This window comes from Bufo bufo, chromosome 1 (assembly GCF_905171765.1).
Source record: "Bufo bufo chromosome 1, aBufBuf1.1, whole genome shotgun sequence".
Classification (NCBI taxonomy): Eukaryota; Metazoa; Chordata; class Amphibia; order Anura; family Bufonidae; genus Bufo; species Bufo bufo.
This window is the reverse complement of record NC_053389.1, coordinates 65,730,272-65,791,219: the sequence shown is the minus strand read 5'-3', so window position 1 is coordinate 65,791,219 and position 60,948 is coordinate 65,730,272. Positions and strand designations below refer to the sequence as shown.

Genomic DNA, 60,948 nt, shown 5'->3' with positions numbered 1-60,948 from the left:
AAGTACTACAGTATAACAAAAATAAAAATATGAACAATTTTTTTTTAAACAGTTAATCAACATTTTTCTTAAACAGAATTGTTTAAAACAAAGTACAACAGAAAAAGGATTCAAGTGTATCTGTACTTTTGAAAAAACTTAATGTGTCAGTGTCAAATGTTTTGATTGTAGTGGTCTCAGCAATTGGACCCCCACCAGAGTGCTCTATGCCACTGGAGACGCCCTCTTAAACTCTCTCCATTGTGTCTTCAGCAGACCTTTTTGTAAGCAAGTCTTTCACCTTGTTTTAGCAATCGGCTGGGACCTCAGCACTCTGACCCCCAACTAATCAAAACCTCGTGTCCCTGACATGTCAAAAAAATGTTTTTATAGTTTACATTACATTCTCATACTGTACACATTGATCTGCTAGAATCCATCCTCCGAAGTATATGCAGATACACTGATCCACCTTACCTTCCTCAGCGGCAGAAGACATGTTGTATTGTCTTGGCTGCAGCAGTGATGATATATCAAAGCAGCTAAGCACAGAACTCAGACGTAGACTTCAGAGATCAGCGATCGGCTGCAGCGGTACACGGGACATCACTGATTCAGCCAAAATAATAAATTACAGCTGCACACAGCGGAGAGGCAACAATGGATTTGGGGGGGGGGGGGGGGGGGGGGGGTGTTTAAGGAAGTAAAGGTAGTTTTCTTTTCTATCATTAGGGTCCCTGCAGTTTTGAAAAATAAATAAATAGGGACTATCCCTTTATGCCCTATATAAAATTATTCAGATACATTCTCCAGCATCACATCTGTAGGGATATTTTAAACAATTGCTACTGTTCATATGAAATAAGTGACCATTATTTAATGAACATTTCTGGGATGATGTGCTGCAAAAAATAGACTATATTTGATTGTTCATAGCTTGGAGAATTCCCAACTTTTATAATCATTAGGTCCAAAATTCTGTACCAATTAAGGTCTGAATATCTTTAGGGCAGGGCACAATTTCTAATACAGAGCTCCAAAACCTCTGCATGGACAGTTAAAAAGATACTATTCTGGCTGTAGCCACCACTAGAGGGAGCTCTGGGACCCGCTCCCATCTCCAAGTACAGAGCACATGCTGCTTTCTCCACTACTGCAGACCATTTGAAAACAACTAAGTGGCATTTTTTTTTTGGAGGTCCCACACTGGTGAACGGAGGGGTGGTTGTGCACGCACTATGTCCTCTCGATTCACCGCTATGGGACTTCCAACAATAGCCAAATGTACTCGAACGCAGTGTATGGAGAGAACACCGTGCATGTTCAGCATACCATAAATCTTCCTATGGGAATACCACTTTTAAAATGTGTCATACAGGTGAAACTCGAAAAATTAGAATATCGTGCAAAAGTCCATTTATTTCAGTAATGCAACTTAAAAGGAATTGCATTAATGCAGCTTAAAATTAGAATTTTGTGAAAAGGTTCAATATTTTCGGCTCAAAATGTCACACTCTAGTCAGCTAAATAATCCATAACCCCTAAGCAAAGGGGACCTGAGATTGTGACTTTGGGGTTTCTATAAACTGTAAGCCATAATCATCCAAATTATAACAAATAAAGGCTTGAAATATCTCTTTGCATGTAATGAGTCTCTCTCATATTTTAGTTTCATCTTTATCTTTTAAGTAGCATTACTGAAATAAATGAACTTTACACGATATTTTAATTTTTCGAGTTTCATCTTTACGTTTCCAAGATAAGAGGTTTTCTTTGAAACACTGCAACATATTAAAACATGCAACCAGTTCCCTTTAAAGGGGTGTCCATGGTTCAAAAAACATGGCTACTTTCTTCCAAAACCAATGCCACACCTGTCCACAGCTTAGCCTCATTTATTCTAACCGAGCCAAGCTGCAATATCAGTCAACCTATAGACAGATGTGGCACTGGTTTGGGAAGAAAACAGCCATTTTTTTTTAAATCCTGTAAAACCCCTTTAACTCAGTCTATGCAGATCATTTACAGTTAGGCCTCGTTCACACTTCAGTGATTTCCATCAGTGATTTGTGAGCCAAAACCAGGTGCAGATCTTTCCTTTATACCTCATCTCTGTGTAGGCTTCATTTTTGGTTTTGCTCAGAAATCACTGAAGTGTGAACGAGGCCTTAGAGTGCTGTGCTAATGAAACACACAGAGCTTCATATAAATAAAATTAATCAGCACAGAATTCTGGATTCATTTAGAATAAGACTAAATAGTATTCCATAAGCCACTTTCAGACAAGCGAGTGTCACGCTCCAAACTCGCAGCGCAGCACCTGTCATGACCTCCCAGCACTGCCGGGGGTCGCATAGCATTATATTGATTTATGATGCTATGTAACCCTTACAGTTCTGGAATGTATTGGATAATACTGGCAGCATTATAAGGGTTACATAGCATCATAAATCAATATAATGCTATGCGACCCGGCAGTGCTGGGAGGTCAGGACGGGTGCTGCACTTCAAGTCCGAAGCGTGACATTTGCTCGTCTGAAAGTGGTCATAGGTGACATTCAAGTCTAGCTTGCATATACAATTCTTTAGTATACGCCAAAAACTTGCTTGTGGACCCTGAGCCAAGAAAACTATGTGCAGCTTGGAAAGGTCACAGTAAAAACAGCTTTAAATCACTTCCTGCTGCTATCTCCAGACCAGAACTCTATCGCATCAGCTGAGAATGAAAAGGAAGTGTGCAAGTCGGCAGCCCACCTACCCTTGGGACCACCTACTCTGTGGATACGCCACTAATGTCCCATATGGCAATACCTCCAAGCTAAACACAGCATTTCTACAGCAGCAATTGGGAACCATGTGGTTGGTAGAAGCGTCCCATTACAATGTGACACTGCATGCTGACACCATGGTTATATGATACACATGTACAGCATTATGGTCCTGAGGCATAAACTTTCGGCAGTTATGTTAATCCAAAACTGGCTTTAATTTTTTATTGTCAAGTCTACAGGGCACTTTAGAAAAATTCACCAAAAAAAAAAAAAAAAAAAGTGCTTGGCATAGTGAGGTCCCAAACATAGGTGTGGTTATTTAACAGGACATATCATATTTTAATTTATAAATAACCAATGATAGAAAATCTCTGTAAATTGAGGTGTCATTCCAGCATATTAGAAACCCTATGGAAGGCAGGCTGATTTACTTGAATGCACAACTTCATATCTTAAGGAAGGGAAAAAAATAATATATATACACAGTACATGTTAATGCAGTCCTACCAGAATCCCTGACAAAACAATTTCACAATAGGACAGAAGTGTAAACTGATGTACATTCAAGAAGATTACTTCCTTTCGAGAGGCCTGTGGTTTGGCAGCTATGTGGGGGGTTGACAGCAGTTTTCACCCTTTGCAGTGCTTGTGCAAATCAGCAGCTTTGTGTATTTAAGACACGAGATCCCCCGGCTACCAGGAGGTAAAGAACGGCTTTCTGCAGTGGAAAGTCTGTGTGAACGCATTGCTCAGGTGAATGATCCTGCCCTGGCTTCCACTCTGGCTTCGCTCCACCACTACTTTAGGCATCTGGACCAGCTGAATGGGAGACTTCTCATCCTTTAACGCCTGAGTCAGATTCAGGATCTGATTGAAAGAAATGAAAGGTTTGGTATTTGAAAAAAAAAAAATCAATAAAAAAAAAAAAAATAATCACTCTTTAACAGTTTAGTGCAAAACACTGATATGGCCATGCCGCCATTTTCTTTTTCCCCTACTATAGAAATGTCCATTTTGCAGAATATAGGACATGTTCTGTCTTTTTCGCAGAACTACAGCACAGACATACGGATGTGGACAGCACACGTTATTTTTTGCTGCCCCTTTGAAACGAATGGGTCTGCATCCGATCAGCAAAAAATGTGGATCAGATTCAAACCACAAATATGTTCGTGTGCATGAGGCTTTGCGCAGTGACAGATTTACTGGATGAAGTGGGCAAGTGACTCAATCAGGTGGCTGCTGTACTTTGAAGGCCGTGTACAGGCAGAGCCATGGCTGCAATGTTGACTGGCAGCCATGACCAGGATGACCTGTAATAAAGTTATCTTTTTTTTTTTTTTATAATCAAAATGCATTTAGTTTGTTGCCAGTAAAATAGACACTTTTGATGCAAAAATAAATAAATAAATAAATATATATAGAGAACCAGGTCACTTTCCCTGATTGACCTGAGCTGCTCTGTATTCCAAAGTAGAGAAGCACTCCCCTTGAAAAGGGCAACCCCTCTGAGCCATCCCTAACACTTACACTACCTATGGTGCCCTGGTTTTAAGATTCCCGGAACTGTTAGGCTGGTTTCACACAGACGTTGCGGAAAAAGATGCGGGTGCGTTGCGGGAACATGCAAGATTTTTCCGCACGAGTGCAAAACATTGTAATGCGTTTTGCACACGCGTGAGAAAAATCGGCATGCTTGGTTAGGTGTTCTGTAGATTGTATTATTTTCCCTTATAACATGGTTATAAGGGAAAATAATAGCATTCTTAATACAGAATACATAGTACAATAGGGCTGGAGGGGGTTTAAAAAAAAATATATATATATATTTAACTCACCTTAATCGGCTTGTCTTCTTTGAGGAATAGGACCTTTGATTATGTCACTGCGCTCATCACATGGTCCATCACATGATCTTTTACCATGGTGATGGATCATGTAACAGACCATGTGATGAGCGTAGTGACGTCACCACAGGTCCTTTTCCTGTGCACAGCAAAGATGAAGACAGAAGAGATGCCGGCTGCGCAAACAAGTGGATTAAGGTGCGTTACATATTTTTTTTAACCCCTCCATCCCTATTGTACTATGCATTCTGTATTTGGAATTCTATCATTTTCCCTTATAACCATGTTATAAGGGAAAATAATAATGATCGGGTCTCCATCCCGATCGTCTCCTAGCAACAGTGCGTGAAAATCACACCGCATCTGCACTTGCTTGCGATTTTCACACAGCCCCATTCACTACTATGGGGCCTGCGTTGCGTGGAAAACGCAGAATATAGAGCATGCTGCGATTTTCACGCAACGCACAAGTGATGCGTAAGAATCACCGCTCACGTGCACAGCCCCATAGAAATGAATGGGTCCGGATTCAGTGCGGGTGCAATGCGTTAACCTCACGCATTGCACCCGCGCGGAAATCTAGCCTGTGTGAAAGAGGCCTTAGGGTGTCACCAGGGATATCCCAAGTTTCCGGCCGTATCCCGAAAGGTTTCATTGGGTGACTGGCCCAAATTATCAGAGGACAATTGATGGTACAGTAACAGCCCCGGTATCATGCCCCGTTAGGCTGTCCTAGAAAAGTGCCTTTCAGCACGTTTGTTTGTCAAGAGCTGTAGCGCAGGTTAAGCAGGGACACATCAGGGAAAGTGACCTGGCTCTGTGGGGGACCCCCTGACTATCTCTCCGCTCAGCTACCAAGCACTTCTCAGCAGCTGTAAGAACATTCCTTTTTATAGTGCACTGGTATCACACTTTGCAGTGTTTGCACCTTGTCTTAGTAATATTTTCATCACTTTTTGGCTATTATTTCAAGATTAATTATTAAAAGTCAAGTATCAACAAGGTAAACCAAACAGTATTTGAGGTAGAACTTAGGCCTACTGTTCTCTCCCACAATTCCAGTGTTTTTATCTCTGGATGGGACTAAGTGTTCAGAATCCCCCACCGAAAAACTAAATCTCGGCTCCTTACAACCCTCCCATGATGCCCTCTAGCAGGGCTATAGCCTTCAGTCCAGTGCAGGCAAATCAGAGAAGATGTACCAGCAAAGTCACTGAACTTACCAACAACGTGCTGCTAGAGGACATCAAGTGACTGCTGTATGGACGATGCCCCTGTAAACACCATTTTAGTATAAAAGTTATGTAAGAAATGTGCTTTTGAGATCTGCTGGTGCCTATTGGTCAGGGGGTATACATGGGCAAATGGATAATTTTCCTATGTTTAAGATATGCAGCAGGATTTAAGTGTCCAACCCCTTTAATCCTAGACAACAATGTAAAAGGGATTCCAGAAGTGAAATCGGTTTCCGCACTGTATAGGATTTTTTCACCATACTTAGGAAGTGTCAGACTACTTACCTGTCCTCTCATTACAGACATCTGCTTCTCAAATGTCGCCTTGTCAAATCCTTTATCAGTCTACAGATGTAAGCACACGAGGAAGAGCAGGTTATCAGCTGACCATATAGATTTCCCCATTATACTAGATAAATAATATCTACTCACCTTGAAGAGCTCATACAGATCTTCACAAAGGTCCTGAACGAAGTTCATGTCAGAGATGCGAGGAAGAATCAGGTCCTTTGTTTCCTGACTAAAGGGAACCTTCGCTTGAGAAAGCCAAGCCCAGAGGAAAGGATCTGAGGAGGAGAGAACATGGGGTAGATGTAGAAGTGCTCATGATACTGGCACACTTTACATCACAACACAGTGTTACATCTACTTTTATTACCCATTTCAGCCATCTACATGGCATAGAGAAAGTGACATAATGTCAGCGATTTATAGTGTGACAAGTTTATCAAAGGGCGCACGTTTGCCTCAATAGGTTGATAAATTATAATTATCCCATCTTTAAGGCTGCATTCACATGGCCGTGTGCAGCCCTTGTGGCGGCCACATTTCCTGGACATACCACTGTGAGCCACGATGCTGCGATATCCAGCCCCATACTCACAGCATCACGAGTATGCGAAAAAGACCTATGGTCGGGCTAGAACTCAGTGCATGACAGATTCTAACTTTATGGAAGAGTAAAAAAAATAAAAAATACATAAAATATGTACTTTATTGAATAACATGATTACATAAATAAAGGACGTTATATTTCCAAAGAGGTAGCAGCAAGAAAAAACACCATCCCAGTGGTACACTAAGCTCCAAATAAGGACAGAAAAAGCGACATTTGCAAAGGTCTATATAATATGGCAGAGTCTCATACATAACATACAATCAATATCTCTGTAAAACCGTAAAATCATTCCCAGAGATGGCAACAGCAGTCAGACCTGCGGATATCACAGGGACATGTAAAGCCCAAGGTGGGACCATAACATCTTGCAGACTGCTGACCATAAAGGGACTGCAGCTTGACAAAGACTCGTGTTGAGTCGAAACGTGTCATTTGTTCCTCCATGTGGGAATTAAAGAGATAAAACTGCATCCAATACGGCGAGTGCCGGTCGGCTTTGTTCTTGTTTTCTGGCCATGTCATTGAGTTGATTCGCCTTTCCTGTAGTAAAGCTTTTAACAGTAGACTAAGGGCTCATGCATATGGCCATAGGTGTTTTGCAGTCCGCAAATCCGCATAACATGACACAGATGCTGTGGAGTGCATGCCACCATTTTTTTTTTTTTTTAAATCAGTTTATTTTTTATTGAAATAATTATCACATGATGATCATCAAGGAGTTTGTAGTTTTTGTATAGTTGGAAATAAGCAAGTACCATTTATTTTTTAACTTCTGTAGAAACATCCTATCTTCATCCACAAAACGGACAGGAAAAGGACATCTAAACGTGCCGATGCAGACCGCACACGTGGGCTGTCTGCATCTTTTGAGGCCTCATTGAAAGGAATGGGGCCACATCTGCTCTGCAAAAAATGCAGACAGAAACTACGTCCGTGTGCATGAACTGTTTTGTCTTACGTCAAATGGATGCCATACAGTGGCATCCTGGAGTTCGTTGTAAAAAGTTTGTTTTTTTACTTTACACTGCAGGACAGATAAGCTTCTGTATTTTTTTTGTGCTGCTGAATTAGATATATAGACCTGGGCTATTAATCTAGTGTTAAAACGGCTACTTACACGCTCGCCATTCATCAGGGTGCTTAAATGGAAATGCCAGACCATTGTCAATCGCTGCGATTTTAATAATTGGCTCTTTATCAGTCCACTCCTGAAATCAAAACCACAATGAGAACCTGAACCAGCGGATGATTACAGGAAGCACACTTGCTATACAGAAGTCGTCTTGCCTTGGATACAGGACCATCGGGGTCTTTCTCAGATCCTTCAATGTTATCCTCCTGGCTTTCATATCGAATTAACCAGTTATCATTGCCTCGGTCTGCAAGATAAGAATTGTCGAGAAATGTCAGCCAGCGATTCTGAAAGATTACGGGATGCAGCTAGTGCAAAGATCCTTTTCTACTACTCCGCCACCCCAAGAACATAACCGTGAACACAGTGAAGAGTTAATTCTGAGTTGTGTCGCTCCATATCACTTACCCGTATTTCTAATGACATAGTCTAAAATGACTAGCCTCTCGAACTGAGACTGAAGCTGCTTTCTCGTGTTCTCAGGTAAAGGTTCGGTTTCAAACCTCCTCAGCCAGTGGTCCGCTTCCTTATGCCCATCTACAAAAAGCTGAAAGGAGCCGAACTGCGGAGAAGAAAAATACGGATTTACACTTTATAGCACTGATTGATAGATCCTGACAGAACATTGTAATATATACAAAGTCAAATCTTTCAAGTTATCAGCAGCTGCAAGGACAGCAAATTACACACAAATGATAGACGGAATCTCTATGCATAGGGCACATTCACACCGCCATATATTGAAGGCACTTCCTATGATGGAAACTGCTAAAAAAAATAAAAAAATAAAAAATAATACAATCCCAGCCCTGTAACCCTTTGATCGCTGTGATCAAAGGCAACTGCAGCATGATCGAAGAGGATGCTTCCCTCTAATGGTGCCACCAGTTTTCTCAATAATAAGATTGGGGAGTGGGGCACCCCTAAGCACTTGGCACTGAGGACCTAGAAAGGTCTACAGTGGCATTACAGGGGTTGTCTGGTTTATTAGATCGATGACCTATCCAGGTTATCAATATCGGATCGGTGGGGGTCCAACTCCTGCCGATCAGCTGTTTCTGTTCCTTACCACTGAAGTGAATAGTGGGGCTGTAATTACACTTCTCCGCTGCTGAAATATCAACGGCAAGCAGGTGAAGAGAACGCAGCGCTCGTATAAATGCTGTAGTCTCTTCAATCAGCTGCAAACGGGGAAGAGGAGCCAGGTTGAACCCCCCACCGATCCGATATGGATGATCTATCCTGACACCAGTTTAGTCAATATAGGAAACTGGCCAACCCCTTTAAGTCAAAACAGGGCAGGTCACCGGGGAGTAGGGTTGTCACGATACCAAAATTTTGATTAGATTTCGATACCATGAAAAAGGTGTTGCGATACTCGATACGAAGAAAAAATATAAACCACCAAAAAAAGCCGCTTGCATCCCACATTTTATGTAACGTCTTTTTTTCTGTTACGGCGTTCACCGCATATTTTTAAAAATATTTTAATCGTTTGGAATTTTTCGGACGTGGCTATGTAACAGATTTTTTTTTATTATTTATATATTTAGTTTTATATTAATTTTTTCTATTAGGGTGAATAGGACTTTACACTCTTACCTGTTGCCCAGGGCTTTGTGCACACAGCAGCATGGAGCTTACCATGGAAGGCTTCAGTAGCGTCCTGGCTGCCATAGTAACCAATCGGAGCTCCGATATTTCACTGCTGGGGCTCCGATCGGAAGCTGCCACTGCCACCAATGACTATAATACTGGGGTGGGGGGGGGGGCGCACTGCGCCACCAATGATTATAATTAACCTGAACACAAATGTAGGATGCGGGTGCCAGCAGTATCTCATACCCGGCCTCTATGACAAAGTGCTGCGATCTCTGTTAATTAACCCCTCAGGTGAGGCACCCGAGTTAATTTCTGCGGATCGCAGTGCCCAGTCATAGAGGGCGGGTGCCGGGTATGTGATATGGCCGGCACCTGCATTCTTACATTTGTATTAATAGGTTAATTAACTTCATTGGTGGTGCAGTGACCACAGCCCCTCTCCTCCTCCCCTCTCATTGGTGGCAGGAGGGAGGGAGGGACTGCCTCCTTCTCCACTGTGCCGCTCAGGAGAACATGGTGCGTGCGCCATGTTCTCTAACTGATACTAGGCTGTGCAGTAGCGCAGCCTAGTATCGGAAAATAGTAAAACCCGGTATCGAATCGATCCGGGTACAAAAGTAATCGATTGGGTATCGACCATTCGATACCCGATGCAACCCTATTTGGGAAGAAGGTGTATTGGTAGGACCACACAGGACATGTTGCACATCATGAGATCAATGTCACATTTCATATCTAATGATTGTGAGCCCATTGACAATGTGACATGCCACGACTGACAAAAATCCTAAATATGTTCCAGGTTGCATGTGACTTGCCATCGTAAGCTGCAATGCACGTGACTGCGACCTGGCAGCATCTTCTCTGGTTTTGTTTTCACAGCCAAATCAGAGGTAAAAGAAAAAATTCAAGCGACAGCAAGGGGCAGGCAAGTTACACACGTTTCTGGGCATGTGACTTTTCTGAGACTTGCTGTCGCTTTACACGTGTTGCTGTGTGGCCTCAGCCTAAAAGGAAACAAAATAGTCAGAACCTCTTTGAGGGTTGAGGGCACCCCCCTTACCTTGGGCGGTAAACCTATACGGTGAAATTTTCGACCAACTTTTGGCACTTTTTCCAAAGCATATTTCTTGCCTCTGGATTTTGCGCGATCTATTGCACTGTAGTTGAAGGTTTCACTGACAAGCCAGACTACCTTAAAAGAAGACAAAAGTTAAAAAAAAAAAAAAAAAAAAAACACAATAAGAGTAGTGTTGAGCGAACTTGTGTTTTAAGTTCAGCGTCTAAAGTTTGGGTTATCGAAGAATCGCGTTAGGGATTCTAAATTCCGTTATGGTCCGTGGTAGCGGAATCCATAACGCGATTCTTCAATAACCCGAACTTTAGACGCCGAACTTAAAACACAAGTTCGCTCAACACTAAAGAGGCAAAAGGTTCTAAATTAAAATAATGCCACATTCCAATTTCTATGTAGTGTACAGGGAGGTCAATTAAAGTGAACCTGCCGCCAGGACAAATAGATTAGGAAACCTATAATAAAACCAATTCATTTAAACGGGTCCACAAATCTGGAGATGCGAAACGGAGTGCTTTCTGGGGTTCCGTTCCGTGCCTCCGCACCGCAAAAAGATAGAGCATGCTGTATCTTTTTGTGGAACGGAGGGATCACGGACCCATTCAAGTGAATGGGTCTACAATCCCCATGCGCCTGTCCCACAGAAGGTGCCCGTGCGTTGCGGACCGCAATTTGCGGTTCACAGCAGGGGCACGGGACACCAACGGTCGTGTAAACGAGCCCTTAAGCTGACAACCATCTAAAGTGTACAGACTGCTTAACCCCTTCCCGACGGCCTCACGTAAATTTACATCAGCGGTCAGGTATTTAAAAATAGCACCACCACGTGAGCACAGTGGGTGCCACAGCAGGCACCCAGAACTAATTGTATTCAATCGATGAGAACGTCGACTGCACACATTTAAATGTGAGCACGGCATCTGGGAGGTCAAAATCCAGGAGCACATGCTCCCGGCAGTGCACCACCTGCCCTGATCCTCCTTAGGGTTTAAGCGGCAGCCTCGGTCCTCCTAAATCAGTGATGGCTAACCTCTGGCACTCCAGCTGTGGTGAAACTACGACTCCCAGCATGCACCATTCAGTGGAGTTCTGAGAACAGCCAATCAAGTGTACACCTTGGGAGTTGTAGTTTTACCACAGCTGGAGTGCCGGAGGTTAACCATCACAGTCCTTAATGATCCGAGGCTGCCGTATACAAGTTCCTATGGAGAGCCTGTCTGTGGCAGGGCTCCATAGGAACTTAAGTGTAATTCTTAGACTCCAATGCTACTGCATTGGGGTCTATGAGAAAAGATGTCTAATCATTGCTTGTTCTAGTTCTCTATGCAAAAAAATGCATGGTGTGCAAAACAGTGAAAGTGTTGAAAAAGAACCATTTTCATTCAAAAGAAAAGAAAAAATAAAAAATAAACCTGGGAGGTGAAACAGAAGGCTGGGAGTATAAAAAAAAAAAAAAAAAAAAAAAAAAAAAAAAAAGTGTTCAAGGGGTTAAAGGAGTTGGTCCACGATATCTGATCGGTGGGGGTCCAACGCTCAGCACCGCCGCTGATCTGCTGTTTTGGGGTAGCTCCAACACGACCTCCACAGCTCCATCCGTTGTGTAGTGGACAGAGCTGGTTACTGCAGCGCTGCTCCCATTAATTCCGCATTAAGCAACTTAATCCACTACAAAATGGACAGAGCTGTGTAGTTCCAATGCTATAGTAGAACATTTGTCCCCCACCAATCAGATATTGATAGCCTATCGGAGGATAAGCCATCAATGGTAAAAATATTGGACCAACTCCTTTAAGGCTCTGCTCGAGTCAAACTTAGCTACAAACAGTCATTTTTATTCTTACAAAATACTTCACAAGATTTAACTTTTTCAAGTAGTGAATATGGTGGCATTTACAATACTGATCCATTTGAAAATAAAACGTGACAGACACCTTTCATTACCTTGGTTTTGGGTACAACTCCTAATCCAAGTTTTTCATCGACTAAATAGGCTCCAGCTTCAGACAGGTACCCCTGGTTCGGAACAAGGCAACCACGGCCAAAGCAGCAGGGACAGCACACTTTGTGAAAATATTTGGTCCATTTTGGGTTAAGGTGACCATAAGGCTCTTCTGATTTTGGTTTAAATACTCCAACTATTTTCTGAGAAAAATAAAAAATAAAACATTTTGAATACAGACAGCTCACATTAAAGGGGTTGTCTGGGCTGCACTTACTGATGGCCCGTCCTCAGGCAGAAAGAAAAATTCTTGCTTAAAAACATTTAAAGGGGTTGCCCGGGTTTTACTAAGTGATGGTCTATCGTTGCAGATCAGCAGGGGTCCAACGCCAGCCGCCTATCAGCTGTCCGATTGTTGCAGCGCTGCTCCATTTGAAGTCAACGGGAGCAGCGCTGCAAAAATTGGACAGCTGATTGGCGGGTGCCATTGGACCCCTGCCGCTCTTTTATTTTAATCATTTTTTAAAGTGTAATGGTCGTTTCAAGTGTATTTTTTATATTGTGTGGGGACAGTGATTATTCTTTTAAAATATTTTACTAGGGAAATGTGTTAATTTTACAAGAAAACTGCATATAAAGTGTCCACATAGCAGCAGTCAGAACCCATCCTCAGTGCCTACTATACACTGGCTATGCGCAAATATGGAGGCACTCTCTCTCAGCCTGTCTCCTATCTCCCTACCTCAGCCTCTCTGCAGGTGTCCTACGATGTGTGCGATTTGTCCCTCCCTATCTGACATGCGGCCAGCTCTGCACATTTCTCTTTCCTGCACTTCTCATAGTGAGTGCAGGAAAGAGAATGCGGCTGCACCAATCAGAGCTGGCAGTAAGCACACAGCGCTGTTCTCCTAGCTCTTCTCTGCACTCACTAGCAGAAGTGCAGGGAAAAGAGAAACTTGCAGACATATTTTAGTAATAAATTATGCTATATTAAAAATAAAAATTTTAAATCATAGTCCCTACACAATAAATAAAAAAAAATAAAAAAAAAGTTACTCCAAGTAACTCATGTACCGCCCCTTCGCATTAAAGTCTATGGGAGACTGATGAAAAGCAGACTCCATATCCATCCTTTCCTACGCAGAGACTTTGCAGTAGGGTGAAATTCAACAAGCTCAATACTTCTGTTCTCTTCATGGACATCTGTGGGGAGAATCAAGGCACCCCTATACACACACAAGCTTGTCAACCATCTTCTGTATTCTTTTGTATGGGCTCCTTTGACCAGGGGAGACTCTCCACCTTGGTCTCCTTCAGCCTGCAAGGTATGGAAAACACCCTCCCATAGATCAGTAACTGCATAGGAGACTACATAGCAGAGCTGTGGTATTTTATAGATAAAAGGAGACCAGGTAGTAAAAGCAGTCATGGGTGACATGAAGTCTATACAGGTGCCCACTAAGTTCACTAGCGCACGCTCATATTATACACACCCCCTTTGGATCTTTAACAAAGTAGCTTCCACTTGAGCCCTGGGATATCCTTTCGGGAAAGACACCGTTGTCAATCGCCTGCTCGGCTCGGTGAATTATATCAGCAAATTCAATATCATCCAGTATGACGTTCAGCTCTTCATTGCCGTGGCCTATATAAAAAATAAAAAAAATGAAAAATTTTTAAAAGATTATATGCATGGTAATAGTGGCACTGTGTGCATATCACACGCTACCATGACCAATACAAACTTCAATATAAAAGATTCCTTGTCTAATCCTTTGCCCTTCTACCCCCCCAAACAAATGTTCCTACCAGCAGCAGACCTCCACCCGGGAAGCACATGATCCAGTATAAGCTGGAGGCCAACAGTGCCTGAGGACCCGGCTGATTCTAAAGGGGTCAACTGGATTTCACTTAGGTTTTAGTCACCCTGGTGGACATAATGCCGCTGAATTTAGTCCTGCTATTTCACTGGAATCTGCAACAAAGGCTCCTAACGGAGTCTCCACCGCAGATGTCAACCTAGCCCTAGTCATATGCGCTTCAAACTTTTAGCCTTCTCTTTAGGACACAGCTTCTGTCAGCCATATTAGTTCTTCTGGGGAAGATATCGGTCTCGTACTGAAAAGATCTGTAGGATGACTTCCCTTCCCCTGGTCAGATCAGAGCAGACAGATCTCATCTCTGCTTAGGCATGCCTGATAAACAGGGCCGGCGTCAGCACCCGGCACACCAGGGCAAGTGCCCGCTAACTCCTGCAGCTGTGTCCTGGTCTTCATTAAACTGCCTGTTCTGAATTCTAGGGCAGCTTACCCCAGCAATGCAGACAATTTTCGCCATGTGCACTGCTGGGGTGGGCGGCCCCAGGACTCAGAACAGGGTAGATGGAGATTCCTAGCTAAAGGACCTTCCTGAGGTCATCTGCCCATGTGACCAGTGTGGGAGGAGCCTGGCTGTGTGTGTGTGTGTGTGTGTGTGTGTGCCTGCGCTCGTCTGTCCGCCCCTGTGTGTGCCTGCGCTCGTCTGTCCGCCCCTGTGTGTGCACACAGCGCTTATGCCGAGAGTTTGGCTGCCTTCACAGCGAAGGGGTAGGGAAGGGGACGTGGTTACTGTGACTTAAAGCAAGGAGGCAGCTGCCTCCCTGACTTTGAGCATGTGTGGAGAAGCGCGCCGGGCAGGGGATAAAACGTTTTCAGTACTTTTGCTGCAGCTGCCTTCAGGAAGAAAGGCATCATCAGAAACACACTGCTGGCAGCTTGGGATGGTTTTGGGAGGTGACAGGTTCCCTTTAAGCTGCTTCTTCCTTATTTAAGCAGTGCCTTCCCCTCCCCCTTTTCTCCGAGGGGGGGGGGGGGGCATGCAGTTGTGTGCCGAGCTCATCCTGACTTCTCCCACAGATGTGTGCAGAATGATGTATAGGCTGTAGAAGAATGCTTGAGCCAATTACTTAGCTAGATGATTCACATATATATTCAGTGCCTATAAAAAATAAAGCACCTCCTTGAAGTGTCATATATGACATAATCAGTATTAATGTTAGTAAAACGCCATTATAATATGCACAGATGTTTACATTAAGTTCACATACCCAAAGTTTGTAAGATAGAACACTTGGCGTCTGCGCGTTGTGCACTCTTTTCTTCTTAGCCAATGAAATAATGGCAGGAGCTTCCGAGGGGGACGCCCCCTCTGGAGATGTAAAAACTGATTTACTCATTGTAATAAACAGAGACTGTCTTTGACCTGCCTTTGTGTCAGCGTATATGTCTCTGCCACGCGTGGATATTAACCCCTTGGGGTACCTTGATCTGGAGCACCAGAGTGTATCTTAAATGCTTCAAGTGGAAGCAGCTTCAACAGTGTTCCTATGCCTTGATGCAGCTGCATCAGGACATTCTGTGCGAGGCAATAAGAAGATGGAAGAGGACGCAGTGCCGCCAGCAAGTAGTCCGTGGGAGAGACACAGGGAGGCACACTAAGGACGTAGGCAACACTACCACGTGATCTACACTAGTGTTATCTGTGGTTTTACATAGGACTGCAGGTAACACTACTACACTTTCTGTACTCAGCCATGACCATTATCTGTGCTGTTACATAGGACTGCAGGTGATAACTACTATATTATCACTGTGCAAGGGGGCCTACTGAGACTTTATCGCCCAACCCTCATGAACCTGGAGTCAGCCCTGCTGATAAACCTGAAGCATAAAAACGTCCAACCTAATGTTTACAGAGGTGTGTGCCAATGCAAGACACCATAAATAAGAAAGTACAGGCCTGCAAGGTACGTAATGGTATAAAGACCTCTCAGAAGCACTGGACATCATCTATGTGTACACTGATCAGCCCCAACAGTGAAACCACCTGCCTAACATTATGTAGGTCCTGCTCATTCCACAACAGCTCTAACTAGTCCACAAGACCTCTGAAGGTGTCCTGAGATATCTGGCACCAAAATGTTACCAGTAGATCTTTTATGTCCTGTAAGTTGTGAGATGCGGCCTCCATGAATCAAGACTTGTTTTTCCAGCACATCCAACGGATGATCGATCAGATTGAGATCTGGGAAATTTGTAGGCCAAGACATTACCTTGAACTCTTTGTCATGTTCCTCAAGCCATTCCTGAATAAGTCTTAGTGTGGCCGGGGAATTATCCTGCTGATAGAGGTCACTGCTATTAGGGAACTCCGCTGCCATAAAGGTGTGTAGGTGGTACGTGTCACATCCACATGAAGGCCAGGACCCAAAGTTTCCCAGAGCATCAAAAGGCCTCCGCCGGCTTGTCTTCTTCTCATAGTGCACCTCTTCCCAGGTAAGTGCTGTACACACACCCGGCTGTTCACATGATGTTTAAGAAAATGAAATTCATCAGGCCCCGGACGCCTTCTTCCATGGGACTTACTAGTTATGACGATCACGTTCCCTTTCTAGGCATTTCTTTGTGGTGGACAGCGGTCAACATGATGTCCTGTGTCTACTGACACCGTTCTACCAAAGTCAACATTAACTGGTCTAGAAGGACTAGCCTCCACTCCAGCCTTACATCAGTGAGCACCCATCACCCGGTCACTGGTTGGCCTTCCTTGGACCACTATCGGTAGGTACTAACTACTACATATTAGGAATAAACCACAAGACCTGCCATTTTGGAGATAATCTGACCCAGTCGTCTAGACATCACAATTTGGCTCCCGTCAAAGTCGCTCCAATCCCTTCACTTGTTCATGTGCTGAAGGCATCAGAAATGGTCTTAAATATCTGACTGATCACTTGTTTGCCGATATATCCCACCCCTTGTCTCCAGATGATCCACTTTACCATGTTACGGCCGATTGCTGTATGTGAATTATCTAAGCATGCTGGGCTATGTAGTTCAGGGCTGACGTATTCACAGATTTAGACTCCAGTCATTGTGGAGTGTACAGGGTGTGCGGCTGTCTTAATGAGCCCTAACACACATGCAATATCACCGACATAGGCTGAAGGGTGGCTCATTCTTGAGGAATTAATAGGTTAATGGGGCTAAACAGCGACATGCGACTTTTTATTTTATTTTATTTTTTTATATAGAATGATAGTTAATGATGGCACACTGCGACAAAACAGTCGCAAATAATCCATGCAAGTCACATGTACCCTTTTTGTCGCATGACACATCGCCATGTGGCCCTAGCCTTAATTAACAGGATTCTCTTTCCCCGAGAGCTGAAGTTCTCAATTATGACTTCACAGATGGAGAAAAGGCGCCATATCCCTGGCGGTGCGAGACATCTTCATTACATCCATGTGCCGTGCAGGAGATGATTAAACGCTCCACACATATGGAGAAGGTGTTATAGCAGACAAGCGACGGCGAGAAAACAAGAGGTGCGAGAACAGATCAAGGACGAAGACGAGCGCTCATGTCCTATACACATCACTGCACATGATCAGACACTAGATCCTGTGCTAGATGCTGGGAGTTATAGTGCAGCGCCTAAACAGATTACAACTGCAGACGGTGAGCGGTGTATCACATGTACAAGGGTCGCCTCATCCGTCAGGATCAGGGGCGCTTGGTACCTAAATGTGTCTGGTAAACATAAGCACGACGGCTTCTTCAAAGAGCGAGCTAATCAGGCGGAGTGTCAGGAGTCAGACCGACACTAGTCAGATACTGACAACCTTTGCCGAGCATAGATTTTCAACACTAAATATTTAAAGAGGAGCTGACATGTCTGGTTTATTAACTACTTGCATTCCCCATGTAATAATTCTGAAGCCAGGGCTGTGGAGTCGGTAGATAAATGGTCCAACGCCTCAGTTTTTGGTACTTCCGACTCCTCTGTATTTAATATGTGAATGTATTTTATACATTCCTTGAAGGAAAGAAAGGCAACATACATGTCATTACCACAGAACTACTGGCGAGCAGGCCGCTGCCTTCTCCTTTGTGTGCTGGTCTTCTGCTGAAGATAGGGCAGTGGGGGGGATCCAGGACGGGGCATTTATTGTAAAACATGATTTCCCTAGTAGAATCCTATAGTCCTGTTTAAAGTTTAAGCTAACAATCTGAGGCTACTTTCACACTAGCGTTCGGGTGTCCGCTCGTGCGCTCCGTTTGAAGGCTCTCACAAGCGGCCCCGAACGCATTCGTCCAGCCCTAATGCATTCTGAGTGGACGCGGATCCGCTCAGAATGCATCTGTCTGGCGGCGTTCAGCCTCCGCTCCGCGAGCGGACACCTGAACGCTGCTTGCAGCGTTCGGGTGTCCGCCTGGCCGTGCGGAGGCGAGCGGATCCGTCTAGACTTACAATGCAAGTCAATGGGGACGGATCCGTTTGAAGATGACACCATATGGCTCAATCTTCAAACGGATCCGTTTTCCAAATGGTTTACAGCTTCAGTCTTGAGCTATTGACCATCCATTCCCGTCACTTATACAAGTGTCTCTAGTCCTGCAAAAAACATATTTACTTGATCAGTTATCAGTGAGAGGCAAGGTTAACCATGGGCGTTGCGTTCCCTGTAACAGCGGAACACAACACAATGGAAAGTATAGGTATTGCCGCTCCTTAAAGGGAACCTGTCACCAGGATTTTGTGCATAGAGCTGGGGACATGGGCTGCTAGATGGCCGCTAGCTCATCTGCAATACCCAGTCCCCATAGCTCTCTGCGCTTTTATTGTGTTAAAAAACAGTTTTGATCCATATGCAAATGACCTGATATGAGTCCGGAGATGAGTCAAGCGGAAAGGAGCCCAGCACCGCCCCGCGTCCTCCGAATCTCCTCCTTGCTGGCTGACGTCACAGAGCTGGAGCGCCGAAATCTTGCGATGCGTGAGCTAGCGCATGCGCAGTGTCGGCATCATGTTCATTCCTGTACTGGCATCAGCACAGGGAACGAACTACGCATGCGCTAGCTTGCGCATCGCGAGATTTCGGCGCTCCAGCTCTGTGACGTCAGCCAGCAAGGAGGAGATTCGGAGGACGCGGGGCGGTGCTGGGCTCCTTTCCGCTTGACTCATCTCCTGATACAGGACTCATATCAGGTCATTTGCATATGGATCAAAACTGTTTTTTAACACAATAAAAGCACACAGAGCTATGGGGACTGGGTATTGCGGATGTGCTAGCGGCCATCTAGCAGCCCATGTCCCCAGCTCTATGCACTAAATCCTGGTGACAGGTTCCCTTTAACTGTGCGTTGCGTGCCATATAGTGAAGCATATGAAAAGCTTCTTCATGGACACCTAACGTGTTCGTTTTGCGGTAACGTGACGCACTGCATGCATTGGCCTTTATTCTTACAGTAGAGAAGTACCGTATTTTTCGCAAAAGTGGTGGAAAAATAGCAGTGCGTCTTATGAGGGCGAATGCTGCGACCGTCTGGTGAATAGGCTGAGAGGGAGGAGGGGCTGGCATCTGTTTATGTAATGGCAGCGGGGCCCGGTGCAGTCACTGTATACTACTACACCGGGCCCCGCTCACTGTAGTATACGGTAATCATATCTAACTTGTGGGTATTGTTAAAGTATTCCAATCATCTTAAATCTAGCGCTGTACTACTTACTACTAACTTCTTGGCAGTCAGGAGGCCGGGTAGGCGCTCGGAGCGTAGCTCACTACGTCACGCGCCTGCTCCGCCCACTTTATGAATGAAGCAGGCACCGGGCCCCGCTGCCATTACAGAAACAGATGCCGGCCCCCATTGACTACACAGGGACACTGTTATGGGGGGGGGGGGGGGGGGGGGGGAGATCTGTGGATGACAGATAAGATGGCCCCCACAACAGTGCCATCCACAGACCACCATTAGTTCAAAACCCACCAAAAGCACACCTTTTGGTTCAAAATATTTTTTTTCTTATTTTCCTCCTCAAAAACCTAGGTGCGTCTTATAGAGCGAAAAATACGGTAATTAATTATAACTTTTTGTGAATTGGGACATTTAAACTTGCTTTTTTTTTTTTTTAGTCAAGAGTATTTTTTGCCGACTCCAGGTACCCAAAATTGCCTCCGACTCAGACTCCACAGCCCTGTCTGAAGCGTCTGTTTTTAGGACTCTAAAAATGTGCCACTATTATTCCTACTACAAATTAGGAATGAATTGCTTGAAGTTTGCAATAAAGGTCCAGATGGGTGTTACCAGTTGAGGTTCTGCCCCTGCACAGGCTGACACTATCTAATCAGTGCTGCCAGTGTCAGCCTGTGCAAGGACACAGCCCCGACTGGTAACACCCATCTGGACCTTTATTGCAAACTGCTAGCAATGCATTCATTCATAAACTTCTAGTAGGAATAATAGAGGAATGCCACATCATAGAGTCATAATAGATGCTCCAGAATTGTGATAACCTGGGGAATGCAAGTAGTTACTAAAACAGACATGTCTGGAGAGGGGACGGCTTGACTTTAAGTCCTTATGCACTTGACCGTATCTAGTACATTCTGCCTTTCCCCGTGTTACATGAAAGGGTGCACCAAGTATGTCAGCTGATCAAGGAGGGACAAAACGCGTCCCGGAAATCAGCACCAGGCGGCTTCATATACTGCAGGTTATTGGAGTGTATATGCTCCTCTCCATGTGCACCATACACAGCGCGTCATAAGGAACTACAACCGGAGCCTCTCCCCACAAAATCATGTAAAAAATGTAAGACGCTTGCTTTTCCAGTGGACGCTCTTCAGCCGCACTGGACATCGAGATGTTAAGGAGTTAAGCAAACAAGCGGATGCTGAAAAACCAGTTAAGTAAAGAGCAAGCAGTGATGTGGGACTATCGCCCTACGTGGCCGTTCACAGGTCATTATTGCAGACACTTCAGTGGACAGAAATCAATCTGTTCAGGACTGTGATCTCCCCGGCCGGACACGTGGCTAAAATCAATGCTTGGAGCTGGAATTTGCCCTCAAGGCTTGTGACTAGGGATGAGCGAAATCCGTCTGGTTTCCGTTATGCTGGAGTCCTCTCCTGCATAACGGAAACCAGACGGATCCGTTATGCAGCCCATAGACTTAGATTATGACGGAATGAATAACGGAACGCCTCTAAAGGCATTCCGTCATGGAATTGCGGTCCGCGGTAACGGAATCCATAACGCAATTCAGCTTATACTCCAACCCGAACTTCAAAATCTGAAATTCACTCATCTCTACTTGTGAGGTTCTCCTGACTAGAGGAGGCGGCTGCGGGGCACACACAGATCCCTCAGGGCTAGCTACAGCTAGTGGGAATAGTAGAGGTCTCTGATCACACAGTGTCCATGTATGAGAGGTTTTCCAGGACTTAGGCCCCTTTCACACCAGCGAGTATTCTGTGCGGGTGCAACGCGTGAAGCGAATGCATTGCGCCCGCACTGAACCCGGACCCATTCATTTAAATGGGGCTGTGTACATGAGCGTTGGTTTTCACGCATGACTTGTGCGTTGCGTGAAAATCGCAGAATGTTCTATATTCTGTGATTTTCACACAACGCTGGCCCCATAGAAGTGATGGGGGTTTGTGAAAAGCACATCGCCTCCGCAAGCAATCGATGTGTTTTTCACGGATGGTGGCTAAGAGATGTAGTTTGTAAACCGTTTTTTTACGCGCGTGCAAAACGCATTGCACCTGCGCGATAAAAACTGAACGCAATCGCAGGCAAAACTGAATAAACTGGCTTGGGAAATCACGCATTTTCCACTGAACACATCCAGACCTATTCTGCTCACGCTCGTCTGCAAGAGCCTTAGGGCTCACGTACACAAAAGTTATTTACCTCCGTGTCCATTTGGGGTTTTTTTGCGGACCATATGCGGAACCACATGCTAACGGGTCCGCAAAAAAATTTAATAAAAGAACTTACTCCGTGTGCATTCCGTTTCTGTATGTGCGCATGTCCGTTTCGCAAAAAGAAAAAATTTAACATGCCCTATTATTGTCCGAATTACGGACAAGGATGGGACCGTTCTATTAGGAGCCCAGGTGTTCCATTCCGCAAAATACGGAACGCAAACGGACGTCATCCGCTAAATACATAGTCGTGTGCATGAGCCCTGACTGACAATCATCTTAAGGAGGTCATAGGTGGTCCAACCAGCTAGACCCCCGACAATTACAGCTGCAGTTCTGGTGTCACTAGTAAAACACTGACAAAAGTGTTTGAAAGCTGGACAACCCCTTTAAGGCCACTTTCACAACTGGGTCATGGATTCTCTAGGGTCAATGCCCAAAGGACGACACGGACACTCAACGATCAGTTAGATTCTGTGCTATTCTTGCCATTAAACTGGAAAGCACCGCTGACTGGCGGCTCCAGTGCAAATGTGAGCAGAACCCCATGATGAAAACCGATCTTGTTCCGTGCCACTCTCAAAGGGCGGCGCTGGTGTCAGTCATGTGACATCTGTCTTTGGCCTCCCTTCCCCTGACTGAGCACCGCACGGCTCCAGTCCTCGGTATTGCAGGTGAACCCACCCATGACTGACCGCTCTCTCTCCATTAGGGCTCGTTCACACAACTGGATGTCTCTTTCAGTGTTTTGCGGGGCGTTTTTAACAGATCCGTTTTTTGTTTCAGGTTCTGTTTTTCCATATGGCATATACAGTAATGTAATTACATAGAAAAAATTGGGCTGGGCATAACATTTCCAATAGATGGTTCCGCAAAAACGGAACGGATACGGAAGACATACAGAGTACATTCCGTAAGTGTTGAATGGAGCCACGGAACGCGATTTGCAGGCAATAATAGGACATGTTCTATCTTTGAATGGAAACAGAACGCATACGGAGTACATTCCGTTTTATTTTGCGGAACGAGCCCTCATCATGTCTATGGAGAAATCCATCAGTCAGGGGCTAGAGAGCGGAGGTAGCGCTGCAAGTAATAAAGGGTAGATTTCACCAAAACGATCAGTCATCGGCTCAGGTAAGATGGGCAGTACAGATGGTAGTCAGCCATTAGAAATACAGACTTATGTGAACAGGAGCCTAGAAGTCGGTGCAGTGTGTGACAACCGTCCACGTGACCAGTAGTCGGGCCCCGCCCACGTCTCCCTAGAGCACAGTTCACACTGGCGCTTACCGGCACTGGACAGCAGGCTGTCCCGGTCTGAGGAGGAGCTGAGCCGCGGTCTCCCCTTCCTCCCGGACTTCGGGGAGGTGGCACCGGACCTCTTCAGCAGCGGCTCTTCCTCTCCTGCTTCCTCTTCCCGAGCTCCTCCAGCGAAAAACCGCACAGCACTTCCCGGTGCCGCTCTGCCCGCCTGTGCAGTGACCGGAGCCGCTGTCGCTTCACCACCCTCCGCAGACGGCTCCAGGAACACCAACAAAGGCGGGGAAGCCCCCCGTTCTTCTGGCTTCTTCTCCGCCATCACATCCTCCCGGGACAAACCACCGCCACCGGAGCCATCCCGCACACTGATAATATACAGGGAAGTGTCCACACACGTCACCACAGCGAGCAGAGGCTTCCTATTGGCTGGGCCGCGCCACAGAACTGCTCCTATTGGTCGAGCTTACTACCCGCCTGCAGCTAAGGTAGCCGGTGTTCTGTCAACACATGCGCGTCTCAGACCTGAAGGCGGTCATGTGACATGTGTTTGACGAATGAGGGCTTTCGAAAAGGTGTAGACTTCAGCCCTGCTTGCCAGGCAGATTGCATGCAGCCGCCGCTCTAGCCACGCCCCTCACATGGACTGCCCCAGGATTTGTTGCGAATGTATCAGTAGGAGTGTAAATGTCCCTCGCCGCGCCCCGTCTTGTCTTCCTAGTTCTTTCGTCTAAGGGTGTGTTCACATTTGTAGGTTTTGACCAGGTGTTTTTATGCAGTTTTGGAAACAGATGTAAATCATGAAGGAGATATAGTATGAAGGCGAGGGGCTGCTTATGCTGTGGTCTTTTATCCACCCCTGTTTTTTTGCTTCAAAAACTATTTTAAAAAAGCGATCAAAACCTGTAGGTGTAAATATAGCCTAATTCTGTTCAGTGGAGACTGATTCCCCCCCCCCCCCAACCACACACACACACACACACACACACACACAATCACACAATTAAAGGGGTTGTCCCATCTCAATAATTATAGCATATTACTATGATATGCCATAAATGTCAGATAGGTGTGGGTCCCACCTCTGTGACTTTCTCCTATCTACAGAATGGGTCCCCAAAATGAAGGAGAACACATGCGCTCTCCCTTAAAGGGGTTTTCCGAGACTTTAATACTTATGACCTATCCTCAGTATCTGATAAGCTGTTTGAGAAGGCACCTGCGCTCGCAGTAACGCCGTCACCTTCTAGCAGCTTACCCTAGGCCATGTGACGTTATGTTCATCAATCACGTGAGCTAGGCGCAGCTCAGCCCCATAGAAGTGAATGGGGCTGAGCGCAATGCCAAGCACGGCCACTATACAATGTATGGCGCTGTGCTTGGTGATTTCAGAGAAGGCCTCGGGGCTCACAGGAGCATCGGTGCCTTCTCAAACAGTTGATCAGGGCGGGTCCTGGGGGTCCGACCCCTACCAATCAGATACTGATGAACAGCAGGAGACGTCGTTGTCAAGCTGTAATTAATGCTCAAGGCCACAGGACAAGTTATGGAGACACTGACATTTTGTGGGGGTGTACCCAGCACTGGTGTCGGCTTTTGTTTCAATAAACTGTTTGAGATGAGGAAAGCACCACTGCTGTAAATGTCCGACTTTCATGATATAATATCACTGTAGTGTGAACTTTTTACGTTTTCCATAAATTTCACCTAAAAGCCAAATATCCCTAACATTTTGTGAGTAGTGTATATAAGACAGATACAACTTTTTCTCGTTTAATTCACTCCTGGTTCTAGTTTCCAAAACTGCATCAGGAAAACTGAACATGTGGTTGTACCCTAAGGCCACCTCCACGTGTGGATTATGCACTGTTTTTTACACGTGGATTCTTGTGCGGAAAAACAATAGTGTAATACAGAACCAGCGAAGTGTATCAGATTTGGCAAATCTCATGTACATTTTTTGTTTTCGTCCTGTGAGTAAACTGACCTACAGTGCAGATTTTGAAATCTACAGCATGTCATTTCTTTATGAGATTCTTTTGTGCAGATTTCACCCTTTTCGATACAAGGGTGAGATCTGAGGATAATCCACATCAAATCCACACCAAAAAACCGCAAGTAACATATGTGGTTTGAGGTATGGATTTGCTACAGAAACGCACAGAAATTAATGTAGAATTTCTGTTACACAACCCACACCTGTGTGCAGGTAGCCTTAGAAATATTTTCCGTCTGTCAGAAATATACTCCTTAATATTGAAATTGCAACACCAAGAAGGACAAGGTTATGCATATTAAAGAAATAGCAGGTGTTGCTAAGATCTGCAGATGATCAGATTTCAATAGCCTAGACCGAGATGTCAGCACTGTTCAACGTTGTGTGTCCTGGTGGAAAGGAGAACAATGAGGAACTGGAATGACAGCAAGAGGTGCACAGAGGAGAATCTCTGCACAGATGGATCATCTGATTAGAAGAATGTCGTGTAATGATCCATTCTGTACTGCAAGTGAAATCGGATGTCACATCCCAAACCTGGGGCGGCAAACAGTGTCTACACTAACTATCAGAAGATGGTTGCATGACAAAGGGCTACGAGCCAGACAGGTGTTCCATTAACCTCAAGTCAACTCTCTCAAAGGCCATTATGGTGCACAGCAAGATGGCAGTGGAGGCCGGATTGAGGTCTATCCTTTTAGCGCCCACATTTGATTTGGACGCAGTAATAGCCAAAGATTGATCTGAAGACCACGAGGGCGAACATCACAGCAGTTCTACTCCCAGGATTATGGTGTGGAGTAGGTATAATGTATAGTCTTCATTTCAGGTACACGAACATCTCTGCGTTACATTGATTTGGTTGTGAAACCAGCTGTGCAGCCATTTCTCCAAAGTGTCCCGCGAGCCGTTTTTTAACAGGACAACGTCAGGTTCCATGTTGTCCTTGATATTGTGAGCAGCAATAGAAAGGGAGCTGCCATTAGCGGATCTTGATGATTTGCATGCCCAACTGCATTCAGTATGACAGAACCATTAATAACCTCATTAACAACATGCCAAGGTATGTACGTGCATATATTTCTGTGTGTGGTGCTCATACTTGATACTGAATAAATCAAAATGCTTTGAATATTTTGTTTCCATTTTTTACCATTTGCATATTATTAACATGTCCATTGATCCCATGATTTCCATAATTCCACGATTTTTCCTTCTTGGTGTTGCCATGTCAACGTTGAGGAGGCTATATAAGATACTCCTCTTCCATTATGGAAGCACTCACTAGTATGCATTAGGTGCCGAGAGCGGGGAAGAATACTCACCCTCCCTGGTCTTCTTGCTAGAGCCAGTGCTCCACTGTCCTGATTCCATACAGCGTCAGGACATAGTGCGCACACTATGACCTGATGCTGCACACAGTCAGGTTACAGTGCATCGCGGGCCAAAGAAGACAGGGGAGCGCGACGCCGGAGCGGAGCCTCGGCGCAGGAGAGGTCAGGGAGGTTTTTTACTTTAGTCTGATGGGGGTCTGAAAGAAAAGGGCTGATCTGAGGTTTGATGGGGGTCCAAAAGAAAAGGTCTGATCTGAGGTCTGATGGGGGTCTAAAAGAAAAGGTCTGATGAGGGTCTAAAAGAATAGGTCTGATCTGAGGTCTCATGGGGGTCTAAAAGAAAAGGTCTGATCTGAGGTCTGATGGGGGTCTGAAAGAAAAGGGCTGATCTGAGGTCTGAAAGAAAAGGGCTGATTGGGGGTCTGAAAGAAAAGGGCTGATAGGGGTTTGAAAGAAAAGAGCTAATCTGAGGTCTGATGTGGGTCTAAAAGAAAAAGGCTGATGGGGGTCTAAAAGAAAAGGGCTGATCTGAAGTCTGCTGGGGGTCTGAAAGAAAAGGGCTGTTCTAAGGTCTGTTGGAGGGCTGATATGGGGGTCCGATGTGATGCCCTGATATTTATGGGGGTCTGATGAAAAATATTTTTTTCTTATTTTCCTCTTCTAAAATCTGGGGTGCATCTAATCATCGGGTGCGTCTTATAAAGCAAAAAATACGGTAAGCATGTTCTCTCCTTTTCTAGGGAAAAAAAAAAAGCTAGTATACTCTGTGATTGATGTGGCGGAAGGGGATTGATAACATGCACATAAATCCATGTTAGTGTCACAGAGCGCTCTGTGCGGGGTTCCAGGAGGCGGGGACGGCCGGGGCGCGCTCGCATCATCAGCGCGCCAGGCGTTGCCCGTCTCCATGGTAACCGCAATAGGGCTGAGCGGCTGGATTGGAACTCAGGAGTCATGTGGCGCTGGCCACATCACATGACTTCACTGGTGCCCTATTTAAACAGGCAATCTGCTGGCCACAGGTTGCCTGTTATTGAGGTCCTTCCTGCGATTACTTACCTGGTTTGTTGTTCTACTGCTCGTGTTCTACTTCCCGTCCGTCTCATCCCTTGGTCTTGGCGTTCCCTCCTGGTTCTGACTTCGGCTTCCTCCTGACGATCCTCTGCTTGCTCCTCTGGTACTTTGCTGCTCTCTTGGTTATAGACTCGGTTCGTTTGACTACTCTGTTGTGTGTTTTGTCCATCTTCCCTGCACTTATCCTAGTTGAGGGTTTATCGACCAGTTGTCCCTTGTCACTAGGACTTGCGAGGCAAGTAGGCAGGGAGAGGGGTGCGGGTTGAGCTCAGTGGTCACTTCCCCCACTCCCTGTGTGTGTGACAGAATAACAGGCCCAAATTACCACTGTTACCATGAATTCTTTGGTTACCCTGACGGAGCATGTTTCTAATTTGACTCAGATGGTTCAGAAATTGGGGGAGAAACTCCATTTACATGAGTCAGGACAGAGTGCCTCTACTCCGTATTCACCTAGTCATCATATGGAGCCCCAGATAAAGCTTCCTGAACCATTTACTGGTGACTGTAAAAAGTTTATTTCCTTCAAAGAGAACTGTAAGCTTTACTTTAGGTTACGCCCCTTGTCATCCGGCTCTGAGAGCCAACGAGTGGGCATAGTTATCTCCCGACTACAGGGGGACCCCCAGGATTGGGCTTTTTCCTTCCCTTCCGATGCTAGTTGTCTCAGTTCCGTCGAGGGGTTCTTTCAGGCCCTGGGAACCTTGTATGATGAACCTGACAGGGCCATGGTAGCTGAAACCGCTTTTAAAGCTCTGGTTTAGGGAGATCAACCTGCTGAAGCATATTGCACCCAGTTCAGACGATGGTGTGTTCCCTCTGGCTGGAATGAACCAGCCCTTAAAAGCCAGTTCAGGTCAGGGTTGTCTGAGAATCTTAAAGACCAATTAGTAAACTATCAACTTCCTAAAACATTGGAGGACACTCGCTGTTCGACTTGATAGACGTGTTAGGGAGAGACGGCAGGAACGTTTGCTTTTTCCCCAGGAGACAGTCTAGCCAGAGGTCTGTCCTATGAGCAGAACCGATATCTCTTCTGAGGAACCCATGCAGGTCGGGATGACTCGTAGAGATCAGTGTCGCCGACATGGGGCTTGTTTCTATTGTGGAGACTCAGACCATTGGATTAACCAGTGCTCCAAGAAGCCTTCTTCCGGTAAATCGACCAAGATGGGGGAGCCTAAGAACCAGGTATATCCTAACCTGGTCAAGAGTAAGGTATTAGTGCCTATTACTATATCCATGGGTAATAACAAATGTTCTGGTAATGCTTTTATCGACTCTGGTTCTGCTGCCAACTTTATTGATCATAAATTTGCACTAGGGTTGGGCATTCCGATTTTGACACTACCCACTCCCATCCACATCATGGCGATCGATTCCACCCCCTGGTGGGTGGTACCGTGAAGTTTTTCACCTCTGACATATCCTTGACTGTGGGGTGTGTCATTTTCGAAATATGCTATCTGTTAGTTCTTGAAAACTTACCAGTAGAGGTGGTACTGGGGTTGCCTTGGCTCCAGTTACATAATCCCATTATTGACTAGACCAAGGGAGAACTGATGAAATGGGGGTCTAAATGCGACTCGTGCTTGTCTGTGGTGCAAGCTGGGGTCTCAGCAGAATCCGATACATTGCCTCTAGTCATAAAGGAGAATATGGATGTGTTCTCCTCATCTGACCCCGAGTCTCTACCACCCCATAGGTCCTACGATTGCGCCATTGAATTGGTAGAGGGTGCCAAGTTTCCCAAGGGACGTATCTATAATCTTTTTAGGCCTGAACGCAAGGTCATGGAGGATTATGTCAAGGAGAGTCTCAGTAAGGGGCACATTAGACCTTTGGTATCTCCTATGGGGGCGGGATTTTTCTTTATCAAAAAGAAGGATGGAGGCCTCAGACCTTCTATCGATTATCAGGAATTAAATAAGATTACAATTAAGAATCAATACTCCCTCCCGTTGATTCTCCATTTGTTTAATCAAGTACAGAAGGCTTCCTGGTTCTCTAAAATTGATTCGAAGGGGACATATAACTTAGTTCGAATCAAGGAGGGAGACGAGTGGAAGACAGCTTTCAATACTTCAGCTGGACTCGGCAATGCGCCAGCAGTGTTCCAAAATTTTATGAATGATATTTTCAGAGAATTCTTGGGTCAATTTGTGATTGTTTACCTTGATGATGTTTAGATTTTTTCCCCTGATCTTGAGAGTCGTGTGTTTCGTGTTAAACAAGTGTTGGAGATTTTGAGGATAAATTATTTGGCTGCCAAACAGGAGAAATTTATTTTTGGGGTACAAAAGATATTATATCTGTATAATATCTAATATCACGCCTTTAAAATGGATCCTAGCAAGGTATTAGCAATTATGGATTGGGTAAGGCCATTGTCCTTAACCCCTTACCGACTGCCATACGGCTATATACATGCTAGCTGCACATACTCCGTGCAGCTAGCACGTGTATAGACGTCATGGCAGCTCTTTAATCCAAGCGCTGCAAAGCTCTTGGATTAAAGCTTCTGCCCCTGCACTGCTGCTGTCACAGACAGCATACAGTTCAGAAATGCCGGCAAGGGACCAATCAGAGTGGTCCCTTGCCAGCAATCGATCCGATTGGTTAGTCTGTGCAGACTAACCAATCGGATCGCGGCAGTGTTAAAGTGCCTGTTCCAGGCTTTGATCTGCGCTCTGCAGATCAGAGCCTGAAATCAGGTAATGTGTCCTGGTGCCCCCTGATCTGTTCCCCCCCTGTGTGCCTCCAACCCCCCCCCTGTGAGCCCTGCCTCCGCCATCTGTCCCCGCCTGCCCCTGATGCGGTTCTTCCTCCATCCATGTATCCTGCCCCTGATGTGGTCCCCCCATTCATGCATCCTGCCCACATCTGTGCCCCCTCAATGCTGGCCGTACCCCCCTCTTTCCAGCGCTGCCCCATTTGTGCCCCCTGCTGTATTTGATGGCGGCGGCTCCATTCCTGAGCTGCCGCCATCAGCAGCGAGTGTCAGCTGTATGCTGACACTCTGCTCTGCTGTAACCCCTTAGATGCCGCAAATGGGACATGGCATCTAAAAAACAGTCCAGCAAAATCTGCCTTCTAAAAACCATGCGGCGCTCCGTTCTTTCTGCTCCCTGCCGTGCGCCCTTACATCAGTTTACGACCACATGTGGGGTGTTTCTGTAAACCGCAGAATCAGGGTAATAAATATTGAGTTTTGTTTGGCTTTTAACCCTCACTGTGTTAAAGAAAAAAATGTAGTAAAATGGAAAATCTGGCAAAAATGTGAAATTTGAAAATTTCATCTCCATTTTCTTTTAATCCTTGTGGAACACCTAAAGGGTTAACAAAGTTTATAAAATCAGTTTTGAGTAACTTGAGGGGTGTAGTTTCTACAATGGGGTCATTTATGGGGGTATCCACTATGTAAGCCCCACAAAGTGACTTCAGACCTGAACTGGTACTTACAAAGTGGGTTTTGGAAATTTTCTTAAAAATTTTAAGAATTGCTTCTAAACTTCAAAGCCTTCTAATGTCCTAAAAAAATAAAATGACATTTCCAAAATTATGCCAACATAAAGTAGACATATGGGGAATGTTAAGTAATACATATGTTATGAGGTATCACTTTTTGATTTAAAAGCAGAGAAATTGAAATTTTGAAAATTGCGCATTTTACCAAATTTTGGGTAAATTTGGGATTTTTTCATAAATAAAGGTGAAATTTATTGACTCAAATTTATAACTATCATGAAGTACGATGTGTCACGAGAAAACAATCTCAGAATGGCTTGGATAAATAAAAGTGTTCCAAAGTTATTACCACATAAAGTGACGCCTTGTCAGATTTGTAAATTTTGACCTGGGTCATGAAAGGGTTAAAGGCTTTACAAAGTTTTTTGGGGTTTCGCTAATTATTACCGTAGATTTATAAGGAATTTTTCGGTAGTTGCTAAACCCTTGACCGACCTAACCAAAAAAAGGGGCGGACCTGGATAACTGGTCTGTTGAAGCTACTGAAGCATTTGAAACTCTTAAAAAGGCCTTCAGTAGCGGTCCTGTTTTGATTCAGCCGGATCAAGAGAGACCCTTCATTGTGGAGGTGGATGCCTCCGAGAACGGAGTAGGGGCGGTCCTCTCACAAGGCCCCCCTACTCTTACCAATTTAAGGCCTTGCGCCTTCTTTTCCAGAACATTTTCTCCCACTGAGAGAAATTATGACGTGGGGAATCGGGAATTGCTAGCCAATAAATAGGCGTTTGAGGAGTAGAGGCATTTTCTTTAAGGGGCTAAACATTGTGTCACAGTTGTCACCGATCACAAAAATCGAATGTTTCTTGAGTCTGCTAGGAGGTTAAATCCCCGTCAAGCCAGATGGGCCTTGTTTTTTACACGTTTTAATTTCTCCATCACTTTCAGGCCAGGAAGTAAGAATGTGAAGGCCAATGCCTTATCTCACAGTTTTTGTGCGTTTCAGCCTACGGATGCACCGCCTGAAACTATACTGCCAGCTAATGTCTTTTTAGCATCCTTGTCCCAAGATCTTACGGCTCTTATTAAGGCAAAGCAACATCTGGCCCCGGCACCCACACCAACAGATAAGTTGTTTGTCCCCGAACAATTCCGTCTCCAGCTGTTGTGTGAGGATAATGATTCTGTTTTGTGTAGATCCTGGTCCCATATTTCTATGGATTTCATCACGGACCTGCCACCTGCGGAGGGTAAGACTGTGGTTTGGGTAGTGGTCGATAGGTTTAGCAAGATGGTACATTTTGTTCCTCTTCCTAAGCTTCCCAATGCTAAGACTCTGGACTCTGTATTTGTAGAACAAATTGTACGCTTGCACTGTATTCCCGAGAACATTGTATTTTATAGGGGGGTCCAGTTTGTGTCTAGATTTTGGAGAGCCTTCGGTCAGAGGTGCCAAATTTCATTGTCTTTCTCTCTGCCTATCATCCTGAAAGTAACGGGCAGACTGAACGACTTAAATCAGTCTATGGAACAGTTTTCTCAGGTCATACGTCTCCGATGATCAACAATTATGGGTTAAGTACCTTCCTTTGGCAGAATTTGCTATAAACAACCATGTTAATTCCTCCGCTGGTGTCTCCCCATTCTTTTGTAATTACGGTTTCCATCCTCATTTTCATTCTGGGTCATCCGTCTCCTCGTCTAACCCCGAGGCGGATAAGGTCTCGTCAGAACTGTGCACAGTTTGGGCTCGGGTTCAGTCGAACCTAGAAAAAGCTCAAAACAGTATTAGCTAATGAGAAACGTTCTAAGGTGATGGATTTTCAGGTTGGGGAGAAGGTGTGGCTATCTTCTAAAAATTTGCCTCTTAAGGTGGCCTCCAAAAAGTTTGCACCACCTTTATAGGTCCGTACGAGATTATGGAGGTAATTAACCCAGTATCTTTTAGGTTGAAACTGCCCGAGTCTTTCCACATTCCGAGTCTTTCCACATTCTTCCACAAATCTCTGCTTAAAAGACATGTTGCACCAGTTGTTCATTCACAGTCCGCTCCGCCGCCGGTCCTGGTTAATGATTCCGTAGAGTATGTGGTTTCCAAGATATTGGATGTTAGGAGAGTCCGTGTACCTGGTGCACTGGAAAGGCTATGGACCGGAGGAAAGGTCCTGGGTACCAGCTAAGGATGTTCATGCCTCTAGACTTGTTAAAAAATTTAATGTGGAACATCCTGAGAAGCTGTCGCCTGGGGCCTTGGGTCCGGTGGCCCCGCGTAAAAGGGGGGGTACTGTTACAGTGCGCTCTGTGCGGGGTTCTAGGAGGCGGGGATGGCCGGGGCGCACTCGCTTCATCAGCGCGCCCGGCGTCGCCCTTCCCCGTTGTAACCGCAATAGGGCTGAGCTCCGAGCTGCTAACTTGGCGCTCAGCTGGATTGGAACTCAGGAGTCATGTGGCGCTGGCCACGTCACATGACTCCACTGGTGCCCTATTTAAACAGGCAATCTGCTGGCCACAGATTGCCTGTTATTGAGGTCCTTCCTCCAATTATTTACCTGGTTTGTTGTTCTCTTGCTCGTGTTCTACTTCCCGTCCGTCTTATCCCTTGGTCTTGGCGTTCCCTCCTGGTTCTAACTTCGGCTTCCTCCTGACGATCCTCTGCTTGCTCCTCTGGTACTTTGCTGCTCTCTTGGTTATAGACTCGGTTCGTTTGACTGCTCTGTTATGTGTTTTGTCCGTCTTCCCTGCACTTATCCTAGTTGAGGGTTTGTCGACCAGTTGTCCCTTGTCTCTAGGACTTGGTTCATTCATATCTGCCTCTAGAGGCTCAGTCAAAAATAAGAGATAAAACAGCACATCATTTAGCATTTTTTATTTGTCCAATAAAATACAGAGGTTTTATAATGAAAATCCAACAAAGCCTCTTACAGTCAATAGAGTCCATCGGGTGGTGTTTGCTTCTGTCTTTTTAAGGGAAGCGCCACTTCAGTTATTTTTCTTTGCTCCTATTACGAAGCAGAACAATGGAAATAACAATGCAGATGCAAACCCAGCCTTATCCCTTCTTTTGTGGCCATGTACAGTTATACAAGTAGAGCAGGATCTGTACCTGTCCTCCTCTCCCTGCAGCCTGTCAGCACCTGTCCAGCACTGCTGCTTTAACCTGATCTATCTCAGGCTGTAAAGCAGCTGGATCAGGAGTGAAATCTGACCCAGTTTCTAAAGGTTGTATCTTGGGCTGTATTGCAGCTAGCATCTCAATCCAGTCTTTTTTTAAAAGGGGTTTCCGGTACTTTAATACTCCATCAATATCTTATCAACAGGGATCTAACAAGCCACACCCCTGCCATTTCGATAGTGGACAAAGCTGGTTACTGCAGTGCCAATTAAATGTCCCTGATGGGAATAACCCTATCAACCTTGCTAGAGACCAGAATTACCTTGCTCAGTGTGAATTTGCTCACTTCCATCCAGGCAAAGGTGCCCATACACATTAATGTGGGCCAAACCCACTGATTTGGAGGGCGCCCACAAACTGATTTGGGTGGGGGTGTAGCTCAGCTCATCTGTTGGGGTAAAGAGGGGCATGCTGAATTTCACATGCTCAATGTGTATTTGCCTGTTTCATCCAGAACACATAAATGCTTGGCCAAGCTGAGTGCATATGTATAGGGGATGTGGGGGGGATGTGGGGGGAATGTTCTTTCACTTACAGTTATTGTAGGTGATTATTCTGATTAGGGATGAGCAAATGGACTTCGGATGAAACATCGAAAGTCGATTCGCATAAAACTTTGTTCTAATGCTGTACGGAGTATTAGAATGTATTGGCTCCGATGAGCCAAAGTTATTACTTTGTGAAGTCTCGCGAGACTTCGCGCAATAACTTCATAAATTAATTTGTACTGTAAAAAACTATTTCCTGAACTCGGGTTCGGTTCCAAGTGGTACCTTGGAACCAAACCCGGTTTCACGGGTAGAGTCACAGGAATCAAGATAGAGCGGAGGTGCACCCCCTGAGCTGCCACCCGGTCCCCTGTCCCTGCCTACTTGCACCACCCGCCCTAGGTGACGGAGCGCAACTGGGCGACAGTCCCTAACCTACTAAGTGCAAGCAGAGAGAAAGAGACAGCAGGGAAGAGGACAGCCACTGAGAAGTTACAATAAGCGGACAAGAGGTAGAACAAAACGGAAGGCGAGGCGGGTCAACTAGCCGAAATCAGTCCAGGAGGTCACGTCAGAACAAGGGAAGAGGCAAAGACAAATCCGTAAACAAGCCGAGGTCAAAATCCGAGAGGTAGCGTCAAGGTACAGGGAGCAGGCAGAAGAGGTGTCAAGAGGCGGATCGAGGTTCAATTCCAGAGGTAGCTTAATAACAATAAAGTACACAGCCTATAGGACGAAAATCACAGGCAACCTGTAGCCAGCAGGCCGCCTGTATTTATAGTGGGGAGTGAGGGTCATGTGACGTGGCCAGCGTCACATGACTGACAGACAAACAAGTCGAGCACCGAGTGATCAGCTCGGCGCTCAAGGCAGACCTAGGAGCAAGGAGCCTCCCTAATTCTGATTAAGATCTCTTTGTGTCCTCTAGTGGACACATTGATTATTACGAAAAGAAACTCTTTTGACAGTGTATCACGAGGAATCAAACACTGTATCGCACCCCTGGGCAGTTTCAATGCATTTGAATGGAGTGCGAGACTGTACAGTGTTGCACAGAACTTGAGACGATCTGCAGAGAAGAATGGCATAAAATCCCCAAATCCAGGTGTACAAACCTTGTGGCATCATACCCAAGAAGACCGGAGGATGTAATCACTGCCAAAGGGGCTTCAACGAAGTTCTGACTAAAGGGTCTGAATACTTATGTCAATGTAAGATTTTAGTTTTTCCTTTTAAATAAATTAGGCTACTTTCACATCAGCGTTTTTGCTAGATCCAGCAGGGATCAGCAAAAACGCTTCCGTTACAACCACCTGCATCCGTTCTGAATGGATCCGGTGGTATTATCTCTAAAATTACCAAGATGGTTCCGGCACTAAACCATTGTAAGTCAACCATTGTATGTCGGATGCGTCTTGATCAGTATCCCATGTGCAATGAGCAGGACACTGGTACAGTGGGTCAGCTATGCAGTGGGTCAGGATATATGTGTAGTAGTTCGCGACGCCAATTGCAGCTTGCGCAGGTACTGTAGCAGGGCCCTTTAAGATGTTATAACTCACGTACCAGGTGAGGATTGCCAGAGGGGGATAATGTCTCTGTATAGTAGGTATGGTAGTGTCAACGGTGTCTCCTACCTTGGTACGGCTGGACTCCTGGATCCTGGCTCACTTGCAATAAATTTGAGTGTGGTCAGTAGGAGTAATTGAGGAAAGAATGAGATCCAGACAGGACATATAACCCAACTTGTCTTTACTTATTGGTTTACAGCTTGAATCCATACGAGTACAGTATAAGTCTTGGGTCCCAGCAGGTATTGGCAATATGTGGCAGGAATTAATATATATTCTGCTTCTTGTCATATGCCTAGAGAATCTGGCAGGTATCTATCTTCTGCTTGGTTTGTCTTCTGCTTGGTGTGGGCCTGACTAGCTGAAGGGACACAGAAGTTTAGTGACATACTTCAGGATGTTACACATGACACACACAAGAACGCTGCTTGCAGCGTTTTCCTGTCTGGCTTGGGAACGCAACCAAACGGAACAGAATGCATTCTGGTGCGCGCTATTCGGTTCCGCTCAGTTTTGGCCCCATTGACAATGATAGCCAGTTTTTTATGCTAAGGCTCAGTTCTGTGATCCAATGAATAAAAGAGAGGGAGTGAGAGGGCAATACCACCACTGTTAGCGATGTGTGGATGGGGTGGTGGGACATAAGTGTGTATCACATGAAAAATGTACCCTATAGGAACTCTAGGCCTCAAAGTGCCTGTATTTAGCCCAAGGAGACCAAGTATTCTGAAAGAGAATATGTGATCTGGGCTTCCATCTTGCGAGTTCTTCTAAATTATATAAAGAGTCCATCTTTCCCGACCACTGCGAAAGTGTATGTGGCGAGTCCGCCTTCCACAGTGTAGGAATCATAATTCTAGCAGCTGCTAGGAGGTGTCTAGTTAATCTTAGTTTCCCCTTAGGGTACTTTCACACTAGCGTTTTTCTTTTCCGGCATAGAGTTCCGTCCTAGGGTCTCTATTCCGGAAAAGAACTGATCAGGTATATCCCCATGCATTCTGAATGGAGAGTAATCCGTTCAGGATGCATCAGGATGTCTTCAGTTCAGTCTTTTTGCCTTTTCAGGACGGAGATAAAACCGTAGCATGCTGCGGTATTATCTCCGGCCCAAAAAAACTGAACACTTGCCTGAATGCTGGATCCAGCATTTTTTTTTCATAGGAATGTATTAGTGCCAGATCCGGCATTCAAATTGCTGTATTGACGGATCCGGTATGCGCATGCGCAGACCTTTAAGAATGTGAAAAAAGAAAATACCGGATCCGTTTTGCCTGATGACACCGGAAAAACGAATCCGGTATTGCAATGTATTTTTCTGACTGATGAGGCATTTTTCAGACTGATCAGTCTGAAAAATGCCTGATCAGTCTGAAAAATGCCTGATCAGTCAGAAAAAATGACATGCGTTTGCATTCAGGCAACAGAACTGCCTGCCTTTCACACTAGCGGCAGGACGGATCCGACAGGCTGTTCACCCTGTCGGATCCGTCCTGCCGCTATTTTGCCGTGCCGCCGGACTACCGCTCTGTCCCCATGGACTATAATGGGGACGGGGGCGGAGCTCCGGCGCAGCACGGCAGTGCACGGCGAAAGACCTCCAGACTTAAAGTACTGAATGTCCGACTTTTTAGTCCGGCGGCCTCTCGTTGTGCACTGCCGTGCTGCGCCGGAGCTCCGCCCCGTCCACATTATAGTCAATGGGGACGTAGCGGCAGTCCGGTGGCACGGCGAAATAGCGCTAGGACGGATCCGACAGGGTGAACAGCCTGTCGGAGCTGTCCTGACGCTAGTGTGAAAGTACCCTTAAGGTCGCACTCCCAGGCTCGGATGAAAGAGTGCTGGGTATCTATAGGTGGAGACAGGAGCAGCTTGCAGAGAGTCGAGACTACCTTTGTAGGTGTTTTTAATTGGGCAAGAAGGGATTCAAACTGTGTTGCAGGACTACATAGGTCTTTAGATAATAGAAGCTGTTTGAAGGAGAGAATGAACTTGTTATATAGTAGCGGTGATAGAGATGGGCAGTTAAGTAATTTGGTGAGTGTAGTGAGAGAAGGGATTGTGCCATTTAAAATTGCATGATTTTCCTATTTTATGACGTAAAGTCATGATTTTATTAAAGACACGGAGGCGAGTATTGCATATCTCTTTCTTTACTAAATTCCTCAGCAGCAAAGAAGTAACATAAAAAATGAAGGACAAACCCCCAAATAACCCCTCCCATAAACCAGTCCATAAATAGGTCTTCCCTCTACATATCTTCCTCTTTCTTTGATGTGACTAGCCGATCCATACACGAAACCGAACCGATACTCCTCCAACCGAACACTAACTGGGATCCGTGGAACTAGAACCTGAACACCAGAACTCAACCGGAACAGCGGTCAACCGTAACTAAGAATTTCTTGGAACCATCACGTGGTGAAAACCAGAAGTCAGCCTAAGGAGACAACCGAAATAGAAGAAGGTAATACATAGAAACTGGAATCGTATCCAATCATGTGGCGATAAAAGATCAATATAAAATATATAATATAAATATAATATACATCAAATATAAAACATAAATAAAATACGGTAATATGAACATCAGAACCTAAAATATAAGGGGGGGAAAAAGTAGGGTGGGCAATACTCGCCTCCGTGTCTTTAATAAAATCATGACTTTACGTCATAAAATAGGAAAATCATGCAATTTTATAACAAGACACGGAGGCTTCGTATTGCAAGTTTAAAGTGACGACATTACAGTAGAAAAAGCATGAGGAGGTGGTCTGAAGTAAAACTCCCTAAACGTAGAAGCCCTAGACCAATCCGCCAACCGTAGGACATCCTCTAAACGGGCTCTGGCAACAGTCATGGAAGTAGCAGAGGCTCCTCTAATCGAATGAGCCGTGAAAATAGACGTATCAACTCCGGCCTGAGACAAAATCCACTTAACCCAACGGGAAAGGGTGACACTAGTGACCGGAAGAAAAGTTCTGCGGAAAGAAATGAATAGTTGTGGAGAAAGCGGATTACGTAAGGAAGACGTGCGTCCTAAATATTCCTGCAAACATTGCACCGGACAAAGGGAAACATTATCCGGAAAGGCCGGATAGCAAACCGACCGGATATTAGTATTGGTGCGGTGAGATACGTTAAAGGAAACCCTGCTAGGAGTAAAAGATAAGGCATCAAAATCCAAGGCTCGCACGTCCGAGACCCTTTTGCAGGAAATTAAGCACAGAAGGGTGACCAGCTTTGCCGAAATTTGGCGAAGAGATAAATCCGAATTGAGGGGCCAGGACGTGAAAAAACGAAGGACCAGCATAACATCCCAGGAGTTAGTGAAACGTGGTCTGGGTGGACGAGATAAGCGAGATCCTTTAAGAAGTCGACACACCAAGGGGTGCTGACCCGCAGGGCAGCCTGCAAAACCCTGGTGGCGAGAAGAGATGGCAGAGCGGAAGAGGTTAATGGACCTATAGGCTTTACCTTCATCAAAAAGAGACGACAGGAAATCGAGCATGTCTGTCACAGGTGCTGAAATGGGATCCAAACTCCGCCCCACGCACCAACCAGACCAGCGATTCCAGGCTGATTGATAAGCCCGTTGGGTGCCGGGAGCCCATGCGCTCTCCAAAAGGATACGAGTTGTTCTCGATAAGCCCGAGACATTCCACTGTTCCCCGAAACTCTGCACATGAGGAGAGTGAGAGAGCCGTCTGTCACAAGCGGATGATGTTGATCCAGGGGTCCGCGAAGGAGATCCGGAAATGATGGGAGAAGTCGGGGGTCTTCCACTAGAAGTTCCAGGAGTTGAGGAAACCACGATTGGGCTTGCCAAAAGGGCACCACCAGCACCAAGTCCGCCTGTTGACGACGAACTTGTGACAGCACCCGTGGAATGAGAGCAAACGGAGGAAAAGCGTAAGCTCGATGATCCGACCAATCCTGAAGAAGGGCATCCACAGCTTCCGACAGCGGGTCTGGTCTCCAACTGTAGAAGCGAGGTAGCTGAGCGTTCCACCGAGAAGCAAAAAGATCTATAGATAGGGGTCCCCAAGTCGACATGATGGAGGAGAATACCGCTGGATCTAATCTCCAGTCGCTGAAATCCGATGAGTGGCGAGAGCTCCAGTCCGCGAAGGTATTGCTGAGTCCTGGAATATATTCCGCGATTACCGTGAAGCCCTTGTCGAGGCAAAAAGTCCAAAACTCCTTCGCTAAATGGGTCAGGATTGAAGAATGGGTGCCCCCCATGGCATTGACATAACGTACTGCAGACACATTGTCTATCCTGAGCCTGATGCACGCCGAAATCCTGTCGCTGGTGAAGCTGCGTATGGCAAAGGAACCTGCCAATAGCTCCAGAGCGTTTATATGAAGGTGAGTTTCGTTGCCTGACCAGGGACCTCCGGTGGAAACCCCATTGCAGTATGCACCCCAGCCGAGAAGGCTGGCATCTGATTCCACAACAAGGTCGGGTTGGGGTCCCACGATGGCCTTGCCATTCCACGCGTCGAGGTTGGATATCCACCACGCAAGTTCGTCCCTCGTCTCACAATCCAGAGTCACCAGATCCGCATAGGAAGCCCCCGCTTGTAAGTGGGCGATCTTGAGCCGTTGTAACGCTCGGTAGTGAAGAGGAGCCGGGAAAATCGCCTGGATGGAGGAGGAGAGGAGACCAATAATGCGAGCTAAGTGACGAAGCGACAACTGAGGAAGTCTCAGAGCGTGACGAAGTTCCTTCCGTATGGACTTGACCTTGGTTCTCGGGAGGAAAAGGGAAAGCTCGCTGGAGTTCACGACAAAACCCAGAAACTCTATCGACTTGGAAGGCTGCAGACAGGATTTCTCGGTGTTGATGACAAACCCAAGATCTGTAATGAGGGACATCGCAGAGTGCAGATGAGAAAGGAGCTCTGATGGGGATTGAGCCATGAAGAGGATGTCGTCCAGATATATCACAAGACGAATACCCTGACTGCGAAGCCAAGCCACTACCGGTCTCATTAACTTGGTAAAGCACCAAGGGGCTGACGAGAGGCCAAACGGTAGGCACGTGAATTGCCAGAGAAGGTTGTGCCAGCGAAATTGAAGGAGTAGTCTGGACTGAGGGGAAACAGGCACCGTCAGGTAGGCATCCTTCAGATCTAACTTCGCCATCCAGTCCCCTGGAAGAAGAAGATCCCTGAGTAGATGAATCCCTTCCATTTTGAAATGGCGGTAACATACAAACCTGTTCAGACTCCGTAAATTTATTACTGGACGGAATTGGCCTCCCTTCTTTTCTACTAAAAAGATAGAGCTGACTATTCCGACCGTATGGGGGGGGAGCTCTCTCTATTGCTCCTTTGACCATAAGGGAATGGAGTTCTAGGTCCATGAGAGACCGAGCCGATTCCGCTAAGACCAGCGGATGAGGTTCCGGAAGTGACAACTGAGCAACTACCAGATCTATCTGGAACCCTTGAACCGTGGCTAGCACCCACGGATCGGAGATGACACGGCTCCAGGCGGGTAAAAAATGTCGGAGTCTGCCCCGATACAATGGCTGGAAGAAAACCATAGATTTTGAGGACTTACCGAGTGGACGTCTTGAACCAACAGAGCCTCTGAATCCTCTGGGACGGTACGACTGACCCCTGGAAGGGAAGAAGGAGGACTGCTGTCTCTGGTCCTGGAACGAAGCACGTTGATGATAGGGGCCTCGAGCGTTTCCACGCGTCTGGAAGTGGACACGGCCGGACAGTCGGCCCCTGAAGCTGCCGGCCTTGCTAGAGACACGCCCATGAAAAACCCTGCGCATGGAGCTTTGCGCTTTATCAAGGGCAGTAAACGCTCCCACAAACTTCCCTAAATCTTTGATGAAGCTATCCCCAAAGAGGAGCCCCTGAGCCTCCTTGCCCGTCTCAGTCAGTGCCATATTGGACAATTTGGGCTCAATCTTCATAAGAAGAGCTTTTCTCCGTTCAATGGAGAGAGAGGAATTAACATTCCCAATCAAACAAATGGCGCGTTGCGCCCAGCCACTTGGTTCTTCTGGGTCTATGGCCGTACCCTCAGATCTGGCAGTTTCAGCCATTTCAAATATTTTTGTCAGGGGCCCTAGACTGTCTAGGAGCTTGTCCTGACAAGCTCTGAGAGCGGAATCAAGGCCTTTGCGGGGATTAAAGCCAGATTTTGAAAGGAATTGGATCATTTTGGGATCCACATTTGGTGTTTCGCACACCTTATTTGGTATTAGGGGACGGGGGCATTCTGCCTTTAACTTATTCCGGGTCTCCTTGGAGAGCGGCTTTCTCACCCTATTCTCCAAATAGTGGGCCACGTGAGGGATGGGTAACCATTCAGCCGACCTGGGATGGTGAAGGCTGTCGGGATCAAACAGGGGAACACCCTGCGGATCAACAAGGGAGTCAGGACCCGAGGTACCAGCTTCTGGACCAGCGCCTGAAGGGGGTGGGGGAGGGGGGAGAAGCCAGAAAATTCGTCAGCCACCCGTACCCCCTCAAGGTCCAAATCAGAGGAATAATGGTCCTCACTCAAAACCTCCTTATTAGACTCAATATCAGAGTCAGAACTAGACTCAGGACGAGCCCGAGCGGACTTCCAGGGGCGCGCTTTTTCCGCCTGGCGCAGGCAAGCTCTCTTACGTGACCTTTGCACGTTGTCTTTTGATGGAACTAAGCCATCTACATCATCAATTCTGGAGGTGACAGGAGCCGGGTAAACAGTGGGGGTGGCGACTGGGTTTTGTGCCCTAAGCGCTTGAGAAACTGATTGGGCGATAATAGTGGACATATTACCCATGGCGTTGGCAATAGCTGAAGAAATGGATTGCTGTAAATCCAGTACATGGGATTCAGCTTGCCTGGGGTTAGAACCAGCAGGGGGCGCAATGGAGCTGGTGGTAGGATTCACCTGAGACAAGGGGGTGTCACTGGGCAGAGACATGATAGGAGTTAGTCACTCCTGGAGAAGAACAGACAAACAAGACAATAACAACCGACTCAGAGAGCAGGACAGTCGCAGGTGCCGATGCAGACGTGCAGGGGCGGCGAACCGGAAACAGAACAGAGGGTGGAGGGGGAGGAAGGAAACGCCCCCTACACCCCTGGTGTAATAAGATGGTGGCCAAAAATAACAGCCTGCACTGGGAAGAAGCCAGATCGGGGGTAGCAAGATGGCGCCCGAGAATCTCGGGCCCGGCGCGCCCCTTAAAAGTGAATGCCGCCGAAATCCCGGAAATCGTGAGATTTCGGACGGCAAGAAGCGCGAACGCTGAAGGGAAGAAGCACGAACGCCGAGCAGATAGAGGGAGCAATGGTGACGGAAATAAGGCAAGTCAGATGAGGTACGGTGAGAACACATTATATATATATATATATATATATATATATATATAAACTAATAGAGACAAGCGGAATAGAGCAGAAGATATGCGCTCAACCAGGAAGGACAATTTGACCTAGATAAAAGAAAATGACAAAAAACGAAAAACAGGATACAAATATATATATATACTGTATAATTAATACGAAGGTAAAAGACCAAGGGAATTATATCAAAAGCCCTAAGATCTGAAACCCTCTAATCCTAATACAATAAATAATAACATCACAATTCAAATAAGAGGCACTTATCTGCTGGGGAGCAGCAAAGAAAGAGGAAGATATGTAGAGGGAAGACCTATTTTTTGGACTGGTTTATGGGAGGGGTTATTTTGGGGTTTGTCCTTCATTTTTTATGTTAATTCTTTGCTGCTGAGGAATTTAGTAAAGAAAGAGATATGCAATACGAAGCCTCCGTGTCTTGTTATAAAATTAGGAGGTTGATAGTGGTATTGTTATTTTTAATCCTGTTCGGTATAGTGTTATTATGCGCACGGTCGGAGCTATATAGTAAGCCTCTAACTTGTAATCATGGGGAAGGGTAAGGGGAGCATATTAAGCAAACTTTGCACAAATTCCATATTCGTCTGGTCTCATTTGTAAGTAAGTCTTATGTATTGGTATGTGATCAGAGAATACACAGTGTCTGAGTGGGAGTCCTGTTATCTCTTCTTCTATACGGACCCGGAGCTTATGAGGGGGACATCTGATCCAGTCAACAATTCTATTCAGATGGACTGCTTGGACAAATATTTGTGGGGCGTTTTTTTTTTGCGGACCGTATGCAGAATTATTCATTTCAATGGGTCCGCAAAAAAAAAAAAAGAATTTACTCCGTGTGCATTCCGTTTCTGTATGTCCGTATTTCCGTTCCGCCAAAAAATAGAACATGTCCTTGTCACGAGTTGGAGGTCCCAGGAGAGACCACCGCGTCGTCAAGCAATAAACAAACGGAAATCAGGTACAGACACATAAGAGTTTATTGCACAAACAAAAACCAGGGAAGGCAGCACAGACAAAACATGAGCTCTATGTACCGTCAGCACAGTGGGAGAAAACCCCCACTGCGCCACTGTCTAGTAATACTCCAGAGGGGCGTGACTAAGCAACACCTGGTATTCACTAGGGCCCCAGAAGGTAGGGTTAGGCTTTGCCGCAGGAGGTTGCCAGGGTCCACTCTGGAGCGTGAACTAGACAGTGACAGCAGGAACGAATGGACAACAGGTACCAGAAGGTACCGACGGCACATAGGCAAACATAACAGACAGGCAAATACAAAACAGGGCAACTAATAATACAAGCAGGAGTTCACGCAAGGGAGCAGGAGTGGCAATGAGCAGAGAAGGACTTGCTCCACCAGTAGTAAACTGCATGGCTGTCACGACCGCTACCCCAGCAGCAGTCGTGTCGCACCAGACGGAGGGAAAGGGGGACCCTAATCTACGGATAGGAATAGTATGACTAACCCTAAGCTGGCACCTGTCTGCCCTGATACCCTAGACGGGGTGTGAACCCGTGCGGCGAGCAGGATGCCTAAAACCCTCAGTCACCCTAAAGCCTAGAGTGGGGAAAGGCCGATGGGAGCACTAGTCACCATCACTCATGTCTAGGAGAACAGCAGGGGAAGACAGCAACAAACAAACTATATCAGAGATAGACTTATCCAGTCACGAGCAGAGAAGGCGATCCCAATCACAACAGTCCACGCCGGATAAGAGCTCCACAGCAACACCATCAAAGGATCTCCTTCAAAGGTCAGAATAGAACTGGAAGTAAGGACTATATCTGGCAATGACTGCAAGTGAAAGTGAAACTAATATAGTAGCTGGGAGTGGCAGACAGGACTCACCTGAGAAGGATGCCTACAAACTCCCAGTCAGGACAAAAAGGTTCACAAGGCAAAACCCAGATGACATACCCTGAACCACGGAGCAAACTCACAAGCTATCGCGAGTAGCAAGTCGCTGCGACCTTCTCCTCCCAGACCTGTCTGGATCAGTCACAGTCGTGACAATGGCCTTGCGCATGCCACTCTGCTGCAAAGGCTTGCTGAACACAGACATAATAATACACACAAAGTAACTAAAACATAACAGGCAGAACAGATAACAGAAAGACGTCAAAGAGGACGGGAAAGGACGTAAATGAACAAGTAGGGAAACCCACAGAGCACAGACGGACAGACACGGATCCCATGGGTCAGCAGCATGGGAGAGAGAGTACAAACCAGGAGCAGGACAAGACAACACACACCAGGAGAGCTGACACAGAACTGAGGAAACCTCAGCCTTATATACAGGTTCCATGGGTGCAGCAGAGAAGCCACACCCAAGGAGCAGACAGAGAGGATTAACTCCTAATAGAAACACAGGGGAGTTAACCCATACAGAACCACAAATAGCACACAGAAGCAAAACTTCAGCGAGGAGCGCCGAACGAGCAAGGACGGAAGGTCACAGCCAGAGGTAACGACTGTGACACTCCCACCCCTCAAAGCCCCCCCCCTCTCCTCCCAAACAGAAAGGGGAAGAAGTGGGGCAACAACCCAAACAGAATCAGGCAAGGGGACAGAAATCAAAGGGGTGACGAGGTACAAGGGCAGGAACACACACGACGACCGCAACCAGCCCAACCCCTGAAAACCAGCCTACACGGAGGGTCCGCAGCCAGTACGCCAGGGGAAGATAGCCAGCCAACACGGCATACACGTCAAGTGAACCGCACCAAGAAGTTACCTCCCCCTCCGGAGAATGACATGTCTGCCAAGAAGTGATTGGCCAGACATGCAGACACCCCCTTCCGGAGGATTGGGACCAGGAACAGGAACCAGACAGGAATACAAAGAAAATCTAAATCAAAGGGGTACAGAGGTACACAAGCAGAACACATAAGACGACCGCAGCCAGCACGCAGCCCCTAGCAACCAGCCTACACGGTAAACGCAGCCAGTACGCCAAGAGGAATGCAGCCAGCCTACACGGCCACAAAAGTCATGGTGAACTGCAGTGTGCTAACACCTCCCCCTCCACTCTCCCTCCGGAGAATGGCATGTCTGCCAAGAACTGATTGGTCAGACATGCTGACACCCCCTTCCGGAGGCCAGGACCAGAAGCAGATACCTGCGCCGATAAAGGAAAACACGGCCGTAGGCAGAACTGCAAGCTAAAAGGCTACACCGGACGTCGCCCCTGGCAACCAGCATACATGGAGAACACCGCAGCCAGTACACCAAGGCAACCAAATCCGATACCTAGAGGCACCATAAAGAGGGAAACAAAAACAGACTGCACACACACCACAGATAAGCAGAAAACAGAACAAAAAAAACTCTGTGAAAGTTCACTTGTTCATTCTGTCACGAGTTGGAGGTCCCAGGAGAGACCACCGCGTCGTCAAGCAATAAACAAACGGAAATCAGGTACAGACACATAAGAGTTTATTGCACAAACAAAAACCAGGGAAGGCAGCACAGACAAAACATGAGCTCTATGTACCGTCAGCACAGTGGGAGAAAACCCCCACTGCGCCACTGTCTAGTAATACTCCAGAGGGGCGTGACTAAGCAACACCTGGTATTCACTAGGGCCCCAGAAAAACGGAACGGAAAAACGAAACCGAAACGGAAACACAACGGAAACAAAAAAACGGAACAACGGATCCGTTAAAAACGGAACGCAAAACACTGAAATTGACATACTGTAGTGTGAAAGAGGCCTTATATACAGGTTCCATGGGTGCAGCAGAGAAGCCACACCCAAGGAGCAGACAGAGAGGATTAACTCCTAATAGAAACACAGGGGAGTTAACCCATACAGAACCACAAATAGCACACAGAAACAAAACTTCAGCGAGGAGCGCCGAACGAGCAAGGACGGAAGGTCACAGCCAGAGGTAACGACTGTGACAGTCCTATTATTGTCCGCATTACGGACAAGGATAGGACTGTTCTATTAGGGGCCAGCTGTTCCGTTCTGCAAAATACGAAATGCACACTGACGTCATCCGTATCTTTTGCGGACTGCAAAAGACATACGGTCGTGTGCATAAGGCCTTAGGCTACTTTCACATTAGCGTTAGCAGGGTCTGGCAGGGGAACAGCCTGTCGGATCCGTACTAACGCTAGCCCATGTGTGCTGCCGGAAGTCCGTTCCGGCTTCATTCACTATAATGGGGACGAGATGGGGGTCTGGCTGCAGCATGGCAAACATGCCAAGAGGCGGCCAGACAAAAACTACAGCACACTGCAGGAACAGCCTGCCGGACCCTGCTAACGCTAATGTTGAAAGTAGCCTAAGGCCTTATGCATATGACCGTTCGTATTCTGCGGTCTGCAAAAAATACAGGTGACGTCAGTGTGCCATCCGTATTTTGCAGAACGGAACAGCTGGCCCCTAATAGAACAGTCCTATCCTTGTCCGTAATGCAGACAATAATGGGACATGTTGTATTTTTTTGCTGAAACGGAATACACACGGAGTAACTTATGCGGACCCATTGAAATGAATAGTTCCGCATACGGTCTGCAAAAAAACCCGGAATGGACATGGAAAGAAAATACGTTCATGTGCATGAGCCCTAAGACAGATTTTTGGAGAGACACATTAGTAAATCTCAGCCCACGTGTAACCCCAGCCTCAGGCCACTTTCACACTGTCAGTCTTTGGTCAGTATTTTGCATTAGTATTTTTGAGCCAAAACCAGCAAAGGGTCCAAAGCACAGAAGAGGCAGAAGTCCTTCCAGTCCACATATTTTTCTGTAGGTTCCTCTCCTGGTTTAAAACTACTAAAGAGAAATACTGTTCTCTCAGGCTGACTCCACGTTCAGGTACCGATTGTAAACGGAGTACACCTATAAGGGTACAGCCACACGTAGCGGAAACGCTGCAGATTTTCTGCAGTGGAAACGCATTCTAAAAAGTCTGCAGCATTTTCAGGAGCAGTAAAGTGGATGGGAGGTTCACAAAGGTCCTCCAAGGTAAGACGGGTGCACATCAGAATCCTCATACAACTTTACATTCTCTGTGGAAGAGTCCCTGCTAGAGATGAGCGAAGTCAGCTTAGAATCCGAACTTGGCTTCGGTTCTGAGGTACCAATCGGAACCGAAGCCGAGTTCGGATCCAAGTTTTAGAATGGTTTTCTAGTTTAAAAAAATCATTCGTAGACCAATCATAAAAGAAGTATAGCCGGGCGGCACAGCCTCCGTCCTACCAGCGACAATATACAGGCGTCCTCGTAGCTCCGTGTCAGTAATACGGTGGTGCTCAAGCCAAAACGTAATGCACAGTCCACAAGTAGAGAGAATATAGTAGGCGGCACTCACCAATATAGAAAAGAGATTCCTTTATCGTCTCCAAAGACTCCAACAGTAAAAGGCAGGGGCAGAACAGCTTTCACACCGCCAAACAAGCAGCGACGGCCGTTTCGCGCTCTCGCTCTTCCTCATGCCACCGACATCATCACGCTATTGCGTGCTTCATTTATGCGTCGCTTAGCGGGATTGTCATGGTTACACATGACGCTATCCCGTCCCGACATATTTTTAAAAACATACAACCAAATGGACCCCACATTACATGGACAAATACTTCATAATAACTATAGCAGGGGTCAGCAACCTCCGGCACTCCAGGCATTAGGAAACTACAGGGTGGGCCATTTATATGGATACACCTTAATAAAATGGGAATGGTTGGTGATATTAACTTCCTGTTTGTGGCACATTAGTATATGTGAGGGGGGAACTTTTCAAGATGGGTGGTGACCATGGCGGCCATTTTGAAGTCAGCCATTTTGAATCCAACTTTTGTTTTTTCAATAGGAAGAGGGTCATGTGACACATCAAACTTATCGGGAATTTCACAAGAAAAACAATGGTGTGCTTGGTTTCAACGTAACTTTATTCTTTCATGAGTTATTTACAAGTTTCTGACCACTTATAAAATGTGTTCAATGTGCTGCCCATTGTGTTGGATTGTCAATGCAACCCTCTTCTCCCACTCTTCACACACTGATAGCAACACCGCAGGAGAAATGCTAGCACAGGCTTCCAGTATCCGTAGTTTCAGGTGCTGCACATCTCGTATCATCTGAAGGCAATCGTCTATGCTGTGAAGATACGAGATGTGCAGCACTTGAAACTACGGATACTGGAAGCCTGTGCTAGCATTTCTCCTGCGGTGTTGCTATCAGTGTGTGAAGAGTGGGAGAAGAGGGTTGCATTGACAATCCAACACAATGGGCAGCACATTGAACACATTTTATAAGTGGTCAGAAACTTGTAAAAACCTCATGAAAAAATAAAGTTACGTTGAAACCAAGCACACCATTGTTTTTCTTGTGAAATTCCCAATAAGTTTGATGCGTCACATGACCTTTTTTTTATTGAAAAATTCAAAATGGCCGACTTCAAAATGGCCGCCATGGTCACCACCCATCTTGAAAAGTTTCCCCCCTCACATATACTAATGTGCCACAAACAGGAAGTTAATATCACCAACTATTCCCATTTTATTAAGGTGTATCCATATAAATGGCCCACCCTGTACATCTCCTGTCATGCACACTTGCTTGGCTGCTCTCTAAACTCCCACACAAGTAGAAACAGCATGCTGGGAGTTGTAGTTTCACAACAGCTGGAGTGCCGAAGGTTGCTGGTTCCTAAGCTATAGAAACACACTTAAGGGTCCATTCACACGTCCGCAATTCTGTTCTGCATTTTGCGGAACGGAATTGCGGACCCATTCATTTCTATGGGGCCGCACGATGTGCTGCCCGGATCTGCACTTCCGGGTCCGCATTTTCGTTCCACAAAAAAATAGAACATGTCCTATTCTTGTCCGCAATTGCGGACAAGATTAGGCATATTCTATTATAGTGTCGGCGATGTGCGGTCCGCAAAACGCATACGGATGTGTGAATGGACCCTAAATCATTTTTTCATTATTCAGGCCTAATGGGCCCATTGCTCTTGAGCAGATAATCCACCTTTCTTCCTTCTGCAGCAGTGAGCCGTGTCTATCACCTCCTTGTGGGGGATTGGGGACAAATTCGATACCTGCAAAAATTAAAGTTCTTTGATCCCGTCCATTTCTCTATTAACCTGGGGCATCCTTTTCCTGATTTAAAAGATAACTGTCATATTTTCACTCAAAATTCAATTTTTATATATGTTGTTGCTGCTGTGGTGATAATCCATAATCACTAATTATAATGTTCACACACCGCTTGTTTAATAAGATTCCGTCCATAGCAACCGCTCCCCACAAGACTTCTTTCTGACTATCTTCTCAAGATGGCCGCCGATGCCCATACCCTGAGGCTAAGACCTCCCTCCCTAACTACCCAGAATTCATTCGGCTCATCTCGGGAACGCGCAGACTCATCCCAACCAATCGGCTTTCTCCAGACTTAAACACACCCTCTTCCTCCTGAGTAGCTGATTGCGAATTTTTATCGCAAATTTTATCGCGAATATCGGCACTACCCAGGTCCGACGGGAGCGCGTGCGCAGGATTCGGGACTGCCCACTACTATGTCCTCCGTCTTCTGTATTTAGAAGATAGGAGACGGAGGACACCAACGCTGTTTTAGTCGCACCCCTGAAATGCCTGAGGGAGGAAAAAACATGCTGCAATTACTAGGTAATTCAATACCTATACAAAAGTATTAACTAGGGAACTAAGGTAAACTTAGTCAGACCAATCCAATTACATACAAAAAATATATATGACAGTTATCCTTCAATAGAATTAACATGTTCCCTAAACCTCTCAGACATGCGCCTTATTGTCTTTCCCATATAGAAACGGCCGCACTGGCACATCACCAAATACACCACATAGGTAGGGGCTCCAACATGTTATCAAACTTGTTATCTTGTGATAAATCCCCCCAAAATTAAGGACCTACATATCAGCTTCTCACCAATCTATCCTTTAGGCCTCTTGCACACGAACGTGTGCGGGCTGCAATGTACGGACACCAACCGTGGGGCAGCCGCAGCGGATCGCGAACTCATTCACTTTACTGGGTCCGCGATCCGCCTGTTCTGCAAAAAGATAGGACATGTTCTATCTTTTTGTGGAACGGAAGTGCGGGACGAAACCCCACGGAAGCACTCTGTAGGGTTCCATTCCGTGCTTCCGTTCCGCACCATTCCACATCTCTGGATTTGCGGACCCATTCAAGTGAATGGGTTCTGTGATGCGGAATGCCCACGGAACGGCACCCGTGTATTGCGAATCCGCAAAGCGGCCACGGAGCGCACACGTTCGTGTGAAAGAGGCCTTATGGTATGGCTCATTCTGAACATCACTAATGGTTTATTCTTCGTGCACTCCATTAGACTGCTATCGTTTTTTAGGATGTCCCAACTATTGTACATCGCCCTCTGTATGGTATCCACCATAGGGCTATACTTAAAAGAGAACGCAAACCTCTTTTGATCATCCCTCCTGGTCCCTCTCCTTTTTTTTTTCCTGCTAACAAGTCTCGTTCCTCATAGCTATATCACAGGCCTCATTGGGGTATCCTCTATCCAGGAGGCGTTCTTTTAATTCTAGGGCTTGTGTCTTATAAGTTTAGCAGGTATCGAATTTGTCCCCAATCCCCCACAAGGGGGTGATAGACATGGCTCACTGCTGCAGAAGGAAGCAAGGTGGGTTATCCGCACAAGAGCAATGGGCCCATTAGGCCTGAATGATAAAAATTATTTAAGTGGGTTTCTATAGTTGTTATGAAGTATTTGTCCATGTATGTGGGGTCCATTTGGTTGTATATCTTTAAAAATATGTCGGGACGGGATAGCGTCATGTGTTACCATGACAATCCCGCTGAGCGACGCATAAATGAAGCACGCAATAGCGTGATGATGTCAGTGGCCTGAGCGAGAGCGCGAAACGGCCGTCGCTGCTTGTTTGGCGGTGTGAAAGCTGTTCCGCCCCTGTGGAGTCTTTGGAGACGATAAAGGAATCTCTTTTCTATATTGGGGAGTGCCGCCTACTGTATTCTCTCTACTTGTGGACTGGGCATTACGTTTTGGCTTGAGCACCACCGTATAACTGACACGGAGCCGCCTACTTTATTCTCTCTACTTCTGGACTCAAAAAATCATTCGCCTGATCGGAGGCCGTACATTTTAATAAAGTTTAGAGCAAAGCGACTTCGATGTAAGATTTGCGCATCACTAGTCCCTGCACTCTGCTAACCGACACTTCTCACCACCATCTCTCTCACAGTCACATCACCTCAACCCCCTAGGAGACCATACCATTGTCGGCCCTACAGTTGCTGTGAAACTACAACTCCCCGTGTGCTAAGCTGTTCTTCTAAATCCCACAGAAGTGAAAGGAGGATTCTGGGAGTTGTAGTTTCAGAACAGCCGGAATGTGGGAGGTTGCTGATTTCTGCACTAGCTATTAACCTATCTGTTCTGAAACTACAACTCCCAGAATCCCCCTCTCATTTCTAGGTGATTTACAAATACAGCTGATAAACTGTTCACGCTGGGAGTTGTAGTTCCACAGCAGGACGCGGCCGTCTACCCTATGTAGTCCCCAGTCTAGTTCTATTACTGCTTTCATCTGTCAGTCTGTAGACTGCTGCTGTCTGTGGTGATGAAGCGCGCTGTCCCCGCCCACTATCCTCTTGCTAACGGCCAAGCGTCATCCAATGGCAAGAGGTCATATGACCCCAAGTGACACGCCCAGAGCGATAAGCCATTCTACACTCGACCCTTCACTGAACGAGGTGACACTCTATCTTCTATTAGCTAGTCTTGTCTGCACTGGGCGGGTGATACAGGGAGACGCTCTATCTTCTATTAGCTAGTCTTGTCTGCACTGGGCGGGTGATACAGGGAGACGCTCTATCCTCTATTAGCTAGTCTTGTCTGCACTCGGTGGGTGACATTGAGAGACGCTCTGTCTTCTATTAGCTAGTCTTGTCTGCACTGGGCGGATGACATTGGGAGACGCTCTATCCTCTATTAGCTAGTCTTGTCTGCACTGGGCGGCGGGTGATACAGGGAGACGCTCTATCTTCTATTAGCTAGTCTTGTCTGCACTCGGTGGGTGACATTGAGAGACGCTCTGTCTTCTATTAGCTAGTCTTGTCTGCACTGGGCGGATGACATTGGGAGACGCTCTCTCCCCGATTCTCTTCTACCCGGCACTGGAGGTCACTTTCCGTTCCCACACAGGCCTCAGACAGACACCCGGCGGGCAGCATGGCTCAGGCAGCACAGAAACTCGTGAAGACCCTCGCTGTGAAGACGCCTCAGCTCGTGGGCGGTGAGAGGGGGGCTCTATGAGAAAGTGCGGGCAGTCTTTTAGTCTGGGGGCCGACATGAGAAAGATGCATATTCCGTCCTTCCCGTACTGCAGAGCCTGTGGAGGGCTGGGGGTTTAACCCCTTAATGACTGGGGTGTTTTAGTCCAAAGAGACCAGACCCCAGTCATTTTTGTGCATGTGGTGGTTTAAGGCTACGTTCACATGTTGCAGAAATGCTGCAGATTTTTGGCATGATTTTTTATTTTTTTTTAAATCCTCACCGTTGTACGGTTCCAGGAAAACTGGATCTAAATCTGCAGAATGTCGATGTATGCTGCAGGTTTTTATTGCAGATTTCACCCTTTGCAATGCGTAGAATGAGATCTGTCAGGTCAGCAACGTTCGGTTTTTTAAAAAAATGGGCCATTTGCGGTTCTTTTTTCTGCTGCAGATGTCCTGCGGAACGTCTGCGCTGTTTCCGCAATGTTTAAATGTAAATTATAATATTTTTTTTTTTAGGAGTTGTCCCCTTTTGTAATGACCTATAGGTCATCAGTGTCAGATCGTTGGGGGTCAGACTCAATATCGGCTGTTTGAAGAGAATGCTGCGCTCTGACCTGTTTCCCCCATCAACATCGCAGCAGCGAACAGGTGTCACTACAGCTCCGCTGTCCCTGTTCACTTCAATGGGACGGCTCTGTCCTATTCAGTCGGATAGGAAGTGAATGGGACAGTGTTGCTGTAGTTACACTGCTCGCCACTGCGATGTCGACAGCAATAAACAGTGAATAGAAGGCAGCGCTGCGTTCTCTTCAGACAGCTGATCTGTGGAAGTGCTGGAAATCGGACCCCCACAGATCTGATATTGATGACCTATATTGAGGATAGCTCATCAGTATTACAAAAGCAGACAATTCCTTTAAGGGAATGTCCACACGCGCCTGTAAATACAGCTATAATGTTTTATTTTTTTTGCCATAAAAATAGCTGTGGATTTCACCCTCTCCGTTGCACTGCATGCCGCAGATAGCCGCAGGTGACTTTATGACTAGTGTTTAGTGAACTTGTGTTTTAAGTTCAGGTTATCGAAGAATCGCGTTATGGATTCTGCTACCACGGACCATAATGGAATTTAGAATCCATAACGTGATTCTTCGATAACCCGAACTTTAGACACCGAGCTTAAAACACAAGTTCGCTCAACACTATTTATGACTCAGCGTGTGGTTGAGATATTTGCCGAAACTTCGGAAAGACCTCTGCGGAGAACATACATTTTACAGTAGGACGGAGCCCATAATACTAACAACGTTTTTTTTGTTTTTTTTTTAAGAATCAGGTTTCGGATACAGCAATTGGCTCAACCCTACTCCCCTCCGTTGACTGAGCTACCACAGTCTAATAATGGTGCATACATCATAAAACGGCAAAGCACAGGGATCAGGAAGAGTGTATTTATTTTAATTTTAGGGCAAATTGAACCATATGTAATAACATGTAGCCATTTTACAGATCTATCACTCCTAGACCGCTGGGGGCCCATAGCGTCCCATCACGTGCCCCTAATATTTTATGGATTATTAGTATTAGCTTGTCATGTTAGAACTTGCTTCTCAGTGCAAATACAATACCTCACATGGGCACCATGTGGCGGCACAAGGAGTGCCACCGGGTCCATGATGGTCCTATAGGACTCCTGGGTGCCGCCGTAAAAGATCCATGCAATTATTAGCTGTGCGCCTGAGCCCTAAGGCCTTTTTTATGACTTTCCATTGGTTAATTTGGTTTTTAGATGTCTACTAATGTATGTAAAGTGGAAGGGGTACCCTGCCCACAGGATAGGGGATAAGTGTCTTAATCGCTGGTGGTCCGATCACTGTGACCAGTGGTTATGAGAACCGGGGTTCCCGATTCCTCATGTGTATTGAGTGGTAGTGTGCATGCGTGAACATCTCTCCATCCGTTCTCAGGATTGTTGGGAGTCCCAGTGGTTGGAACCCCATCGAGCAGACACTTTTTTTCTTTTTTTTTCTAAATACTGTGGATAAGGGTTCTTTGTGGGGAAAAACCCCTTTAAAGGGGTTCTCTGAGAATGGGAACCCCATTTTATATGGCTAGGCAAGGTATTGGGGGTTAAAAAATAAATAAATTTCACCTATCACTGCCGCTCTAATTGCTGCACCGAGGTCCCTTTTCTGCTTCCATTCCCCACTGAGCTAGAAGTTTTAGGCTAAATGCACACGATCAGGATTGCGTGCGGATTTGCGTGTGGAAAATCTGCACTGTAGGTCATGTACATTGTATTCTATGAGAATTTGAAATTCTCAGTGCACACGATGCAGATTTTTTCCTGCGGTGCGGATTTTAAAATCCGCAGCATGTCAATTTATTTTATTTTTCTTGACCGGATTTTCTTCATTGGAATTGACCGCACAGATTTGCCTGCGGATTTCTGTGTGGATGCTCCACACATGAATCCTGAACGTGTGCATGTACCCTTACAAGCCGTCTACACACAAATCACCACTGCCAGCCAATGAACAGCCACAGAGGTGACAGCGGTCACATGCTGTGCTTGTATATGTCACCACTGAGGCCATCGATTGGCCAGCAGCAGTGACACGTGTGTAGGTAGTATTTTGAACTTTTGGCCCAATGGAGGAAAAGAGAACTCAGTGCAAATACCTGAGCGCTCTGACAGGTGAGCCTTTTTTTTTTTTTTTTTTTTCTCTCCCTAGCCCTTGGAAAGCCTGGCCTCGGAGAACCCTTTTAAGTCCCACTGCCGGACTGATGTGTGTCTGTGTTATTTCACCTGTTGCTGTTCTTTTCCAGCCGCTCTCACCTACTCTAAGCCACGACTTGCCACCTTCTGGTACTATGCCCGGGTAGAGCTGACACCTCCAAGCCCTGCCGAAATTCCAAAAGCCATTGAGAGCATTAAAGGATTGGCACAGTCCTTCCAGAAGGGCCGGTTGTCTGAAATTACTGTTAGGGTAAGAAATGTGGGGCCACAATCTGCATTTATTTCCTTTTCCATTTATGGTATTTCTAACCTCATTAATGATCCATTTGTAAATTATATAGGATATTTTGGGGTAGGAACCCCCAGTGCATTAATGTTACTGAAGAGCTCTGGTCATTGCTTTCTACATAAGAAGAGCACATACTATGTGATCACAGGAGACTTTCTGCATATCGCCTATCCCGTGACTAGGGGCGAACAGTGTAACTACAACTCCTCGTCCTGTTGAATTGAATGGGACGAGCAGTTGTAAATGACACTGCGCTGCCGTTACAAGCTAGATGGCCAGCAGTTACACTGTAAAGAGGACACAGCGTTCGCACAAGTGCCGCAACCCCCTCAAACAGCAGTTGGACCTTTGCTGATGTGATATTGAATACCTATGCTGAGGATAGGTCATCAATAACATCACACTACACAACCCCTTTTCGTTTTTTGCTTTTTCACTTTTCCTCCCTGCCTACCTAGAGCCATAACTTTTTTTTTTTTTTTCCTCCCGCCTATGACAGCACCCCTGGAGAGACAGCCTCCACCTCCTCAGGACAGGAAGCGGGAACCAGAACCGCCTTTTAAAGGAGGGATCATCCCCCTCTATCTCCAGTTCTGTTTCCTGTCCTAAGGGGCAGGAGTGGATGGTATCCGCTGGAAGAAGATCAATTGAAGAGCGCTGCGGGGGACCCCGGCTATTGTAATAGTGTGTGGAGGGTTACCCTGTGCGGCGTAAGTCTCCTCTAGGAGCCGCTGCAGAAGGTTGGGCTCCCTTCTCTATCCTTACCCCTTCCTTCCTCCTTTCCAGTGCCTGAGAGAGGTTCTTGACCTTCCTGGGCTCCTTCGAACCTTTGCGGCTGTGTCCGCATAATCTTCAGGGTCAGATTGCCTAGTTGAGGCAAGTTCTAGAGAAGCTGGGTTGGGAGATAAACCTAGAAAAATCCAGTTTATGCCCAAGCCAGAGATGCAGGTTCCTAGGAATGATTTTGGACTCCAGTTCCCAGAAGTGTTAGCTACCCCTGCAAAAAGCTTTACTAATCGAATCAAGAGTTCAGCTTCTTCACTTGTCTCCGTCAGTCACCATAAGAGGGTTCATGTCGGTACAGGGTCTCATGACTGCTGATATTCCAGGAGTGGAATGGGCCCAGTACCATTCAAGGCTTCTTCAGCTTCAGATCCTGTGGGATTGGGATGGAAGTCTCCCCTCTCTGGACACGGAGATATCTCTATCTTCCTAGACCTTAGATTCCTTGGGGTGGTGGATGGATCTAAAAAATCTAGAAAGAGGAGTTCCTTGGACCAGGGAGCCCATCCGGCTAGGGAGCCCATGTGGGGTCCCTGCTATTGCAGGGGAATTGGGACAAAAATCTTTGTCCCATTCGCACAATTTCAGTGAATTGGATGCAATCAGGATAGCCTTAGTACAGAGTCTCCCGGCCATCAGAGGCAGGAACGTTAGGTTCTATTCGGACAACACGACAGCAGTGGCCTATATCAACCGGCAGAGAGATACAAGGGCTGAGGCCCTAATGTCTCTCACTCATCAGATTTTTAGCCTAGCAGACGCTTCTCTATTATCTCTTTCTGCAGTACATCTAAGGGGTTCAGACAATGTGAAAGCGGACTTCCTCAGTCATCATCAACTATACCAGGGAGAGTGGTCCCTAGATCAGGGGGTTTTCAATCAAGTGGCAGCATTGTGGGGAACTCCGGAGATAGATCTCTTTGCCACCAGGTCAAACAGGAAGGTAGAGGTCTTTTTTCCCCCTTTCTCTGGAGAGCTCTGGATGCACTGGCCCAGTCTTGGGGGCAGGGCCTTCTGTATGCCTTTCCCCCGCTAAAATTGCTACCAAGGGTTTTCACGAAAATCAGAGAAGAGGAGGCCACAGTAATAGTTATAGCTCCCTTTTGGCCGAGAAGGGTGTGGTTTTCCTGGCTCTGCAAAATGTTGATAGCTACACAATGGATGCTTCCAGAATCTACAAAGATATATTGTTAGGTTAAGATGTTATGTATCTTAGTCCTTGAGAAAAGGACTGGAGATAGAGGGATGATCCCTCCTTTAAAAGGCGGTTCTGGTTCTTGTTTCCTATCCTGAGGAGGTGGTGGCGTTCTCTTCAGGGGTGCTGTCATAGGCTCAAAGAAAACCGATTACTGGTAAGTGTAATCCGATCTTTTCCGTTGACATAGTCATATGTCTATGCTTGATTTTTGTGGGACAAGTTGAACTTTCTAATGGCACCACTTAATATTGCATATGATGCCCTGGGTCTCTCAGAAGAGACATACATCATGCAAAGGAACTACTCTCCCCATCGCTGCATCGACCCAGAAACTAGTGCTTCCGTTTTTATTGTGTTTTTTTTTTTTTTAGATGACTTAGCACACTTGCCCATAGCTTTAAAAGGGTTAAATGTCTGCGATCGGTGTTGTCGCAAACATTAGCCCTGGGCCTCTGGTGTTTGAAATAGCTGACTCTGTGGCTATGGTGCCTGCTGCGCTTGCGAACGCGCGCCATATTTAAAACTTTTCCTTCCGCTGTACATGTATGTCGCTGGGACTGATGGGGATGCGGTGTCAAAATGGAGATGCTGGGAAGAGATTAACGTAATTTTATTTTTTTGTAAACCCATTCCAGCCCTTAATTCATTATGCGTTAGGGGTTGGATGACCCCTTCAATGAAAATAAATTGAGAATATTGTGCATGAGACATTTCTTTTACTCTCCCAGTATTATGAGGACCTGCATCATGTCCAGAGTTTTAAGTCAATTAAGGACAGTCGGTGTATATTTATCTACATATACGAGCTCCGCTATCTCTAGCAGCTCCAAAGAGTTGAATGGAAGTGATGCTGTACTATTCATAAAAACAGTTTAAATGCATAGAGGTTCCAGCATCCAGACACCAAAGTCTTTATTTAGCAAATCACATAAAATCTAAAACGGTCATAAAAATCCAAGTCCTGATTTGGATTTTGTGATTTGCTAAATAAAGACTTCGATGTCTGGATGCTGGAACCTCCTCACGTTTTTTCCTTAAGCAGTGTTTCCTGCATGTCTGTGCATCCTCCAGTGATCGGTGCGCTGGCTTTCACTTTCTGATTAAAGAGGTATTCCGGCGATGAACAAGAAATTTAAAAGAAGGCTGCTCGGTCATTAAACACAGAAGAGTACAACAGTAAGGCGACTTTCACACTTGCGTTGTAGTTTTCCGGTATTGAGATCCGGCAGAGGATCTCAATATTGGGAAAAAAACGGATCCATCACTGAAAACAATGTAAGTCAATGGTGACGGATCCGTTTTTTTTTTTTTTTAGGAACCGTCGCCCATTGACCTTCAATGTATTTAGTGACGGATCCATTTTTTTAACGTTTTGATTTTACACAACCGCATCCTAACGGAACGGATGCATCCTGATGTGCAAAATCAAAACGGATCTTTTTAATTCCAGTATTGAGATAGGCTTGTGTGACTAAGGCCAGACACTGAAGAGCGAGTTCAATATGACGTTGTGATTTCCCGTTCTGACCTCCTCTGACAGGATCTCACAGCGTTAAAATGATTTATAAGGCTGTGTGTCCCTGTGAGGCCTGGAATCTACTGAATTACACTGGTGGCATTATGTCTGTGTAATTCAGTAGATTCCAGGTCTCACAGGGACACACAGCCTCAAAAATCATTATATATATTTTATTTTT

At 46.1% G+C, this 60,948-nt stretch overlaps 2 protein-coding genes across 2 annotated transcripts in view; one reads left to right on the top strand and one right to left on the bottom strand.

The window, feature by feature from the left end:
* Positions 1-2,385: 2,385 nt before the first annotated feature.
* Positions 2,386-24,002, bottom strand: PI4K2B (phosphatidylinositol 4-kinase type 2 beta). Its single transcript, XM_040425556.1, has 10 exons — positions 23,526-24,002; positions 13,972-14,123; positions 12,481-12,681; positions 10,528-10,659; positions 8,271-8,424; positions 8,018-8,109; positions 7,848-7,938; positions 6,265-6,398; positions 6,118-6,177; positions 2,386-3,617 (listed from the first exon to the last, which is right to left on the bottom strand). Exons 1-10 carry the CDS (start codon positions 23,812-23,814, stop codon positions 3,444-3,446), a joined length of 1,479 nt encoding a protein of 492 aa, XP_040281490.1. The 5' UTR covers positions 23,815-24,002; the 3' UTR covers positions 2,386-3,443.
* A 30,067-nt stretch (positions 24,003-54,069) lies between these two features.
* The window catches only part of ATP5MG (ATP synthase membrane subunit g), an 8,235-nt gene continuing 1,356 nt past the window's right edge, over positions 54,070-60,948 (top strand). The window contains exons 1-2 of the mRNA XM_040425544.1: positions 54,070-54,258; positions 57,071-57,231. Coding sequence (XP_040281478.1) covers positions 54,195-54,258; positions 57,071-57,231 — 225 coding nt within the window. The 5' untranslated portion in view covers positions 54,070-54,194. The remainder of the gene's footprint in view (positions 54,259-57,070; positions 57,232-60,948) is intronic.

Bases quoted from the DNA above. Each gene is read 5' to 3' on its own strand.
- PI4K2B (XM_040425556.1), bottom strand. From the start codon at position 23,814: ATGGCGGAGAAGAAGCCAGAAGAACGGGGGGCTTCCCCGCCTTTGTTG. The intron at 10,660-12,480 runs GTAATGAAAGGT...TCTTCTTTTAAG, and splicing joins GAGTTGTACCCAAAACCAAG to GTAGTCTGGCTTGTCAGTGA. The intron at 8,110-8,270 runs GTAAGTGATATG...CTTATCTTGCAG, and splicing joins CTATGTCATTAGAAATACGG to ACCGAGGCAATGATAACTGG.